The sequence below is a fragment of the Giraffa tippelskirchi genome, chromosome 5 (assembly GCF_054371585.1).
Source record: "Giraffa tippelskirchi isolate mGirTip1 chromosome 5, T2T-mGirTip1v1.2.pri, whole genome shotgun sequence".
Classification (NCBI taxonomy): Eukaryota; Metazoa; Chordata; class Mammalia; order Artiodactyla; family Giraffidae; genus Giraffa; species Giraffa tippelskirchi.
The window spans coordinates 10,926,217-10,998,305 of NC_137279.1; the positions used below are offsets into that span (position 1 = coordinate 10,926,217).

Below are 72,089 nucleotides of genomic sequence, written 5' to 3' on the forward strand. Positions count from 1 at the left end.
GACCTCACACTCAGGGCCAGATGGCTATGATTAAAACATAGTCAGTCCTGTGGGGGTCTCTTCGGTTCAGTTCAGTTCAGTTCAGTCGCTCAGTCGTGTCCGACTCTTTGCGACCCCATGAACTGCAGCACGCCAGGCCTCCCTGTCCATCACCAACTCCCGGAGCCTACCCAAAGGGGTCAATAGATAGCATCCTGCTTCACCTGAGACAAAGGACTGGCAGAAGGGAGCGGAAATAAAATCGTTATCACCAATAAAGGCCAACTGGCAGGACACTGCTAAGTGTGAGAGCCCCAGATTTAGGCAGAATTGCTCTCCCCAGTACAGGTATGCTGGAGCCGGGAAGATGGCCCATTCTGTGTAGAGGGGGAAGAGAAACTGCTTCTTGCAGGCAGGCAGATGGCTCTGCAGAAGAAAAAGGGGAGAGGTGGGTCACATACATTTCCAGTTTGTTTTTACTAAATATATCAATATGATAAATCACTCCCCTGTCGCAGAGCACCAGTTTGAGCTCCCTGAGTCATACAGCAAAATGATGCTTTTGAACTGTGGTGTTGGAGAAGACTCTTGAGAGTCCCTTGGACTGCAAGGAGAATCCAACCAGTCCATCCTAAAGGAAATCAGTCTTGAATATTTATTGGAAGGACTGATGCTGAAGCTGAAGCTCCAATACTTTGGCCACCTGATGAGAAGAGCCTTCTCATTGGAAAAGACTCTGATGCTGGGAAAAATTGAGGGCAGGAGGAGAAGGAGGAAACAGAGGATGAGATGGTTGGATGGAATCACTGACTCAGTGGACATGAGTTTGAGTAAACTCCGGGAGATAGTGAAGGACAGGGAATCCTGGCGTACTGCAGTTCATAGGGTCTCAAAGAGTCAGACATGACTTAGCAACTGAATACCAACAATATCTACTTTACGTATGATAGTGTGTATGTTGGGGTGATAGGTGGGAGAGAGGTTCAGGAGGGAGGGGACATATGTAAACTTATGGCTGATTCATGTTGATGTATGGCAGAAACCAACACAATATTGTAAAGCAATTATCCTCCAACTAAAAATAAATAAATTTTAAAAAAGAAGATAAACAAATAAATGTGCTAAGTTGTGTCTGACTCTTTGTGACCAAGGACTGTAGCCTGCCTGGCTCCTCTGTCCATGAGATTCTCCAGGCAAGAATACCGGAGTGGGTTGCCAATTCCTTCTCCAGGGGATCTTACCCACCCAGGGATTGAACTCAGGTCTTCTGCATCACATGTGAATTCTTTACTGTCTCAGCTACCAGGGAAGCCCCAATTAAATAAGTAAAAATATTTTTTTAAAAAATCACTCCCCTGGAGCAAGTGAGTAAAGAGATGGAGAGGGTCCTGAATGCCATACCTCCTACTTAGAAAAATATGCCAGGAGTGGGGAACAAGCTACCCCTCCCAGCACCATTGCAGGGTGAGGAAACAGACCCAGAGAGAACTTAGGAGATCTTGCTTATGACACACAGTTAAAAGATGCTGTCAAATCTTTGGACTGCCAAGTCCAAGGGTACCCTGTTATCCACGTCAGCTGACTCTTGACCACAGGAGCACATCATCCTCGTGCAGCCACTGGCCATTTCTGACCCTTCCCCATGTGCCACATCCTTGCCTGATTTGGCTTCTCAATTTTCATCCAAGTGCCAACACTCTCCTTCTACTTAGAGCTATGCAATCACCACTCAATACCCTCGCAGAAGACCTATGTCAGAGACAATAACCCCAAATTCCTTACAACTCGATATACATGAGAAGCATGCTCTGGAGGACTGGGCAGGTCATTTACAGCCCAACCCATCCTCATTTGTCTTGGCCTCTTCATAAACAGCATTGTCTCCTCCAGCTTGATGTTAAGAAGAAATTCCAGAACAAAATTCTCTGTTTTATTAACCAAAGGGAGTTGTTGAAAACATTGTCCATTTTGTTTCTCAGTCTTCTGAAATCCACACACACACACACACACACACACACAAACACCTCTTTTAGCTCTAAGAGATTTGTTTGTTCTTTTTTCCCCCCTGGTTAGGATACTCTTTTCTTAAGGTCACTATAGTTAATGTAAATTTTGTTTAAATCGTGTCAATAAATTGTTTTCTCTTTTTGATTTGGTCATCAGGTAGCTCAAAACCAAATCTGTGGTTCAGTGCCAGTTGAACAATGTAGGATGCAGAAGCCTGTGTATCTGCAACTTCTACCTCTCTGAAAATTCTCCCTCTTACCAGCTCCTTCCCCTATTTATAGTCTCAAGACAACATTGTTTGTTTTCTATTTTACAATGGAATAGGTATTCTTGGAGGAAATCATAAATTCCATGGAATGACAGAAACAAATTAAATGTATCCTTAATTTTCTTCATTAATTTGCAATAAAATAATATTAAATTTTTATTAAAATCGCCAATGGATATAAAGTACCTAGCCTTTTAAATTTTACAATCAGAACAAAAAATTTAATTTCATGTGAATTTCCAAGAATTTAATGAGTTTTTATATTGTTCATCAAATTTATACAATCAAAATAGGATTTCTTTTTATAATATTTGGTTGCTGACTCCTCAATTGTCAATTATATTCTATTTTTCAATGTAGTGACTTACTTAAATTTATTTTCTTTTATCACTTGCTTAATTCACAGTATTAAGAGAAGTATTCAAAGGATGACGTATTTGACCAAGGTTAGTTCTGTTTTATTTCTACTAGTATATCCTAGATTAAAATCATTAAATATTTTATGTTGCCACTATATGCCATAGAAAAACTATTGGCTGTTAGTAAATTTTGACAAAAGATTCTCACTAAACACATTTTCCAAAGACTCTCTCTGTTGGCATCTGCAGCTAACCTTAATCTCTTTTATATCCCATTGCCTCTTGAGACTGGAAGGGACTTTTTGGGCTCTTGTTTTGGTTTGTGTTTTCTCCCAGAAACATCAACTGTTGCTGTCATTCTCACTGAAGTCGGTTATCTCATTGTTGGTTCTATAAGCCAAGCTTATTTCTTGCAAAATATTTTTTAATATTCCAAAGTCCAACCACTAGACCAGTTGTCATCAGTTTGGCCTTTGATATCAGAAGTAAAAGGGACAGAAAATGAGACATTTTTTCCTATATCTTCTTCTCTTGTTCACTTCAATTTATAGAGAGTGAAGTTAGAATTTTTCTGGTTTTGTTTTTAAAGGTCGGGTATATGATCAAATTTATTTTTTAAACAGAAATGAGACAGTGAGTTCTTATATTCATTTAGATTTTCACACACCTGATATTCAACAACTCATTTCTTCATCCATTCATTCACCAAATATTTACTCAGAACCCACTCTGTACAGACATCATCATGTGAGCAATCAAGGGAAAAATAAGCCATATTGCAGAGGAAGGCAGAGGAAAGAGGAGCTAAAACACCTGTCCCTTGGGGAGCCAACAGGCCACTTTAGGAAACACGGCACGTCCAGGACCTAGTATATAGTAGGTGCTACATAAATGCAGGCCATAATGAACTGTAACCACAAAAACAATTTAAGGCCTCTAATTCAACCACATGTCCACACAAATATAGACCAACCTCAGGAGCTGTGCCTGCAGTAGGAAATGGCAACTCACTCCAGTATCCTTGACTGGAAAATCCTGTGGACAGAGGAGCCTGTTGGGCTATAGTCCATGAGGTCACAAAGAGTTGTAAATGACTGAGAGATTTAGCACACACGCATGCAGAAGCTGTGGGTTTCTCAGAAAGCAAAAGGGTTACACTGCTAATTTAAATTCATCCATTTTATTTTAATAAATTTCCCCAGGCAGTCACTTCCTGTTTTTCCCTCCCTAAAACTGGGAAGTATTTTAAGAACGTAGGCTTTAAAACTAGGCTATGCAAATTGTTTAAAAATTAATATTATATAAATTACATATAATAAAATGTAAGATCTTATGATATTGAGTATGAGTTTTACCAGTTGTATACACCTAGGTAACCGCCACTTAAATGACAGACCATTTCCATTATCCCAGAAAGTTTCCTTAAGCCCCTTACCAGGCAATCTCTTTCTGATTTCTACGACTATAGATTAATTTTATTCTATAATTTTAGGTACATGGAATCATGGAGCATGTATACTCTTATGTCTAGCTTCACTTAAATCATGTTTTTGAGATGTTGTTGCATTTATTAGTAGTTTATCCTTTTGTACTGCTGAATTGTACTCCACTATGCAGATAAACTACAGTTTGTTTATCCATTCTCTTGTCAGTGGAAATTTGAGTTGTTTCCAGTCTTTGGTGATTATGACTAAAATTGCTATCATTGTTTTTGTAAAAGCAGTTTTGTACACATATAGTTTCATTTCTTTTTTTTTTTTTTTTTAGTAAGAACCTAGAATTTAGTATTTCTGGGTTATAGAGTAGATATATGATCAACTTTCTAAGAAACTAGTAAGTAGTTCTCCAAAGTGGTAGGTCATTTTTACACTACTGCCAATAGACATATCAAAGTTCTGCTTGTGCCATATGCTCACACTTGGTATTGACCATCTTTTTGAGTTTTAGCCATTTTCATGTTGGTAAAATAGTAGCTCACTGTGGTTTATTTTGCACGTTCTTGATGACTACTGGCTTCCTTGGTGGCTCAGATGGTAAAGAAGCTGCCTGCAATGCAGAAGACCTGGGTTCAATCCCTGGGTCAGGAAGATTCCCTGAAGAAGGAAATTGCAACCCACTCCAGTACTCATGCCTAGAAAATTCCATAGACAGAGGAGCTGGCAGGCTACAGTCCATGGGGTCACACACACAAAAAAAATAGGACATGACTGAGCAACTTACACACATACAATGGTTTTTCATTTATTTCTTGCTATTTGTATGAGATCTTCTGTGAAATGTCTGTCCAAGATTTTTGCCCTTTTTTTGGTTTGACTTCTTATTGTTGATTTGTAGAAATTCTTTACATATTATGGATATGAGATTTTTATATATCTATATATTACATTTGTTCCTCAGTCTGTGCCTTGAACATTCATTTTCTTAATGATGGATCAGACCTCACCTGGTCCCTTTACTAGCTGGGTTCTCTGGGGAGAAATTAAGAAATACAATCTTTTTAATATCACTAGTCATCAACCTTTTCTTTCATCATACACAGAAAGACATTTCTCTAATTCTCTGCCTATCTACTCTTTGTTCCTTTGTTGATGGTCTTCGTTGAACTTAGCATGTCCCTGTGTAGTCATCTATGTATCCCTAGTCTGAATTAATTACTTTTTCTTTGAACACACATAGCACTTATTTCTTCATTTCTTTCTAAATTAATATTTTATATATCTTCAATCCAGACCACCATATTTAACCATACATAGGACTTCCCTAGAGCTCAGTTGGCAAAGAATCTGCTGGCAATGCAGGAGACTAGGGTTCGATCCTTGGGTCGGGAAGATCCCCTGGAGAAGGCAATGGCAGAGGAGCCTGGCGGCTCCAAGGGGTGGCAAGAATCAGACAGAACTTAGCAGCTAAACCACCACAAATGCCTACTTGGACATTCCCCTCAAACTCTGCAGCCTCCAAATGGAATCCTTTATTATACCCCTTACAATGATAGTCCTTCTTAGGCTTCCTGTTACGGTGAGTTCCAGCACCATATACCAAGTTCTTAATCCAGAAATCTAGCTGTGTTTTGACTCCCATATCCAATCCCTCAGCCAGGGTCATTGATCTTACCACCCTCACTCCCCCAAATCTTGAATTCATGCATTTGTTTCCACACTACTGCCCCGTTGTGTCATTTCTCATCTAGACTTTGTTTTGGCTTTATCATCTTCTTCTCACTATCCTCCAACTATGTGGGCTTTCAGGTAGTTTCTAGAATATACCAAGATTTTTCTTCTCAGACTTTTGCATTTGAAGTTCCCTTTGCCTATAGTGCTCTTCTCTAGGGCTCCCTTGATCTGAAATAGCACCAGTCCACCCACCCGGATACTCTCTATCACAATACGCTCTTTATCTCCTTTTTAGGATTTATCCCAAACTGTGGTCACATTTTCCTTGTTGCTTTCCCCCACAAGATGTAAGTTTCCAGAGGGTAGATTCCCTTTTGTTCAATAGTATATCTCCATGTCTGGCACATAATAGATGCTTACTGAGGATCGTTGAGTGGAAGACTGTTTTCCTCACCAATTCAAATGTAGGATCATGTCTTTTTCATTTTCTATCCACCCCAAAATATTTATTTGCAAATAATAGGTATTATAAATGCCCCCTTTAAGTGGGTTACATTGATTTCCTTCAATGTCTCTGGCTAATTGCATCACTTTTCCCAAATTAGCTTTTCTGATCTTTCTTCATATAGCCACCAATCTATCCCCTCCCTAGCTTATCTATACCAAATCCCAGATTTGTTGTTTCTCTAAAGATATATGCACTGCATATATACAGCTGTACCTACTAGATACCAAATAATTGCCAAAAGTAATTTCAGGTGGGTTCTATCAATCTGGTGAAGAAAAACCAGCAGCCTAACAGAGCTGACTATTCACCTCCATCAGACAGGTCAAGATTGCGTCCAGGCACAAACCCTTGCTGCTTCCTCTACCTTCCTCTGCTTGGTATCACGCTCCCCTCTCATGAGGGTGTTTGAGTTTGATTCTCTCAGCCAAGTGGCAGATGGAGAAATTGTTTGTGATTGAGAAGAGAATATTTTATCAGACTTCCTACAAATGGGGTCCACTGAATTTTAATCTGCCAGCAAAGCACTGACAGAAAAGGAGGAAAAGTCTCAACAGGACATCCTGTAAAGTTGCCTCAGGAATTAGTATGTTTTGGGTCAACACTCAGTCAATAGATGATAAACTTTCAAGGGCAACTGAGAGAGTCCTGAAACAGATACCTCCCTGGTCCCTCCAGCCTGCTAGTGAAGGCTGCAGGGCAGAAGGGAACCTGGGTCAGAAGCCAGGAAGCCTGTATTCCAGACCTGGTTCTGGCCCCGACTTCTGAGGTCACTGCCTGTTGGTGATGTCACCTTCAGTGTCTCAGTCACCCCACCTGTACCAAAAAAAAGGAAAGGCTATATCCTACTCCTCCCAATTGGGTTGCGAAGAAAATTAATTGGGAGATGAATATGCTATCCAGATAGATGAAGCAAAAGTTGTTTTTGAAATTGATAATATTTTATTCTTTTCTCTGTCATACAACGCCACAATAGGTTCTGTAGCATAATGATAGCCACTGATCTTCATTGCGCAGTTGCTGTGCACTGGATACATGCAAATATATACATGCAAACTGTACTTTGTATGAATTGTCTCCTATAACTCGTATTAAACCCTGGGGGAGGATGCTAAAGAGGGTACAAAAATATGAAAAATGGGGCATATCTTTTAAATGGACTTCAACATTACCTGAGTGTTGGTCGCTCAGTTGTGTCTGACTCTTTGTGACCCCCGTGGACTGTAGCCTGCCAGGCTCCTCTGTTCATGGAATTCTTCAGGCAAGAATACTGGAGTGGGATGCCATGTCCTCCTCCAAGGGATCTTTCTGACCCAGGGATTGAACCCAGGTCTCTTGTATTGCAGGCAGATTCTTTAACATCTGAGTACCAGGGAAGCCCAAATATTAACCTAGGGCCTGATCAATAAATGCTCCTGGAAACCAAGGGCTGAGGCAGTCTGCCATGCCTCAGAAAATATTTTCACAGGCAAATTGAAATGATGAACGAGATATCTACCCCCCAACACTGCATTGCCACCCCACCTGTGAATTACTCCTCCCCGCCTCCCTCATACACAGGTACAGTGTATATACACAAACACATACACAAATAATAATAGTCCAGATTATTGTGCACCGACTATGTGCCAAGTGTTTTACATATATGATCTCAATCACTCATTACGTCAGCCCTTGGAGTAGGTACTATTTTTAGCCCCAAGATAATGGAACAGAGAGTTGGGGAGCAACTTGCCCAAGATAGGGGAAAATGATAGACTAGAACTGGAGCCCAGGCTTTCTGCAATCAAGAGCTTGCTTTTCTGTCCACTACTCCATACTACCTCTCGATGCATTTTTTTTTCTCATTGTAATATTTCTAAATTAAGTTTTACAACTGATTTGAACATTTAATATAGTAGCAGTGCATGCTCCAGTCACTCAGTGGTGTCTGACTCTTTGCCACCCTATCCACTGTTGTCTGCCAGGCTCCTCTGTCCATGGACTTCTCCAGGCAAGAATTGTCATTTCCTCTTTCAGGGGATCTTCCCGACCCAGAGATCCAACCCATATCTCCTGCATCTCCTGCATTGGCGGGTGAATTCTTTACTAAAACTGAACCACTTGGGAAGCCCCTGTATGGTAGCAGAGGGCTTTTTAAATCCTCAAAACACAAACTGTTGTTATTCAAACAATGGTAGCTAAGAATAGAGGAAATGGGATGGGGATAGACACCCCGAAGGGACACATAACTGCAGGGCAGGAAACCTGGTTCTCATTTCAGCTCTGCCAGTACCAGCCCTATGACCCAGAACAAGCCACTCGGCCTCTCCGAGCCTCTGGTTAGAAAATGAGGGCATTTAACTAAAAGATCCTGAAATTTCACACATGCTCTAAACCCCTACATGGGATCTGGTGCAGGTAAGTGTGTATAGGATTGCCCTCCAACCACCAGGCTGGCCGGTGCCTCAGTAGCTCAGGGAGATAGAGGCCCAGGCAAGGCCTCAGCCCCAGTCTAAGTGCATTCCACTCCATCCCGGGCCCTTCCTGCAGCTCTGAAAACTCAGGCTGGGTCCAAGGCGCCTGTTCCAGCATCACTTGTGTTTACTCTACCATCAGGATGGTGTCATTTAGCCAGAGCCATCATTCACAGTCACACCAAATGGCCCATGGAAGAAAAGTTGGTTCCACTCAAAGAACAGATGACAAGTGACAGGCCCCGTTCCCGATTTTCCATAATAACAGAAGAGACCAGCAACTGCCGCGGCGGCCCACCGTGCGGACAAGCTACTCTCTCCCAAGTAGACTCTTCCTGCTGACGTCCGCCCCTCTCTGGGGGCTAAAGAGCATCCCTGGTCTCTCGCGAAGCTGAGCATCCCCATCCTTCCAGGGGTAATACTGGGAAAGCCACTCCCAGCAGCCCCGCTCACCTGAGTTCTGCTGCTGACTTTTATTTTGTGAATAAAAGTTAATCATGTAACTCCTTTGCATATCCAGTGCTGCCAAAGGAAGCAGAACTGGCATAGGGTGGTGGTGAGGGGAAGGAAAGAACATAGGAGTTCTCAGCCAAAAGCAGTAACTGGAGACAACTGAGCTGACGTTACCGGACAGGTCTATACCCCTCTGTTTTGGCTAATGGATTGCAAAATGAGACTGCCTCAGTAAATGACCAGACACCCGTCTGCTGCCTATGGGATCACCAGAAGTTTCGGTGATTGAGAGAAAGAATTACCAGAATTTTTCTGGCCTGCTCTGCAGAGGCAATTCAGTTCCAATGTTAAAGTTTTACTAAAAAGGCTAGGTCCAATAGTACCATTTTAAAAAATTTTATTGAAGAATAGTCAATTTACAATGTTGTGTTCATTTCTGCTGTACAGCAATGTGATTCAGTTATACATATATATATATGCATATTCTTTTTCTTGTTCTTTTCCATATGGTTTATCACACAATATTGAATATAGTTTCCTATGCTATACAGTAAGACCTTGTTGTTTATTAGTTTTAACATTTTTTTAAAACTTGAGCCATGTAAAATTGCTATTTGCCCATTTTTGACCTACAAGAGTAGAAATATTGTGAGGTTCAACCTAATATTTTTTGCAAGCCACTGTCCTAGGTGTTGAAAATATACAGAGAGGTAAGACACACTCTATCCTCAAGGGGCTGCCAAAAGACAACCTCACAGAGTGTTAGCTGCAGGTTGGGTGTGCTGGATGCTATGAGAAAGAGGTACAGAGGAAAGGGAGCGGGAAGTGGGGTAGAAATGCAGTGTCTTGAAGCAGGAGTTTGCTCCTTTCATTTAGCAGGAGTCCAGATCCATTGGAATAAACACTAATGCTCCCCCCCCAACCCCAACTTCTTGCCATCTAAGCATCTGAGGACCAGACAGCAAAGCTAGAGTCTCTAAGCAAGCGTAAGAGCAGACTGAGTTCTGAACCTGCCAACCTTGACTGAGTCTCTTTAGCATTTGTTATTTTTATGGGCCCCTGAATGCTTCCCTTGAATATTAATTTTCCTCAATTCTTTAAGTATATATTAGTTATTACATATTTTTGATTAATATTTGATGGCCGCTTAGGCTGCTGAGAGCTCTCATAAATTTCCCAAGTGGATATCTGGCACTCAGTAAGTGTGGGAGACCCTGCGTGTAGAGCAAAGACATCAATCATTTTAAGTCTCTGACTCCACACCTTAATACCCAAAGATATATTGCTAAGAAGCCCATAACAAGTCATTAAAAATGAATGTCTTGTGGCAGTTTTCATGCCTGCAGAATTCCGCAGCAGAGGGAGGGGAACTTGGGATATGGCAGAGCCGCAGAGTGTACTAACACCTCTCTGGGCATGTTTTAAAATGCTCTATTTCCCACTCCATGACCAGCTACATCATTTGCGAGGTCCAGTGCCAAATGAAAATTTAGGGCCCTTGTTCTACAGTTATTAAGCATTCTGACAAAGCAACAAGGATGCATTAAACAATCATGGGGCCTCTCTAAGTGTGGGGTCCAGTGTGACTATGGAGGTCACACACCCCGTAAAGCCAGCTGTCCCTCTCTCTGCCCGCCCCAGCACCCTCGTCTCCCTCTGTCTGGAACTTAGTCTCTGTCTATAGGTGTTTTCAATAAAAACAACAATGACAGCATTTTTTTTTGAGATACAAATGAGCGCACTCTATTTTCCTGAACTTTTCATCCACTCATAAGATCAGAGAGGGTTCTTCTCAGTTACCATAAAAGTACTATAAGTATCTTGGTTCTATAGATGGGTAGATTGAAACCTGTGACAGTTAATTTTATGTGTTAATCTCACTGGGCCACAAGACACCCAGGTATTTGGCCAAATGTTATTCTAGGTGCTTCTATGAGTATGTTTTTGATGAGATTAAGTAGGTAGGCTGACTAAAGCAGATTGCCCTTCCTAATGTGGGTGGGCCTCATCCAATCAGTTGAAGACCTGAAGAGAACAAAAAGCCTGGCCCTCCCTTGAGTAGTAACAGGGAACTGTTACTCCTTGAGGTTACTTGAAGTTACTCCTTGGGGAGTAACAGGGAACTCCTGCTCGACCAACTCTGAGCTGGGACATTAGATTTTCCCTGCTTTTGGACTTGAACTAAAAGATTAGTTCTTCCTGGGTCTCCAGCCCGCCAGCTGCAGATCTGGGGCCTTGTGAGCCAATTCCAGTGCATGTACATTGCACATATATGGATCAAGGTGCTCAGTCACTCAGTCATGTCCGCCTCTTTGCAACTCCATGGACTGTAGTCCACCAGGCTCCTTGGTCCGTGGAATTCTCCAGGCAAGAATACCAGAGTGGGTTGCTGTTCCCTTCTTCAGGGGATCTTCCTGACCCAGAGATGGAACTTGGGTCTCCTGCCCTGCAGGCAGATTCTTTACCGTCTGGGCCAGTGAGATGTAACACAAGGTAATGGCAGTGACTGGGGACTTCTCTGCCATCACACATCCTGCCACTTCTTGCACAGCCTTGCCTCCTCTCCAGAGCTCTGCATCCTTCCAGCCTCGTTCACGTTTTCATTTACTTCCCTGTGTTTAGTCTTGTGGCAATTATTTAGACAAGTAGTTTTAAAACAGGGGCAATTTTACCCCCCAGGGGACATTTGGCAATGACCAGAGACAGTTTAAGCTGTCACAACTGTGGGGGTGCTACTGGCATCTAGTGGGTAGAAGCCAGGGATGCTGCTAAACATCCTATAGCACACAGGAGAGCCCCCAAAACAAAGAATCATCCAGTCCAAATGTCAACAGTGCCGCAGCTGATAAATCCTGATTGAGACCCAGGATGGCAAGTTTCTGCCACGAGTGCTCCCCCTCCCCACTTCCCCTCTGTCCTTTGCTGTCACATCGAGTTGATCAGGGCATTCATTCCCTCTGAGCCCAGTTCTAAACTCAGAGTCCTCTCAACACAGGGCTCCAGGCAGTTGCTAATAAGTGATAGGTGCTGAAATGGAAAACCCTTACGTTAGACACTTTCGTGTTGGCCGTATTTACCTAACGATATTGTAACCCTTTGAAGCAAAGATCGTGTTTTCTATGCTATAGTCTTGGAGAGCTCCAAGAGGAAGACAGAAATTGATAGAGGGGGGGAAAGAAAGAGGGAGGGGGACATAAAGAAAATTAAAGAGGAAAGAAGAGAAGAAAAAGAAACAGAAGTGTAGATAAAAAAGGAGTGGAAAATAGAGGAAATAAAGTCCAAAATGAGGCACCACTGAGATCAATATCTCTGAAATAACTGAAGCAGCCCTTCTATTTGAGGAGTTTATTTCATATATTCTCTTTTTTTTTTTTTTTTGGCTTCACAGGGTCTCAGTTGCCACACGTGGGATCTTCAGTTGCAGCACATGAGATCAAGTTCCCTGACCAGGGATCGAACTCAAGCCCCCTGCATTGGGAGCACAGCATCATAGCCACTGGACCACCAGTGAAGTCTCTTTTGTATATTCTTAACATGGCTCCTCAAAGTCCCAGGAGCCGACACCATAATTTCCCTGTGGTCAACAGGTTTACTCCCTGTCACGAAGACCTAGTCACTATATTCTTTTAGTTCGCACAGGCTCCGTATAAGAATTCCCCAGTCCCTCCCAGACCCTCTGGTGCCCCCCATGCACAGAGCTTTCTTGCGAAGTGGTGAGGAAGAGCTGTCATTTTATTTTCATTTTCCCTAAAGGCCACAGAGAGTGCCCCTCAAAGAACTAGGTTCAAGGTTCTTCTCAAATGTCTGTGAGCCTTCACTGGATGTGGATTGCAGATTAAGACAAGGGCCCCCTTCCTCATGATAAACGGCCAGCAAGGGTAGCTTTGAGAGAAAACAAGACCCTACGCAGTGCTGACTGTGGACAGTCTTGATGGATACATTCTGAATGTTTTTATAGCTTAGATCCTCAGAAGAGGTTGGGCAGGCCCTTCGTGTTTAAGGGTTTATGCCATGAGAGTGGCACAACCACATGTCTGTTTTAAACTTTTCCCTAACAAATGAGGAAATGTAGGCAAAAGTGCTCATGTATGCAAAGGGCACTTCTGAGAAAATAACAAGCCTTGTGATTGAGTAATCAAAGTGATCAATTTGTTGGAAAAAAAATACTCTTTGAAGGCACGTATAATTTTTGGCACCACGAGTCTTGGGATTTTTTTTCCCCCCACAACATGGCCAACTAAAAACCTAAGCACAGTCTGTGTTCAGATGCTTCCATTCGTCTCCACCAGCTGAACTCACCCTGTCGAAGGTCCAAAGCATTTGCTCAGTGAGCTTCCTGCACTCAGCATCTACAGTGGCCAGACTCACAACCCCCTTCCACTGATTTTTTTAAATGACTTTTTTTTTTTTCTTGAACGTATTCCTATTCTCAGAGTCCATCTGTTAAGTCTTTTCATCAGTGGCGTATTTGAGACCCCATGCCATGCAAAATTCCACAAAGGAACCTTCTTTGTCCATTGTGAAATGAAGTGATTCCCTCCCTCCTCTCTGTGAAAGAGGGCTGCTTGGATGAGATCCCAATGCCTGGAGAAAGAAGATGGACGAGGCAGAAGAGACCGCCGTCCTCCTTGGAGTCTTATCTCATTCCTGCTACTGCCTTTCCACAGGGTGGACCAGAGTAACACAAGTGACTGAACCTCACAGAACAGCTGAGCATGCAGGTAATTCAGGGAAGTTTGAAAGGCTTTGGCCAAAGAGAGGACCACGTGTAAATTCAGCATCTGCACAGCCATGGCATTTTCTGAGAAAACTCCAAGAAAGAAAGGCACAGGACCACCGCACCCTTCACAGTGACTTCGGAGCTGCTTGCTTTGTGCCCCTTCAGTTCGGAGGCAGCCAGGCCTACGGGGGCCTGTGTGGGGAACCGCTCTGCCTCACTCCCACCGAGAAAGACAGGCATCTTTCGTCACCTTTGCCTCCTGTAGAGAAGGGGCTGGTTCTCATGTTTTCCCCCAGCTCCATAGCTCAGGGCTTTGCTAATCTTGCTGAACACTTCAGTTTTTAGATGGTATATCAATGAGGCATTCAAACAGAGCAGTTTATACACAAAAATTCTGTCTGCTTTGTAAAAGATTATCCTTTTATAAACACTCTGCAGAAAACATAAAAGCAAATAGGGGACAGCACATAGAACAGGAAAGATGTTAGCAGGGAGATTAATACTGAATGGGTCGAAATGAATGGCGCTTACTAAAACGAGGTCCAGATACTTTGGCTGCAGTGAAACATAAATAATGGGAATGACACATCGTTTATTCGGGATAATGAGTTGATCCAAAGTAGAGGCCTAGGACAAGAGATTAAAGATTAAATATCCATCTCCTGATGAATATCAGTAGCCAACTTTAACCTTTTCCTTCCAAAAGTACAATTTTCCTCTCACAAGTATACATGCTTCTGCTACAGTACAGAAATCGGATCTTTAAAAAACAACAAATACCACTTGAATCACTTTCTGATCATGGTGGAAAACATTCTCGTTTCAAGACAGGAAGTGCAATTTTTTTTTTTCCTAGTCTCTAGCCCCTGAAAACTGATTTCAAGAAAAGCTTTCCCTTCCATATTCTGCATTGGAGAAATCTAGTTTAGGGACTCTGCTCACATCTCCTCATTCATCCATTGAACAAGAAAGTTTTTCAAAACAAAAAGGAAAGGGAGACTGGCTCAACCAAGTATGGATTTCACGTGGCCGGTGAGCCCCATAGAGTGAGAGCGTGAGACAAGCCTTAGGAATCATCTTACCCTGACTCCCCATCCCGTTGGGGAAGGAAACTGAGGCCAGCAGCCAGGGCGTGTCCAGACAGGGTCCCACAGCCAGTGAGAGGCAGACCCGGGTCTAGGATGGGGCCTCTGGCTTCCAGCCCCCTTGCTCCCCCCTGCACCCCGCTGTCTCTTTATTCCCTCAAGTTGGAAATAATGACCAAAGCAGCTTGCTGGAAGTGCCAGCACCCCACATGCTAAATTAAAGCCCTGAATTCATGAAAAACTTAGAATATTGGAAGCTCTGAATAAATAAGGGTTGGAAACAAAAAAAAAAAAGAAAAGGAGGGAGGAGGGGAGGAGTTGGAGCAGTGGGAGAAAAATAGAGACGAGAAGGATGCAAAAGGAACAGATAGTGATCACAGATGCCCACAATGCCAGCCACAGGGCCTGCCACCCCGGGCACAATTTGGGAACTATTTCCTTAGTGGCCCTTCCCTCTCTAGGGGTAAGAAGAAATCGTGTGGTTTGTCTATTTCTTAGAGCCAAATAGCTGCCTACTGTTCACAAGGGAAGACCAGGAGATTGGTTCTGTGGCTGGTAGATACCAGTGGAGTGAGGAAAGCAACAAGATTCAAATGTGGAATTAAAAAAAAAAACCCAAAAACAAAAATCCAGACCACCAACCAAGCTGGAGCAGAAGACCATAGCAGGTTAATTCCACAGTCACTCACCTACAGAGAGCAAGGTCAGAATTTGGCTGGTGTCCCATGTGATATCAGTTTGGTGGTTTCAGTCTATGCTCCAGGGAACATTTGTCTCAGTGCCAAACCAACATGCATGCATGGTTGGCAGGCTGTCCTCCAGGCCAGGAATGAGGAGTGTGGAAGTGTATCCATTTTCACTTTGCAAGTATCTGCATGCCAACGCCTCGGCCACTGCTACTCTTTGGACAAAGAGTGGAATTTATGCTTGAGAGTGAGGCTGTTTTCAGGTATCTTACTCCACATGGGGGTGGTGAGGCTAGCAATTCCCCTCTTTGCATCCTCTATCCTTGGGCGAACACTCTGAAGTTCATCATTTTGTTAAAGGTGAAAATAATTGAACCACTTCCTAGATAAGAAAGGTATTACTGGGACCACCTGCCAGAGCTGCTTAGCAGGAAAGAATTTTTTGAGTGCTGAAGAATTGTGGTGCTGAAGAAGACTCTTGAGCGTCCCTTGGACCGCAAGGAGATCAAATCAGTCAATCCTAAAGGAAATCAACCTTGAATATTCATTGGAAGGACTGATGCTGAAGCTCCAATACTTTGGCCACCTGATGCAAAGAGCTGACTCACTGGAAAAGACCCTAATGCTGGAAAAGATTGAGGGCAAGAGGAGAAGGGGGCTCCAGAAGATCAGATGGTTAGATAACATCACTGACTCAATGGACTTGAGTTTGAGCAAACTCCGGGAGACAGTGAAGGACAGGGGAGTCAGACAAAACTTAGCAAATGAACAACAAAACGTGTTTCCACTTAAAAGGGGTAATCAAGAGAAAAGGCAAGATATTCATAGGATATGAAGCTGCCATTTTGGAAAACAAAGGATATGTTAAATAATGTTAAATAGAGAGCTTTAAAAGGGGGATTCAGAAAGGGAGGCCATCATAAATTCAAACCTCAAGCATTCAACATGCTCTGTACTAAAGACTCAGAAAAGAACCCCACCACACAGCTTTCCTAAATTGAAAGGGTACACAAAAGAAAGCCCACTAATAAGCAGGCACATTTACTATTTTTACCAAGTAATATGAGACAATAAGGTGCATGTAATAATGGAATCAAAATGAGGGTAGCTATAAGGAGAAAGGTGATAGAAGGACTTTCCAAATGAAGCATCATATTTTCACAGAATCTTTTCAATGATGTCGAGCCCCAGTTGAGGTGATTAGCAGCAAAAAAGAGGGTTAGGGGTGATATTACACAGTGTCAGAAGGACGATGCTATGTGGACAATGGGCCCATCCACAAAGGATTTCCAGTTAAATATTCCCAATACTTAAAGATGCAATCTACAATTTTCCAGGTATTACTAATATCCCCTTGTGGATGGAGCCTGTTAGTAGTTCCAACTGTGAAAAGGCTGCAGCCTCCAAAATGATATCATTGCATCTTTATCCTTCCAGAGACAACTTAGTGATTTGTAGAAGCAAAGATGGCTTCCCTCAAATTAATGGCCCAGCGGTGAGTGAGGGTTGGGAATGTCTCTCAAAGTGGCACTGAAAACACTGATCTACTAGCAAATAGCTACTGAGAAACTCCCTAAATTGTTTTTTTCTCAAATTATCAAATTCTTAGCACATGATAACACAAGGATCTTGATAGACCAAATTACCACTTTCTTCAAATATATTCACTGGAAAAAAAAAAATCAATATTTCCATAGATAAAAGGATACATTAAGAAGGAAAAAATATACTCCTTTTTTTATGGCCAAAACAAATGGTGAGTTCTGGAGGGCTCTGACATGCTTTCCAATTCTGGATCTGCCTTTAAGATTGGTTTGTAGTTCAGACCAAAGTTAATTTTTTTTTTTAATTTACAAAGGTACCTTAGGGCATGTTCTTCAGACTTGGACTTTCAACTCTGGAACACTCAACTCTATTTGTGTGAGGTCAGGTCAGGTAAGTTTGGTCCCTATTAACTTGTTAACTCTATGAATTCTTTACAGCTTGGATGGATTTGGGCATCACATAATCCAAGACTTCAGTATTGGCTTCACGGAGAAGCAGCAACAAGAATTGAAGGAGGCAGGGCCAAGACCCCAATGAAGGAAAATCAGAAAACCTTTCAAAGAGGTGTATTAAGTGAGGGCTTCATTCAGACAGTGTTGAGAGCCAACACGGTTATTAGCAGCACAAGTCTCCAGTGAGGACACCCTGCCTGTCACTACATCTGCTCGTCCATCATACTCTAGGGTTGTAGCTCTCAGCCTAGTAGTCCTGTAGTTGTTTCAGACTCATCTAAGAAGCTTTTAAAGAACACCCAAGCCCAAGCCTTAGACAGAGTTTCTGAATTAAGTGATCTAAGGCCGAGTGTGGGCGATGCATGTTTAGAAGTTCTTCCAGGGCTTCTAATGCAATCCAGAGTAAGCAGTAGGCTGAATAATGTCTCCCAAAGATATTAGGTTCTAATCCCTGAAACCTGTAGATATTATCTTATACAGCAAAAAGGGATGCTGCAGATGTAATTCAGGATTTTGAGATGGGGAGCTTATCCTGCTTTATTCAGGTAGGTTCTCTATATACTCACAATTGCCCTTACACAAGAGAGGCAGAGGGAGATTTGACACACACAGCAGAAAAGGTGACATGGAGGTGGGCAAGAGAGAGATCTGAAGATCTGGAGTGATAAGGAGCCATCTCCTGGATGAGAAAAGGGCAAGAACTAGGAAGGAGATCTGGGACCCAAATCAAAGGGCCATAGTCCTAACAGTGGGACACTCTCCCCAGTCCAGATTTCTGTGGGAGAAATGAATAATGAGGGAGGTTAGGTGCAAGGGGTATGAACATGTACATTTGGTTCTTGGTTTGAGCAGACAAGCACAATTCCAGACTGCATGGGCTACATGTCATGAGGATCTCGATACAGAACCAGGTTTGACTAGTATCAGTTCAAGCACTGAACAGGGAAAAGCAAGTGGGTACAACAACGAAAAGACCTGCCACAGGCCTACCCAGAAAATTGTAGACACTGATAAATATTCAGATTATACAAGATACATCTATCCTTTCATCTGCATTCAAGATAGGACACTGGTTGAAATACATTAATCTCTAGGGGTTTCAGTATGCTCCCACTGTCCCCACTTAGGTACGATCTATTTTGTTATATTTGTGCACCATCTATTTTTAAAAATCACTTGAGCAAATCAAGAAAAGCAAGTATAATCCATTACACTGTTCTTTTTTTTTTTTTTGGTTAAAATTTCTTTCTTTTTTTTTATAAATTTATTTATTTTAGTTGGGGGCTAATTACTTTACAATATTGTAACAGTTTTTGCCATACTTTGACATGAATCAGCCATGGGTTTACATGTGTTCCCCTTCCTGGACCCCCCACCCACCTCCCTCCCCATCCCATCCCTCTGGGTCATCCCATTGCCCCGGCCCTGAGCCCTTGTCTCATGCATCGAACATGGAATGGTGTTCTGTTTCACATATGATAATATACATGTTTCAATGCTATTCTCCCAGAACATCTCACCCTCACCTTCTCCCTCAGAGTCCATAAAATTGTTCTATGCATCTGTGTCTCTTATTCTGTCTCGCATATAGGGTTATCGTTACCATCTTTCAAATTCCATATATATGCATTAGTATACTGTATTGGTGTTTTTCTTTCTGGCTTACTTCACTCTGTATAATGGGCTCCAGTTTCATCCATCTCAGTAGAACCGATTCAAATGTATTTTTTTTAATGGCTGAGTAATATTCCATTGTGTATATGTACCACAGCTTCCTTATCCATTCGTCTGCTGATGGACATCTAGGTTGCTTCCATGTCCTGGCTATTGTAAACAGTGCTGCGATGAACATTGGGGTACACTGTTCTTTTTTGACTGCCTGTTCCAATGATAATACACAGACCCCAAAGGCAAAAATGATTGCCTGGACAATCAGGGTCAGTAACCAAGATGGTTCTCTCATCAGAACTCTCCAGGGACGCTCACTCACTTGGTAGCCAGAGAAATACAACTGTGAAAAACCTAGAAGTTCCAGGACTAAAGAGAGAGATTAAGCAGAACTAGAAGCCCTACCTCCAGCCAAAAATCTAGAATGATCAGGTAAAGGAAGAAGAGATTTAGTAAAGTAGAAATACTCCAAGGGAGATTTCTTTGGTTGCAAGTAACAAACTTACCCACTCCTGCCAGAAAAAAAGATGGTGTCTTTTGTTTTTGTATGGTTTTACTCCTACAATATGACCTCAAGAATAATCTCAATAAGACCCCAAAGAAAGGCAACACCAAAGAATGTTCAAACTACCCAAACTATCGCACAATTGCACTCATCTCACATGCTAACAAAGTAACACTCAAAATTCTCCAAGCTAGGCTTCAACAGTATGTGAACCGAGAATTTCCAGAAGCTCAAGTTGGATTTAGAAAAGGCAGAGGAAACAGAGATCATACTGCCAACATACGCTGGATCATCAAAAAAGCAAGAGAGTTCCAGAAAAACATCTATTTCTGCTTCATTGACTACGGTAAAGTCTTTGACTGTGTGGGTCACAACAAACTGAGGAAAATTCTTAGAGATGAGAATACTAGACCACCTTACCTGCCTCCTGAGAAATCTGTATGCAGGTTGAGAAGCAACAGTTAGAACCGGACATGGAACAACAGACTGGTTCCTAATAGGGAAAGGAGTCTGTCAAGGCTGTATATTGTCACCCTGTTTATGTAACTTATATGCAGAGTACATCATGCGAAATGCCCAGCTGGATGAAGCACAAGCTGAAAACAAGATTGCCGGGAGAAATATCAATAGCCTCAGATATGCAGATGACACCACCCTTATGGCAGAAAGCAAACAGGAACTAAAGAGCCTCTTGATGACAGTGAAAGAGGAGAGTGAAAAAGCTGGCTTAAAACTCAACATTCAGAAAACTAAGATCATGGCATCCAGTCCCATCACTTCATGGCAAATAGATGGGGAAACAGTGGAAACAGTGGCTGACTTTATTTTCTTGGGCTCCAAAATCACTGCAGATGGTGACTGCAGCCATGAAATTAATAGACACTTGCTCCTCGGAAGAAAAGTTATGACCAACCTAGACAGCATATTAAAAAGCACAGACATTACTTTGCCAACACAGTTCCATCTAGTCAGTTCAGTTCAGTTCAGTAGCTCAGTCGTGTCTGACTCTTTGCGACCCCATGAACTGCAGCACGCCAGTCCTCCCTGTCCATCACCAACTTCCGGAGTCTACCCAAACCCACGTCCATTGAGTCGGTGATGCCATCCAACCATCTCATCCTCTGTCATCCCTTCTCCTTCCCTCAATCTTTCCCAGCATCAGGGTCTTTTCAAATGAGTCAGCTCTTTGCATCAGGTGGCCAAAGTATTGGAGTTTCAGCTTCAACATCAGTCCTTCCAATGAACACCCAGGACTCATCTCCTTTAGGATGGACTGGTTGGATCTCCTTGCAGTCCAAGGGACTCTCAAGAGTCTTCTCCAACACCACGGTTCAAAAGCATCAATTCTTCTGCTCTCAGCTTTCTTCATAGTCCAACTTTCACATCGATACATGACTACTGGAAAAACCATAGCCTTGACTAGATGGACCTTTGTTGGCAAAGTAAAGTCTCTGCTCTTTAATATGCTGTCTAGGTTGGTCATAACTTTTCTTCCAAGGAGTAAGGGTCTTTTAATTTCATGGCTGCAGTCACCATCTGCAGTGATTTTGGAGCCCAAAAAAATAAAGTCAGCCACTGTTTCCCCATCTATTTGCCATGAAGTGATGGGACCAGATGCCATGATCTTAGTTTTCCTATGGTTTTCCCAGTAATCATGTATAGATATGAGAGTTGGACCATAAAGAAAGCTGAGGGCTGAAGAATTGATGCTTTTGGACTGTGGTGTTGGAGAAGACTCTTGAGAGTCCCTTGGACTGCAAGGAGATCCAACCAGTCCATCCTAAAGGAAATCACTCCTGAATATTCATTGGAAGGACTGAGGCTGAAGCTGTATCTTTGGCCACCTAATACAAAGGGCCGACTCATTAGAAAAGATCCTGATGCTGGGAAAGATTGAGGGAATGAGGAGAAGGGGATGACAGAGGAGGAGATGGTTGGATGGCATCACTGACTCGATGGACATGAGCTTGAGCAAGCTCTGGGAGTTGGCGATGGACAGGGAAGACTGGCGTGCTGCAGTCCATGGTGTCGCAAAGAGTCAGACACACCTGAGTGACTGAACAACAGCAACATTGCACAGTCCTAGGTCTTTCCCCTGAGTTTTGCTTTCCTCAACCATAAGGAAAACCAGGCAAGAGGCTGTCCAGTCTCCTTGCAGCCCTTCCCCAACCTGTATTCTACAAAAGCCTCCCGATGTAGCTGAAAAAGCTTCAGTCCAGGTTCAAACCCCAGTTCTTGTGCCTATGATCCTGGGTGAATTCCTAAATTCTGAGTCTTAATTTCCTTATCTAAAAAATGAGAGAATTATGTCTGTTTTACAGAAAGAAATGATATGATGTACATAAAAAAAAAAAAAAGAGCCTGCCACAGAAAAAGTACTCAACAAATACTAGTTCCTTTTCTTCTGAGGCAAAGTCTGCCGTGTCACCTTCATACACGGGGAGGATGGCATAGTAATAGTGTGTGGCTGCAACCAAGCAAAACACATGCGATGAACCAGGGAAATAAATGAATGGATTTGCCAGCAAGAGACATTGTTGTTTTATCTCCCTGCCAAGCCTGATTTTCCCAGAGATAATGCATTTCTTTGGATAACTCAGCAACCACTCAATCCAGATATAGTCTCTCCGGCAGGCAACATGTTTACAGTCAAAATGCTCACTTCCACTTCAAGTTTCCAATCCCCTGCTGCTACTTTCTACAAGCTTAATTAATTAGTTGCAGCTAACATTTGTTCAACCTCATGCAGCAATGGGAGACTGAAGGAAACAGGCTCTCATAACTTAAAAACATTTCAAAATATTGTCTTCTCCCAAGAAAACATTTCTTATTTTTTTAAAAAAAATTAACACTCCATTTGGATAACTTTAAGGTTTCAAAAGAAAACAAACAAGGGAGTTCCAATGAATATTGATTGTCTTTAACTATTGCATTGCTACTGATCTATGCTACCTAAGCACTGTCATCTCCTTAATAGATATGCAGCGGGCCCTATACCTATCTCCTTTGTGATGCTTAGGTAATTACATCACATATGGTCCTGGTGTGAAAATGCCTGCCACACACTTCATCAGCCAGCAGATTAAGAGATGCCTAAACCCTAAGTGATAATGTTGTCTTAGAAAATTAAAAGCTCAACTGTCATATTGAAGGCAATGGTGTGTAGCAAAAGGGTATGGTAATTTTTTATTTTTCTTATTGATTTGGTTGTTTCACTACCAAGACATAGTAACATTGGCTAAGATTAAATAATAGGAAGAGCAGCTAGGAAATGGCCCTCAAGCAGATGTCACCTCATCCCAACTGACTAGTCCAAAGGGTTCAGATGGGGACTTTCTAATCTGTTGGCTGGGTGAAGAGCTACCAGTTGAGTACGTGTATTCTCTTGGGGAAAGTTCCTCCAGTGATCAATGAGTATGAGATAGTGTTCCCAATTGCTGCTTTTCCACTACCTGCATGATTTTTAAATAGTGTTTTCTTATCTTAAAAGATAGTAGTATGCTCCCTGTCTATAGCACATGATTGCTGAGGTACTCTGGACAGTTCTACATAAATATATATTGCTGTTTTTGTTGTTGCTGTTGTTGTGAATAACAGTATGAAGAGCCCTGAACCTGAAGTTGTGACCTGAGTCCTAATGACAGCTCCGTTTATAAAAGAATGGAGTCAACACCTTGGGAGAACATAAGAAAGCACAGTCAGGGTGGTGAAGAGCGTCATGGTACAAACAGTGATGGGTAGACCACTCGATATTGGAGGATGCTCCTACAAACTCTTGAAGATTGTTAAAACAGCCACAATTTGTGTGTAATTATTAACCAATTTCTTTTTAGTTCACCTTGGTGTATTTTCATCTTTTCATTTGTGCTGATAATAATTCTAACATTCAAAAATATATCACACACACAGTTTTAAGATCACTAATTAAATCATGGAAGTGGAAGAGAACAAAGGAGACACTTAAGAATGCAGAAATTAAACCCCCGTATCACTAACTCAGTACCTTTAACTTAGAAATGTGATCGTATGACCATTTTTAGAGATTCTTGTTAACAGTGAGGTTTACTGGCCACTAGAAAACTAATCAGAGCCACTAGAGCAACTGAAAAGCCTTGGTTTAACTTTGTGCAAATAATACCATAAAAATAGCTCCACTTGTGCCTAATCACACTGTGTGTGAAAAACAGCATCATATTTATTATATCAGATTATTTTATTCTTATCTTTATTAAATTTTTCTGAGTTTTAACTAACTCATGTGTGTGTGTATGTCCAAATATATATAGCAGTAAATATAGCAAATCTCGATATACATATATTCATATATATTTTATGATTATTGAAATATAAAGAGGTAAGTATCTAGATATACAGAATCATCTCTCTGTCTCTCTCCACATATGTGTGTGTGGGTGTATGTATCTGAACAAGAACGCACACACACATACACACACAAACACGTACACAGTGAGAGAGAAAGAGCGAAATAGACATAAAGCACAAAAAACTGACTGCCTATGAGTTGTCAGCAGCCCTTCTCTTCACAAAAATAACCCAGATTTTGTTGGGGATGCTAATATGTCCAACTAAAAAAATAAAAAAACAATATTTGCAGCATTGCTTGCAAAGAGGAGTGGCTATATATCTAACTGCTGACCAACAAAGGTGGAGAACTTGTGGGCTTGGAGCTTCCAGGAGAGCAGGTTAAAAGTAGGGCTGATGAGGTGGGCAAACAACATGCCCCCTGCCTTCCCACTTCTCTCTGCTTGCAGCACTGACACTGCACTTGCTGAGGATCAGCAAGCTTGTGGTTCTGACGGGACCAATCCATGCTATGGATGGTGAAGTGGAAAGGTTGAGGGAGGCTAGGTCTTCGCTCTCATCAAGATTTGCCAAGCCAGCTTTGGATTACTTGCCTCCATACTTCTCATATATGAGAAAAATCGAACTCCTGCTCAGCTGCGGGAATCCACCTGCCATGCGGGAGACCTGGGTTCGATCCCTGGGTGGGAAAGATTCCCTGGAGAAGGGAAAGGTTACCCACTCCAGTATTCTGGCCTGGAGAATTCCATGGACTATATAGGCCATGGGGTCACAAAGAGTCCATCACGACTGAGTGACTTTCACTTTCAGTGTTTTACAGCCACTCTGGGAGTTTCTGTTTTCAGGAGTCAAATATAATGCTTAACTGATGCAAGAAGAACATTGATCCTTACCCTCAAGGCATGTATATTTTCACTGACAAAACCAGGTAGGTATTCATGTTTGACCTGATTAAACAAGAACATGGACATGTATATGACTGAGTGCTTTACAAATAACACAAGCTGTAAATGCTCCAGTACTTCAGAAGAGAGAGAAGAGAATGCACTGGAGTTTTTGAAAAACATCTTCAAATGGAAAGGACCTGCACTGGCCCTAACACACAAAGACATGCTAATAATTAGAGATTTAGGGAGTGCGTTCCAGGCATAGAGAATAGCAAGAACTGATACAAAGACCAAGAAAAAAAAAAAGCAGTTTGCTGCCTTACTGGGCCAGAGGAGGGGCCCAGACTGTAGGGTAGCCAAAGATGAATTTGAATAAGTAGGATGGGGCTGGGCGACAGCGACCTTGAACATCAGGCTGTGGAATCTGGATTTACAGGCAGTGTGTAGCCGTTAATCATCAATTTTTTCCTGGCCTTTTGGTTACTCATTTGTCCCATGTTTATAATTGCTTATAACATAGTCCCATGGGACATCCAATTGATCCCAAATATAACCTGTCTAAAAATAGAACACATCATTTTCCTTCATCAAGAGAACAATGGTGTTATCAATCACCCAGCCTTTTAGGATAGAAATTCTGGAGTCATTTTTGACTTATTTTTCTTCTCCCAACCCCTATAACCAATGCCTTCTAGACTCATCCCTCCTTCTTTACTTCAAAATGTCTCGAGTTCATATTTTTTCTATCCATTTCAACCATCACCATCTGGTCTTTTAACCCTTTCTCCCCAAAGAGCCCCCTAACAAATCTCTCCCTACTGACAGCCTCTCTCTGCTCTAGTCATTCTAAAATCACTGTCAAAAAAGTCTTCCTAAATTACTATTTAAATGACATTAGTCCTCCACCACCCCATACTTTGAAGTCTAAATTTCTCTGCGGAGCTCACAAGACCATTCATATTATTTTTTTTATTCATTTATTTATTTTAATTGGATGGGGGACCATTCATATTATTACCACTGAACCAATCTACCCTACTTCCCACCACACCAGAACCTGCCACCAGTGCTGCTGCCATCCGGACCTCCTCAAAGGACCTTCCCGCTCTGCCCTCATTCCTGGTTCCCACTCGCTTAAAACGCGCACGGTTTTCCTTTTGGATTGTCTAAATACTAGTTATTCTTAAGACTCAGAAAATTAACCTCTTCCTCAAAGGTTATTTCAATCAACATTGATCTTCCCTTTTCTAAACTCCCACCCTGCTTATAGTTTATATAACACATAATGTATTATTTCTAATTGTTCATGTGTTTGTTTCACATTTGCCAGACTAAATTGCAGAAGAGCATAAGATCTCTGGATAGCTGAAACATTTGCCATCCACTCACAGGGTTGAGGAACCCCTATGTAATGCATTTTTATGTAGCCCTATGGAAGTCATCAGTCTCTGCCAGAGCAATCCAACAATGTGTTTGTGTGTGCTCAGTAACTTCAGTCACATTCGACTCTTTATAACCATATGCACTGTAGCCCACCAGGCTCCTCTGTCCATGGGATTCTCCTGGCAAGAATACTGGAGTGGGTTGCCATGCCCTCCTCCAGGGATCTTCCCAACTCAGGGATGGAACCCACATCTCCTGCATCTCCTACACTGCGGGCAAATTCTTTACCACTGAGCCACCGGGGAAGCCCTAAATCCAACTATATACTCCTTAATTGAGTAAACATTCAAAGAGTATCTTATGATTAATAATTTATGTAACTAACATGTAAATTTCTAATACTGTATTAGACCATTGAAAACTCAATGAATATTTGTTGATCATTTGATGACAACTGATTGAGGTTTATTAATACAAGTAATGACACCATGAATATGTGCTTTGTTGTTGTTGTTGTTGTCCAGTCGCTCAGTCATATCCAATTCTTTGCCACCCCATGGACGGCAGCACGCCAGGCTTCCCTGTCCTTCACCATCTCCTGGAGCTTGCTCAAACTCATGTCCATTGAATTGGTGAATATATGCTTTAGAGAGATTATTCTTGTTTTCCATATTCATGAATACTGCCGTGAGAGTTTTTGATACAAAAGCCAATATAGTTTACATTAAATATAAAAACTAAAAGAAGTTCCATTGTTATACAGAATTTATTATGGTTTAATGACCACTGATTACAGTTTGGTTAATCACAATTTGTGGACAAATTCACCTTGACTTGCTGGACAATTAATGATACCATTGTTCAAAAGGCAGTAATTATTTCTAGCTAAAAATTGGGAGGTATGGAACTGAACCAGCTGTGCCTATCCAAGATTCCCAATGAATTCTGAAGACCCACCTTGTCCTTTTTCACTTATCAGATCCATTTGATATTATTGTAGTTTCCCCTTCTGATTCAAGGGAAATAATCCACTGGCAGGCACGAAGAGAGTGGATGATTAAAGAAACCCTTAAAGAAACAATTTATCATCTTCTTATAAGTCACTAATACCTTTGCTAATTTCTCAAAAACAGGAAAAGTAGACTTTCAGTCAATATATACATAGTCTTGAAAAATGTATTATTACTAAAGCAACTGCATTGCTTTGTTTTAGCAGGTCATATGATACATCAGGAAAAAAAAACCCACTAGATGATGTGTTTTTAAAATTTTCCTTTCATCTTGACATCACTAAATGATTGGGAGTATTCACCATTAAGTTCTTTAATGACAATATCCTTTCCCTTACAAATGGCTTTGAAGTCTTCGACCGCCTAGCGCAAGTATTTGGATACCTCCCCAGTGAGGGTGGGCAGGAAGCCAACACAAGCCACCAGGTGCCAATATTACACCTGACAAATTAGCCACACGACTGGAAAAGGGTGGGCCCATCCTCCTGTTAGAGGTTCATTTCCTCTCATTTTCCCATGAACAGGAAGTCATTGGAATGGGGAAAAAAAAAAAAGCTTTCCTTAAAGACCCATATGACCAAAAGTCTGAACTTGTTAACTCCTTGCTAACAAAACAGTTTGGAAGCAAGTTCAAACTAATCACAAGACTTTATTTACATTGACTTGTTTAACCTCACTGATGGCTTGTGTTCTGGGCTGTGGTGATTTATTCAATGCACAGAGTGTTCATGAAGCAGGTGAGAAGTGCCCTGTGGATGTCACATGGAATAATTACAACTGACAGAGGAGGCAGTTCTACCGCAGCCCTTGCACAAAGCTCAGGAACCTAAAGATAGAAGAGGTCTTGACAAGATTTGACCATGACCACAGGGAGCCAGAACCCTATTTAATTGACCCAATTCAACAAGACTGACTTGAAGAATTTAATCAGAGTTGACTGAGATTCCATAAAATACTGCACTATGTTCATATAATATTCAATTCAATTACACCCCATGAACTAATGACTTGTAACTGCCTCCTAAAGATCAGTTATTCAGCTTGATGAGTGTTAAATAAAGCATAATAAAAGGGATGTTTTCCAGCTGAAAAGTAATACAAAGAATAGAGATGTATACTTATACTCAGCTTAGTGCTATTCCAAGAGATAGCTACTATACAAGATAATGTCATACATTGGTGATGCATAAATACTTTTTTAATAATTATTAAAACACTTTTATATACATGTTTTTAAAAGCCTTACCAAAATGACATAATACAATGTATATTCTGCAACTTGCTTCTTTCACCTAACAGCATATTACTGACATCCACCCTTGACAGTCTAGATATTCATTCATTTTAACTGATACATCCAACCAACTCCCTTACTTTTTGCCAATCTGATACATAGAAAATGGCAACTCGTGTTCTCTTATTGTACATTATTTTTTTACCACTAATGAGGTTGAGCATATTTTTCAAATATTTCTTAGCCTTTTGCATTTTCTGCTGAGGATTGTTTAATTTATATCTTTAGCCCATTTTAAGTGAGTTATTTATATTTTTCTCATTTTTGATGGATAGTAACTCTTTCTTCGGCAATGTATAATTCAATTATTTTGTCCCATTCTGCCATTTCTCTTTTAACTTTATGATTCTTTTTTAAATAAAATCAACTCCTAATGGCCTCTGGATTTCCCGTCTTATTTACAGAGACCTTCTCACCTAAGAATATTTTTTTAAATAGATTCATTCATATTTCTTTTCAATACTTGTATAGATTTGATTTTTCTGTTTAGAGTTTCATTCCATCTGGAATTTACCTTTGTGTATGTTATGAGTCCAGATGGAGAGCCAGTTGTCTCAGTACCATTTCCTGAACAGTCTATTCTGTAGCTACTGATTGGCAATGCTTCCATAATATCTGTTAAGTTCCTATATTCTTAGGTCTGTTTCTGGAATCTAATCTTTTTGGTTATTTTCTCTATCACAAAAAAGTGTGCTAATTGTATCACTACCATTGTGTATTGCTTCAGATGAGTACATAGTTTGCTTTGATAACTACTAAGCTAAGATCATGGCATCTGGTCCCATCATTCCATGGGAAATAGATGGGAAACAGTGGAAACAGTGTCAGACTTTACTTTTTTGGGCTCCAGAATCACTGCTGATGGTGACTGCAGCCATGAAATTAAAAGACGCTTACTACTTGGAAGGAAGGTTATGGCCAACCTAGATGGCATGTTTAAAAGCAGAGACATTACTTTGCCAACAAAAGTCCGTCCAGTCAAGGCTATGGTTTTTCCAGTGGTCATGTATGGATGTGAGAGTTGGACGGTGAAGAAAGCTGAGCGCCGCAGAATTGATGCTTTTGAACTGTGGTGTTGGAGAAGACTCTTGAGAGTTTCTTGGACTGCAAGGAGATCCAATCAATCCATCCTAAAAGAGATCAATCCTGGGTGTTCATTGGAAGGTCTGATGTTGAAGCTGAAGCTCCAATACTTTGGCCATCTCATGCGAAGGGTTGACTCATTGGAAAAGACCCTAATGCTGGGTAGGATTGGGGGCGGGAGGAGAAGGGGACGACAGAGGATGAGATGGTTGGATGGCATCACCGACTCGATGAACATGGGTTTGGGTAGACTCCGGGAGTTGGTGATGGACAGAGAGGCCTGGCGTGCTGCAATTCATGGGGTCGCAGAGAGTCGGACGCGACTGAGCGACTGAACTGAACTGAAGTTAAGTCCTCATTCCTTTTTAATTCCTTGTTTGTTTTTCATGGCTATTGTCATGCAATGCTCTTTCAGATGATCTTTAGAATAGGCTGTTCAAGCTCCATTAACAATCCCATTGGAAATGGGACTGCATTTCAATGTATGAAAATAGGAGTGAAATTTTCCATCTTAAATGCATCTGATTTAAAACTCCAAGTTTCATAAAATAACATAGAGTACAATTTTTTAAAGGTAAATCGTTATAAATAAATGGGATGTTTTGTCATGATTCTCATTATAGCACATCATGGGAATAAATGTAAATACTTCCTTCAGGTTGACTGCTTAAACAGTAGCTCTTCTGTGCTAGGAAACTACAGTTATGTTATGAGGACACAATATATGGTATGGCTCCTCTCCTTGGAAACTTATAAGCAAGTTAACACAATAAGACATATATACATACACATATTAAGGCACATTGACATACACAATATGCATGTTGATATAAAGCCAGCTTATATTAAGAATCAAATGAGTTACTGTAGACAATAAGAATTTAAAGGTAGGAGATTCAGAGTAGGGAGAGTTCATAAGAGAATGGTAAGACCTAATCAGGTTAAGTCATAGACCTAAGGGCTAAGAGAAAGCATCAAGTCTGTTGATACCCTTTCCAATGACCAGTCTGCCACCTCAGGGTATCACCCTTTTATACACTTATTTGTAGACCATTTTAGCACAGTCTAGAAATCTGTATCTGTGAAGCAGAATCCCTGGGAAAACTCACATGTGTAACTGTGTCAATACCCATAAACTAGTTTCCCCAAATCAGTTAAAAATGAAAAGGTTGCATTCAAACAACTCTATTACAGGGATTTCATTTGATCTCTGTGACATCAAATAACAGATATTAATGATGCTTCACTTTTCAACCAGTGGTTTTGACATTAGAACACATAGCCCGTGTCTAGGTAATAAAATGTGAGAAATTTTTTGCCTCTTTAGGCATTTCATCCCCTTGCCACATTTTAAAGCCCTCAGGTAACAAACCCTAAGACCCACAGGAATCCTTACACCTGTGGAGAGAGATTTCTAAAACTCAACATCAAATTCACTTTTGATTTTCCCTTGAGTTTGTTTCTGTCAATGTTAGGCAGGTAACACATTTCAGCTTTTAAGCCATGAAGTGATCTTTTTATAGAAAAAAAATTGCATTCACAGCTTTAATCTTATATTTCCATGCGTATTGAGTTAAATGTTGTAAAACTATCAATTCTGTCAAAACCTAGCAAAGAGAAAACAGGACACCATGCAATCTTAATGTCCAAACTGACTAGTGATTATCAGAAATTAAATGTGCAGGAATTCCAAATCTTTTTTGATCTGAGATGTCTAGATAACTTTTGTTTTTCCATAATTGTATGAGGTTTCTACATAGTATTTAAGAATCAATTATATTGCAATTGATGTAATTAACTCTAATAATCCATTAAAAGTCAGTAGGAGGGCTATTCAAGTCAATAGAAAAGAAGGAGTATATTATGAAGGTGTTATTAACCTATACAGAATTTTACCAGACATTTTCTTTTCTTACATAATAAATACACAGTGGTTAGGAAGGCTGTCATTATAATTTAATGTGAACAATAGTCCATCACTTCTTTTCCTGTGCAACCCTTAACTAATTCCATGTACCATGCACAAGTAAAATGAAACCTTTTCTAATCAGGGTACAGTCATATCAATCATCTGTTACTCCATGATGAAAGAAGTGTGCCTTTCCCAGCTGGGTGGAAGAGAATCAGGACAAGCAGAAGTTTCAGGCCCACCTCTTCTTTCAGTTGACAGGTCTCCATTTCTGATGGCTGTCTGTATATTGCAACTAATCAAAGAGTAAACATCCATCTAGAAAGTTCTGTTTACAATAGTCTAGCAACCACTAAATTGCCTCTGCTAGTGGGGCTACATGTTCCCTTGGGTGTCAAGTGGACTTTGGAGCATTCTGGACCTTTTAAATTAAGTCAGAGGAAAACTGCCATCCAACACAGAATTCCCTATGTCCAGACTCCTTCCTCAGGTGTCTTGTTTGGACCTCCCTAGCTTCGAACCTCCCAGACATCTAACAAAACCAATCTCAACAGAGCTGACCCAGTTATCCCTGGGACTCTAGGTCACACAGCCAATTCTAGAGGTTCACGCTGCTTCCCATTCCTTCAGCATTTCCAGTAAAATGAAATCAGGAGAACAGAGTTCACCCATCAGGTGACTCACCCGTCACCAAACACACAGTCTGTCCTCTGAAAGGACTCTCTTTTCTCACCTGGTACCCAGCTCTGCTTTTCCAATTTAATAATGAACACAAAATACTGTACTCTGATATTTGCATGAAAAGACACGTCATTATTAGCCTTAGCCGCTTATTCTACTATAGACTTCTTTAGGAGAACAGACTGTTGCTTCTTCTGGCTTCCTGAATCATGGTAACTGCCCCCAGCTATGTGGACTGCAAGTCATATCAGGAATAACACCTTCCACACAAATAACAGCAATGCCTGCCAAGGGATAGAGCTGCAGGAGTTGTGTTGGGGAAGGGCAGAGCACCTGGAATTACAGGACTTGGGATGAATGCAGCTGCTGCTGCTGCTGCTAAGTCGCTTCAGTCGTGTCTGTCTCTGTGCGACCCCATAGACAGCAGCCCACCAGGCTCCGCCGTCCCTGGGATTCTCCAGGCAAGAACACTGGAGTGGGTTGCCATTTCCTTCTCCAGTGCATGAAAGTCAAAAGTGAAAGGGAAGCCGCTCAGTCGTGTCCGACTCTTTGCGACCCCATGGACTGCAGCCTACCAGGCTCCTCCGTCCATGGGACTTTCCAGGCAAGAGTACTGGAGTGGGGTGCCATTGCCTTCTCCGGGATGAATGCAGGCTCTGCCACAAATTGGCTATGTGAGCCCAAGACTATCACTCCCCTGTGTCCTTCTCTGTAAAGGGAGTGGAAAAAGAACCCATATCATAGGACTGCTATTAACATAGCCCCATTACATTAGGATTAAATGAGACGAACGTGAGAAATAAACTCTGCACATGAGAAAACATGACAAATCTGAGATTGTGTTTGCGTTTATAGCATTGTTCAAAGTCACCAAGAACTCTCAAAGCCAAGGAGAAAAAGGATAAAGCAGTAATTCTCCAACTTTGATTCACATGAGATTCATCTCAGGACTTATTTCAAAGTACATAGAACTGTGTCCCAGGTGATTCTGATTCAAACTATAGGCTGGGATAAGGGGTTGGCTGAAAATGGATTCCCATTCATCCATCAGATATTTTAAGCACCAGGAAGCCTTAGAGGATACAAATAATTACAAGATATGGCTCAATGTCGAGCAACTCCAGCTCTCCATGTAGAAAGAAGACAAACACCCAGAAATAGATAAAATACAAGCCTGTGTATATCAAAGCAGAAAAGGCAGCCTGTATATAAGACCCCTTCGAAAGGTTTCTCCCTGGAGCTCTGACAAACAAATCTGTATTCCCCAGAAGAAAATCCTGGTTCTCTCTTAATCCTCAAATATGCACTGCATGAACCTCACTCCTAGGCCCCGAGAGACTCCAAGAGTCACAGAGGCTCAGGTAGGAGTCAAGGAGAGTGTGTGGGTCCCATCCCCTCTCCTGGAGAGCCTGGCCTCACTGTGAAGTGGCATCTCTTACTGAAAGGGTTCATCTCAGAGATGGAACAAAGAACCCTTTTCATTCTGGAGAACTCCTGTTTTATGTGGTGCAGGTAAAGATTGAACAAACTCACCAGAGGCATGGGCAGCCTCAGTGACTAGAATATGAGACTTCCCCTCTGAAGGTTTCACTTTGAATCTCCTCCCTAAGGCCAGTCCCAGAGAGAGCGTTTGGACACAGCAAAGCGGTGGCTTCAAAGTCACAGTCACTTTTCTATGTGCCTGGGAGGAGATGGAGAATGTCACCTTCCTTTTTTCTGAAACTCCCATCATCACTTTGTACAGGTCCCAAGAACACAGAGGAAAAAGACCTGGTCCAGGAGTCAAAAGACCTGGGTTGTCGTTCTGCCCCTGCCAGTGATGAGCTGCAGAACCATCTCTCTTTGCCTCCATCCTTTTCCAAAGAGGAAAAGTGAGGAACTGGCCATCTACCCTGGTTACCTCACTGGATTAACATGAGGGCTAGATGAAAACCTTCTTTGAAAAGTTAAAAAAGGCCACTGAAATATAAGAAATTAATATGAAAAACTCCAAAGTTAACCGTGTCAACTTCTGAATGGTCCAATTTGATTATGAACCTTGTCCCGCAAGTCACTCGAGTTCCGTCTGCCACTCTGCTTTGAAGGCATAGGCTGGCGCTCTGATAAGTCACCACCATTGATTCCTTTGCAGATGAAGACTTGCAGGAGTGGAATGCGAGTCCTATTGAATTCTCTCTGCCTCTCACAGCTGTGCTTTCCTCACTCCAGGTCTACCTACAGAAGCTTGGCATGCCCCTCCTCTCCCACCCCCAGCCATCACCTGACCACACAGACCTGGAGGGCCCCCAAGAACCTCTGACCCCGTCGCATTCATGTGACGCCTTTGTTCAGCGCCTAATTCACTAGAGAGGGGAAAAAAATACCTCAACCAGGAAATACATCTTTTACTGCTATTTCATCCTCCCCTCACGTGGCGCTGGAATATCACTTTAAAGAACATTCTTGTGGCCTTTCCAGCGCTTTTCCTTTAGGTCTGCAAACAGGACTAGCCCGTCCAAGGGGAAACTACTCCCCAGAAGAGCAGTTCTTCAAAGGGGACTTCTTCGGGCAGGAAAAGGGAACGTCTGATACTGTAGCTGAATAAACAGACTCATCAAGCCCGCTGCCAGATTGGAAAACCAGGCCTCTGAGCTTGCCGCCCGCCAGCCATGCGCCTCCTGTGCACCCTCGCTCCGGCTCTCTCCTTCTGTCTCTCGTTTGTCTCTTCCATCCTGTCATCTTCTTCACCAAATGCCTTAATGTCCCCGGGTAGAGAACTATTGTTTTTATGATTATTCGTTGGCTGATCTAATAGGCGCTGCAAGTTTCCAAGGCTATTTTTGAATCACAAACTGTTCCATCATCTTTACCATGCGGTTCACTTTCTCTCGCAGCGTTCACATGTTCCCACAGTCGCCAACCTTCCTCAGACAGCAGCTCCTTCTAAAGGTGGGATGGACAATTCATACACTCGACGTGGTAAGCCCTGGACAGGCGGCTGACAGAATCCTGGAGCTTGGTGGACCCTCCAAAGGTCATTATTTTCAGGAAAAACTACAAGTTTATAGACTCAGAAATGTAACTGTCTACTATGGACTTTGAAAGAATCCAGAATCTACGCACCCATTTACAATTCAATTCAGTGTCTCTCGAGTCTTTGGTACTTCCAAATATCTAAATTTATACTGTATTTAGTTATTTTCCACTTGAATAGGTGGTCATAAGAGAAATTCCAAACCAAGGTCATAGAAAGGCTTAGGCCTTAGTAATGGGAATTTGTCTGTTCCATAATGGGAAATTGAAGGGTTTTTTAAAAAATTATACCAGCAAGTGTTATGGTTATTTGGATAATCTGAACAAGTAACTAGTTTTAGTTATCACTGTGTACATCCATACATACTCACACAGAAAGAGGCAATTCTTTGTGGATTTCTCACAACACATTACCAATCCTATTGGAAATTTTTTTCAACCATCCAAAAACTAGACAGAGTCTCACTCTGATCGTTCTATTCTTAATGTTTAAACCCTTTCTTAAATATTTATTTGAGATAAAAAGTCTTCGGATGATAAACATATTTGAAAAAAGTTCATAAAACTCTGCAATACCTACTCTAAAATGAAAGGTCAACTCTTTAATCTATAAAACCTCTATCCACAATTGGCTTCTGGCTCATTTATTATCACACTTCAGGACTGTACTATATAAAAAGCCTCCATAACTGGCTTTCTAAACATCAAGTTCCAATATAAACAACAACAAAGAGTCCAAAAAATGGGAATGATTAAGTAAATATTTGGTCAGTAAGAATATTTGAGACCTAAAGCATTTTTTTCCCCAATAATAAGTTCTTAAGCTCAACCATTCAATCACATTCTACTTCTTTCCCATTAACATTTATGCATAGGATGTTATCTTCTAAAAGATAGCTGAGCTTCACATCATATGTTTGACCATTCTCAATACTTGTCAGTAATTACTATGGACTAATCACAAGAACAATCTAGCTATCCTTGATGTCATTAATCAGCACCAACAATAAAAGTCCAGATGAACCTTGAATTAGTAAACTTATTAGTACTTACCTAGCACTATGTTCTGTCTACCTTTGGGGAAGAAGGAAACATTCTAATTCAGCCACTCAGATGCTATCTGACAAGAAACCCCACATAGTTAGAAATAGCTTATCCAAAAACAGATTTCTAAAATGATTTTTATATAGGCACCACCATCAACTGCCTCTCAAACCAAGAAAAATAAAAGTCAGTGACTTTTTTAACCAATAGGAGTCTAAAATGCACCTCCTCTCCATTTGACTTGCATAGATTAGGTTCTCAGTTATGCAATCTTTGGCGCAAACATCCCCTTAGACAGGCTCAAGGGACAAGGTGGGAGACATTCACTTCAGTTACCTTTGCCCAGGCTTTATTTGTTCTGCAGATAATAAACTTTGAACTTCTTTACCCAACCAGTCATCTTGCACAAACAGTAAACACCCTCAAAACTTTCTGTTCCCATGGGACCCTTGAGAAAACAAAATGAAAAAAAAAAAGCATGATTAAAATCTACTTTCTTCGGTCAACATCCTAAAATTGAGCAATTTCTCAACATCTTAAAAGGGACTGTCCTGCGTCAGGTTGAGAGTTAGTAAACTACCTATTGATCAATGAACTGAAATCAGTAACAACTGGAGTCAGAATTCTGAGGTTGTAAACACTTGTTCTGTAACTATTTCCTGTTACTTCACGTAGCATTGTCAAGACCTCATCCACATTCATTCTTTATAAGCAGTTTGGTTTCTAACCTTTTAGATCATGTGCCTCTATCAGTAAAAAAAATTTTGAGGCATATCCAATATGTGTATTTTTACTTACAAATTACTTATGTGTTTCTATATTGTGTGCCTCAAAAAATAAATACCAAAAAATAAACACCAAACTTTAAGATGAAATGTAAAAGGAATAACCCATTATATACAAATTGGAATTTGTTCATTCAACACCTTAAGTTTAGCAACATATTTTCATATTTTTTTGCAATGATAAAAAGTGCTGTAATAAACATTCTGAAAAAAAATTTTGGCTTATATCTTAGGAATATTGCTTCAGAAAAAAAAAGAAATGTAAAGTTAAAATAAATAGAAGATTTAATATCTTCTTTCTGCACTTCAATGGGTCATTTTGGATTCTCCGTAGGGTAAGGATATTCTACTTTTGAACCCACTGCTTTAAGAATGCGGTGGCCTACCATTGTCCTAAATTCAATCGATATCTTGCCCTAATCAAAAGTTGTTTTAGAAAAATATCTGCTAGTCATTATCATTTACGTGGAAAGGACCCAGTATTATATCAATGCTTCCAACAGGATTTATATTCTAAATACGCTCCTTGTTATCAAAAGAAAGCTTTACTCCATGCTAATATAACACCAGGAATGTAGAAACAGTTCATCATATTTGGAGAATAGGAAATGTTTTCTAGTGGCCCTGAAATCAGACAAGTTGAGATGCCCCTTGTCTAGCAAACAGGCAGCAGCAACACCAAACTTTGCATATAAAAGAGTTTAGGGACAGCAAATTAGTTAGAAGAGGGATGAGCAGAGGTGACATGATGGTCAGCAGATTTTTCCTGAGGCCAACCTCAAGTTTCTACTTAAACTGTTTGTTCATTTAGGAAGTCTGAGTGGGAGGAATATTTAGACATCATAAAGGAAGAGATCAAGTCCTCCAAGCCATGCTTGTAACTCCCTCACAACCAATAAAAACAAAACCTGATAAACGCCCACAAGGCCAACATGAAAATTCAAAGGCTTGGTAGCCTCAAGTTGAGAATTAAGACTTCTACATTTCCAGGGGAAAGAAAAAAAAACATGTTTGCCTTAAATAATCAGTCACAGGTACTTGTATAGTTCAAGTACTTATGTTTGTTATGAATCTATGGAAAGAACTTTCTCAGAGGAAAAGATGACCAATAATCTAGACGATTTTCATCTTTGTGAAGTTAAGGTGCTTTAAAAATCTGAGTAATCCATTATAGTATACATGATCCAATTCATTGTGTAATTATAAAATAATTTACTTGATTTTAACCTATAAAAACCAAATGAAAGTGGAACGTAGAGCATGTCAATCAGCTGGTGAAGGAAGTCTTCTATGTATGTGTGTATATATACACATACTACATGTATAATTATGTGTGTATATATACATACATGTATAGTTATGTATGTGTGAACATATATACATATGCAGTTGGGCTTCCCAGGTGGCACTGGTAAAGAACCCACCTGTCGATGCAGGAGATGTAAGAGACATGGGTTTGATCCCTGGGTCAGGAAGATCCTCTGGAGAAGGGAATGGCTCCCTACTCCAGTATTGTCTGGAGAATTCCATTCTTCTGGAGAGAAGAACCTGGTGGCTACAGTCCATGGAGTCACAAAGAGTTGGGCATGACTGAAGCAACTGAGCACACATATATATAGTTATGTATGGGCTTTCCAGCACTCAACTGAAGCAACTTCGTGCCCGTGCACATACACACACACAGGCACACAGCTGTGTATGCAGAGAATCTCCTGCCAGTTTACCAACTAATTGGACAAATTAGGTGCCCATGAAAAGTTATAAAGTGATGTATTTATCATCAGGTACAAAATAACAACCTAACACAAAACACATCAAGTAAGTATATGCTGGCCGTATGAAGAATAAGTGATTATTAACATCTATTATGAATTTCCAGGTAAAGTAGAAATGGGCATTTCAGACAGATAAGTAAATTGGCATGAGAAATGGAAAGAAGTTTTATTTAGTAAATCATACCTAGGGGACACAAGATTCACTAGTATGAGACAAGTCTGCATGTTGATGAAGGATGTGCTACAAAGTTAAAGTGAATGGATTGATATATGAGACTCACTGTATGACAATGAGGCCAAAATTTAGTTTTGCTTGAAACATTCTTGTAATTAAGGCCAAGTATATATTATGGTTGTTGTTTTACATAAAATATCCCCTTTAGGGTGTCTTTTCATGCTAAGATAACACAGTATATAGACATAACCTAAGAAGACCCAGTATGATACTGATTTCATGGCAGGGAACTTGACAAGTGTGTACAGGACTTCTTCATACTCTTGGACCTTTTCGGGCTTTGACCTTTGTCTCTGAAATGTCAAGGTATCTCTTGTGTCATCATGAGCCCCCTCCCCCAGCCCCTCATAGCTGTTACACTGAATGGACACAAACTGTGCCAAAAACAATAAGATCTGAGAATTGCTGAACAGCACTGATTCTTCTGCAAACATTCCTGTCCTGAAATCTCCTTTTACTTAACAAACCTCAATCACCTTCCTTTGATGATACAAGAGACGAGAAAATGCAGGCAAATAACCCATTACTTCTCCCCAAAAGATAATTCTCGGAAGGGAAACTGAAAGATCCTGCCTGTCTAGTTTAGCAAGTGTTGTCTGGGTTCCCCTCTTGCTTGTCGTCGTCACCAGTTAACCCACCTGCACTAGATCAGAACTACTCAAAAGAATAGAAGCTCATCAGGAGCAAAACCTGACTTCTCAGCTTCTCTCACATTTCCTATTAGGAGTTTTAAAAAGCTGGTTTCATCCTCCATGCCCAGCAGGAACTCAAATGTGAAGACACAGATGAATATCCCAGTTTTGTTCAGATTATGTTTTTAAAAATACAGAGATGAATCAGCTCATCAAGTTTGTTATCAAGTTATAGATTAGATAACCATGAATTTCATTCAGTTGGGTTCTTGAGAAAGCCAAAATGACCAGACCACAAATGATCAGAATAGCTGTTTTGTCAGTTTCATAACCAAATATACTTGACTTTTGAGATCCACTGTTGGGCAGTTGCTTGTAAACACCACCACATCAGACTAAAGTTAATTAAGCTAGATTTTAATCTCCACAAGTGCCTGGTTTATTCAACACTTTCCCCCAGCACCTACCATAAGGCTTGTCACATAGCAGGTGCCAGAGGTAACTTGGTTACTGAGGTGACCACCGTCATCTTAGGTGGTCATCTTTGAAGGTACAAGTCATTCCACCATTGTGAGCTGGAATCTACATCTCCACCTCTTGGAGTCCGAGAAGTAGATTGTCAGGTCTGGTGACTGCTTGACAAACAGAAGAGAGAAGATGACTTCTAGGGCTAGATCAGAAGAGATTTCGCAACTTCCACGTGAAGTTTTTTAGAATACACATGTTGGACAAAGTTGGTCACAAGGTAAGCAGGTTGATTACCAAAAGATCAACAAGCTCTGACAATGCCCAAACTGATCGTGTAGGGGGAGAGAGAGAGATGCCCAATGACAGGCAGAGTGAAGGTGGCTCTGGTCTCTGCTAACATCTGATCACAACTGTATGAGGGACTCAAGAAAGAACTGCCCAGCTGAGCCCATCAACATTAAGAACTACATGTGGTAATAAAAAATTATTGCACTAAGTCACTAGGTTTTAGGGTAGCTTATTACACAGCAATAGATAACTGGAACAGTGTTCAGTGTTTATTGAATAAATAAATTATTTGATAAAAGAAGCCACTAAGAATAAAGGGCTCTCAAATGAACCCAGTGAAATCCATTAAATAAATTATTAAGGTGATGTCAACAACAGTAAAGACTATCAGAAAATTGGACAACTCTGTGGATAATTAAGGCCAAGAGGAAATCTGCTATGGAGTAGAGAAAGTAATTTTTTTGAGAGTGGAATTTTCCAGATTCACTAACCATCTTGACTGTATTCATTAGATGATTGCTCAATGCCCTACTTCCCTTTACACAAAGTAAACTCATGATTGTATTTCAGTCATGATTCTAGGTGCAATGTAGGAGAAAATACATTAACCAAGAAGGAACATGGGTAATCAAGAGAAATAAACACTGTGAAGCCTGATTTTTCTATGAAGACTCTGACTCTTCTCTCTACTCTTTTAATTTTGTAAAACAGACTTTGGTCCAGGTACACTGAGTAAAACAACTAAATATAGCCAGAGATCAGGGTGGGTGGGAATGGAAAAGAGAGGCTAAATGCTGGGCACTAGCAGCTATTACATCATCACATCCCCCATAATTGTGCTATTATGCACACAGCACTCTTTAGCTGGATACAGTCACCACTTGATAATGATAAAAAGATTAATTAGTGAGATGATCCATATCCTTCATTTCTTTGATGGTTGTAAATAAGTCTGAGTCACCCTGCCATTATTTTTACCAAGGCACAATAGTCTTACCCATTTTTTACTGAGAAAAATAAATTTCAAGAGGATGTCTTTAATCTTTCATAGAGTTTTAACTCTGTGCCTTTTCAGATGAAATCACACCAGGTCCCCCCTTTCCTGAATATCCTTTTCAAACAGCTGAACAGGCCTTCCTAACACCCAAACTCACCCCATCCCCTTTTCATTTCAAATACTCCAAACTCTGCCCCAAGGTGAATCATAAACTCCACATTTCAAAGAGATCCCAACTCTGGTAGGACATGAAGATTCTGTTTAGAACCATATGAATAAAATATAGAAATACCTTGACTAACTTTACACAACCAACTTGATAATGCAGTTTAAAGCAAAAAAAATATGTAATTGACAATCTCCATGGATCCAATAAACCAGACTATTTTCAATCCTTCTCCTCGCTATGCAGACAGGACATAGAACTCAAGCTTTAAGTCACTTGAGCAAACATCTCTCTTGATCACTCTGAGCAGGTTAGGAAGGAAAATGACTTAAGCTGGGGCAGAATCTAGGGCAGTCATTAGGGAGAATCATCAGATTCTAGGAACAGGAGACCTTGAAATCCAACTTAAAAAGGGGGGACAACTTTCTATTTTGCTATTGATCCTGTTGTCATTCCATTCAGATAAACACAGAACAATTTATTGTCTGGTTCAGTCTAGCACTGGGGATAGAGAATTGATTAAGATCTACCCTTAAGGAGCTTTCAAGACAGAAGAATGACCACCTGAATTTCCTATGGGAAAACAAGGAGCGCTTATATTAGGAATTTCTTGTCGAGACTCTGTAAGTACCATCTTTGTCCTTCTAAGTGTCCCTCTGTACCACAAGGGCTGACAGCTTGGAAACTACATTTCCAAGCCTCCCTTGCCAGTAGGGTTCTTGGTCAAACCTGCCACTGAGAGATGCAATTGCCTGAAGGGAGAAGTAAAGACCATTTTTCTCTATCAGTAGCTACAAGCAGGTGTGTGGGCGAAGGACATGGAGCTAGCTATGGGCTCCTGAGCATCCTCCCAAGAACCACCCCTTTCAGTACTGCAGTCAGCTGAGGTCAGCCGCAGCCTGGCTTCCTGGTGATTCCTCAACTTCACCTGAGGTTTTTTTGAAAGTTAGTAACAACCCCCTTGACCTTTATTCCCCAGCTCTCCCAAAGATCCTGTAAACCTCTAATTGCTTACATTGAATTCCTTCCTGATGGGAATATTTCAAGTACATTAGCAGAATGGGATAGGTGTATTTCAGTAACAACCTCCAAACTCTGAATAGTATAACAAAATACTCCTGGGTATATATCTGAAGGAAAAAACAAAAACAATAATTTGAAAAAATGTATGCACCCCATTGTTCATAGTGGCATTATTTACAATTTCCAAGATATGGAAGCAAATGTGTCCATCACCAGATTAATGGATAAGGAATATGTAGTGTATGTGTGTATATATATACATACATATATGTATATATATGATGGAATACTGTGCATGTGAGCTGTGTTGCTTCTGTCTCTTTGAGATGCTATGGACTGTAGCCCACCAGGCTCCTCAGTTCATGGGATTCTCCAGGTAAGAATACCAGAATGGCTGGCCATGCTCTCCTCCAGAGGATCTTACCAACCCAGGGACTGAGCCTGTGTCTCTTATGTCTCCTGCATTGGCAGGGAGATTCTTTACCACTACAGCCTCCTTAGAAACCCAAAATGGAATACTACTCAGCCATAAAAAAGAATGGGATTTTGCTATTTGCAGCAACATGGATGGAGTTGGAGAGCATTATACTAAATGAAATGTCAGAGAAAGACAAATACACATTTTTTTTTTAGATTCCACATACATTATCACTCGTATGTGGAATCTAAAAGGGTACAACAAGCTAGTGAATATAACAAACAAAGAAGCACTCACAGATATAGAAAACAAACTAGTGATTATCAGTGGCAGGGGCCGTACAGGGGTAGGGGATTGAAAGTAACAAACTATTGGGTGTAGGGTAGGCTACAAGGATGTATTGTACAACACAGGGAATACAGCCAATATTTTGTAATAACTCTTAATGGAGTATAACCTTCAAAAATTCTATAAAAAATTTTTTAAAATCTTTGCTAACCCCCCAAATAAAGAATAATAACTAACATTGAATTATTTCTAAAAAATAAGGTTATTTCTTGTTCAGGATTTACGCTGAGTGGCTTCTACCTTGTAGCTACAGTATCTGAACACATGCTCTCTAAGTCCCTGAGGAAGAGGTGAGAACACAGAGAAAGCACACTTGTGTTCTTAACTTCCTGGACCAAAGATGGCCCAGTACTCCTGCTGACATGCATTACAAAGAACTGGTCCTGAAGCCCCAGTTAAAATTCCAAGGCAAATGTGGTCTCCCCCTGGGTCCAGGGAGAATAAATGTTCTGGTGAACACATTGCCTTATCTCTGCCATGAGAAGTTCTCTATTTTTCTGACTAAACTTGACCATTGTATTTGGTGCCAGATGTGGTGTCCTGTAACAAAACCTTAACATGTGTGCCATTGACTTTGTGGCCAGGTTGTAAGAAGCAGATATATTAGCCTGGAGGGCTGGAGATCCATAGCAGGAAGCAGAAAAACACTCAGCAAAGCTGTTGCCTTTAGTAACTTGAAAGTTCTACCACGTGACTCTTGTGCTCACAGGTAAAAAATAGCACATGCTGGCTGTTACTGGCTGCTCTTGATAACATCATAGAAGAAAAAGAGGATATCAGGAAACGATTAACTGGTTTTTCAGCAAAGAGAAAAAGAAAAAGCAACGATTTCTGGAGCTTCCTTCTGGTATCAATCTCTGTATTAGTCAAGCTAAGTCATGTTTGCAGGTATAACAAATAAACCCCAGAGCTCAGTGGCTTAACACATGAAAGTGTATGTCTCACTCACCAAAAGTCTAACGTGGACATTTCTGGTTGGGCGGCTGTCCTGAGCTGCTCTTCTTCAAATAGTGAGTCAGGAATCCAGATTCTTCTCATGTAATGGCTCTGCATCTCCTGTATATGGATGCCATCAAGACTGTCCTGGTATTATCCAGCCAGAGGATGGAGAGAGACAGAGAGAGGGAGACAGACAGACAAAGAATAGAGAATCTACACACAGTCTTAACCGAAGACAAAAGTGACAACTATCTCTTCAATTCAGCTCATATTCCAGGGATAAGAGCTCGTCACATAGTCCCACATCCGTGCAAGAGAGTCTGGGAAATATAGTCGCTGGCTGAGCAATTGATTCCCAGAAACAGTTCTGCACTGTGAAAGGGGAGGGTAAATCTTGGTGGGTCAGCTAGCCATCTCTGTTACAATAATATGAAGTTTTTTTTTCTTTTTTGTTATATAATTTCTTTCCCCATTTTAATAATACAGATTCTTCCTATTCTTTCCCACTTTTCTTCCCTTTTCCCTTTAATGTGTACTTTCTTTGCCTCCTGCTCAATCTTACTTTCCTCTCTTATTTTACTGTTAGTGATCACTGTAGAATTCTACACTCGGAGTAATTTCTAAGTATGAGGTCAAGAACAAAGACAGAGTTGTTATCAGAACTGAAGAAAGAACTTATGTCAGTGCCTTTTCCTTCCAACTCAAATCCATTTTATTCTTAATGTTAGAAGTCACAGGCAGGAAGAGGTCGAAACAAATCTAAGAAGGCACCCTAAATATTTGCAAGATTGTTGCTGTCTTTCACACTTCCTTGTTTCATGTTCCTCAGTTTTTTCAGGTTCCGTTCTAGCTTTGGGGCAAAAGTTTCAAGAGTTCTTTGGTTTTCTCTTTGTTCAGTTATGGAGATCCATAGAGACCAAGGGCAAAAGTGAGTTAGACAGTTTTCAACTGTCCAATAACACAAGTATAGTGTTTAGAGGGCTTTCTTTCACTCACAGATGCAATTTCTATCCACTTTTAGTTTGAGGGAAGAAATACATTTTGGAAAATGGGAAATTTGAATGTTCCATAATGTGCAAATGCCATATTCTTCCTTGAGTTACCAGCACGAGTAACTTTTTCTTCCTTACAGTCTACCTCACCCTATGCTTTATTGGGGGAGTTTAGAATAGAAGAATACGGCTTTCATGCCTATCCCAATAGTTCCTATCCTTTGGAATCTCCAGTGCAACGAGCTGGGAGGGCCCACTCAGGAATGTGAGTTTCCTAACTGGAACTGAAATTCATGTGGACTGATACTCAACTCTGCCAAATCAGTGTCATGATTTGGCAAAGAGTCTCTGTTAAGTCATGGCCTGGTAGCGTCTTTCTATTTCTGTGCTTGCCCTCTTTTCTGGTAGGGTAGCTGACATAAAACTAGAGCCCTGGAGCTTTGACAAGCTTCTAGGTGCTTTTAGAAGACTTCTACCCTGATAAAATTTGGAGCAACAAAAATAATAACAATACATAACATGCTGTACATTCTTGCCAGACACTGCAAACATTGTCTCATTGAAGCCTCTCAAGATGTTATGAGGTAGGTACTGTTATTATCATCCTTATTTTATAGATGAAGACATTGAGGCTTAAAGAAATGAAGTCACTTGAGGAGAAGATATAGCTATTAAATGTTACTTCAAGAATTTCAACTTGGTTCTGTTTAACTGCAAAACCAATATGTAACCACTCTATTACCAGCCTATTTCCATACAGAATGACCTAAAGAGTCAGCATAATGGTGACAGGAGTAGGGCAGGGTCAATCAGCAGAAAATGAGAAAAAAGTGAAAATTCCCATGGATGGTAATCTTAACAACAATAATGACTGACATTTCTTGAGCATTTACCATATATCAGACACTTTCTAAATCCTTTATCTGGATTAACTCACAGAATCTTTATGACAAATTCTGAGAAATGTGTTATTTTTATTAGCATCATATATATATATATATATATATATATATATGCATTTTGCAAAACTTGAAGTACAAAGGAATTACATTAAGGGGTCATACAACTAGTAGTTAGGCTAGAGAGGATTTGAAATAAGAACATAATGAACCTATTTGTCCTCCAAGGAAGTAACAATGGGAAAACCGGAAAAAAATAGCTTTCAGAAGTTCTCCAGCACAATTTACTTTCTGTGACTTGCTTACAGAGTCAGAAATACCGGTAGGGAGCAAGGATTCAATGCCCTGGTGCACCCTCCTTCCTTAGAGTGAACGTAGGAAGTTTGGGATGACGCCTGCATATCCTCATAACAGTCCCTTAACCATCCCTCCCTCCCCAGGCCAGGAGGATTCCAGTGCCAAGGAGCTCTTCTGTCCTATTGAAAGCAAAGAATGGTTGCCTCTGAAATAAGTACAAAGAGCAAGCAAATTTAGTCAGTTTATGCAAAACACAAAATGGCATCTGCCATCTGGAAAAATACACCAAAGCCGTGAGCCGTCAAGGCCCTTTCAAGACTTTGGCATGTAAAATCAACAATTTTTTTAAGTCTGAAAGGTCTACATGAAAGGTCCCAGCTTCATTAAATGTAATTCCCTCTTCTCCTATTCCTGTAGCTGGCCATCCACAGTCCTATCACACACACTTCCAAGTTAAAAAATACATATATATGTAATACATAAAATACACGTATTTAGATGTGCTATCTAAAAATAAAATTTTTATTTATATTTTTCCTTCTTCAGTGATGCAAAAATCTCTGAGAAGATGGATTTGACAAAGACAGTTTTTAAAAAGAATATGATTTTTTTTAAAAAATCCTTCTTACATCTAAAATTGTTTTAAGCAGATAAACTTGCCCTGTGTTGCCTATCTATATTTGGCACCTAGTTTCTCATTGACCTTCCTGAGGCTCCCAAACCGTGGGTGGATGCTGGAGCTGTCTTTGTGATCACGAGCTCCTGGTATCGCCTCCAGTTGCACTTAGTTCAAGGAGTTCAAGATGGAAAAGAGCAAAGAAGCCTGCTCAGGCTTTGCCGTGGTGCCAGGCTGGGTAAGCAAGGGAGCCAAGCAGAAATATGTCCATCAGACTGGAGTGGAAATAAGATGCTGGCCATGCTTATTTAAGAGTTATGGGTAAATGAACAGGGATTGAGACCTGGAAAAAATCACTGATGTGGTGTGAGGGGGAAGCCAGTCAAACCAAATGGACTGAAAAGAGACGGAAACTCAGTTGAGGATGAAGTTACCTACGGGCTTGATATCGAGGAGGCTGGAGCATGGTCAGAAAAAGCAAGTAAGACAAGAACACGGAAACAACATATATACAACCATAGCTGAAAAGCAGTAAGTGCTGCCCCTGGGCCAGCTGCTTTACATGCAATAGCTCTTGTCACAACTCTCTGGCGGGGGACTTTACATGTGAGAAAACAGGGGGCCAGAGAGGTTGGGTGACGCTGCTGATGGCAGTGTCTAGATTTAAAGATGGTGGTATGGTTTTAGAGTCTATCCCTGTAACTACTTGTTTTACCACCTAGAATATACGTGGATAGCCTAGACTAGAAAGATCTATGCTGTGCTGCTGTTTAGTCGCTCAGTCGTGTCTGACTGTGATCCCGCGGACTGTATAGCATGCCAGGCTTCTCTCTCCAAGGGATTTCCCAGGCAAAAACACTGGAGCTGCCATTTCCTTCTCCTAGGCATCTTCCCGATCCACGAATCAAACCCTATCTCCTGCTTGGTAGGCAGATTCTTTACCACTGAGCCACCTGAGAAACCCCAGAAAGATCTACACTGTGAGAATATCTGACTGGGCTTCCCTTGTGGCTCAGCTGGTAAAGAATCCACCTGCAATGTGGGAGACCTGGGTTCGATCCCTGGGTTGGGAAGACCGCCTGGAGAAGGGAAAGGCTACCCATTCCAGTATTCTGGCCTGGAGAATTCCATGGACTGTATAGTCCATGGGGTCATAAAGAGTCAGACACAACTGAGTGACTTTCACGTCAATGGAAGAAGAATAGGGGACTTTTATATAATGTTTCTTTGTATTTCCAAACTCTCTATTTTATAATCAAAATGTTTGAAGGGTTACTGGAAAAAGAAGCTAAAACTTGTTTAAGGAAGGGAAGAAGCTGAAACTTGATGAATGGACTGAACTTGGTTTTCTTGGGAGCAGAAGACCACGGGCATTAAGAAGCTGGAGTGAGGGTCCGCGTGGTGGCCAGCTTCAGTCCTGGCACTGTTCAGGCCAGAGCTCATGACTGTCTGTGACTGACTGAGACATACCGTCAATCTGCAACCATTCCGTTATCCCCAGGTCCACCCCATTCCAAGGCAGATTCCCAAGGTGGGACCTTTGGGAGTATGGGAGGGAGGCTAGGGGGCAGGGATGCTGCGCTGGGGAATAGTTCACATGCTCAGGGCTTTCTGATCAGAGCATCAGATTCTCCACTTGTTTTCATCACACAATCTATCCATGTTTGTTTAATCCCTGATTCGTTCAGTCACCCCCTGCCCCTATTAGAAGTACCTGGTGACAGGGTATTTTTCAGTTGCATTAAAATGAATATGCTTTTGGTCATTTCTTTATCCTTTAGATTTACAGAGACATGCTGGAGTTTCCTAGCCATGGATGTGCTGTGTGTAGCCTGTTCTAATGGTAAGAGACACAGCCAGACCTCAATTAAAAGTCCTAGATCTGCCACTCATCGGCTACAGAAAATTTATTTCATCTCTTTGGTCCTCGGTTGCCTCATCTGTAAAATGCAGGATGCTATGCTAGATAGAAGGTTTGCATTGGCACAGTAATAATTATTATTATATGATAATAATTAGCAACTATAAAAACATTAGATGGTATCTACACACAAATTCCAGCAGAAGACCCATTCCTGCCACTTCTGGGAAGTTGCCAAGTTGCTTCAGAAATGATGTGACAGTGAACTCCCATATATTATTGAAATGACATTCTCCAACTCCAGGGGCTGAGGAGCTTGTTGCTATCACAGAACCCCCTTTAGGCCAGTCTTTTGAGTGTCACTTACACCAGTTTGGAAGTAATCTGCTTGCTCGCCCTTCCAGCAAAGGATGTCATGATCAGCTAATGGAAAGTGACAAGAAGGGATATAATGAATGAGAGGGAGTTAAAGTTTGGGATAAAAAAAAAAAGAGCCTTGTTCTTTTGGGGAATGCACAATGCTAAGCATACCATGTTAAATCGTGCGTGTCAAATAATGGACTAATTAAGAATCTTCATCCATTTTTTTTCACATCTCATTTTTGTTGCCCTTTCAAACATGTATTTTCAAATTAGCTCTTAGCTCTTTAAATAAGCACTGAGGGGAAAGAAAAAGGAAACCTTGACTATCGGAGAAGCAGAAGATAAACGTAAAAGAAAATACACAGAGAATGGAGATGGGGGCTTTGTGTGAGATGTTGGGAAGTTTTAGAATCGTAGCAGCAACTTCTCGAATAACGGAATTTAATAACATATAATAAGCCATGATCCAGGAGAACTCTGATTCAATCCCACTAATTGTTTGAGCCAGGGAAATGAAGGCAAAATTTATCGTGCCAACATGCTGCTACTGCCACAGAACTCCGCAGGGGATAGACCATTGTTCCCAGATGCCCACCTCCTCATACCCAGAGGGCACATGGTCCCTGCCCTCCAAACACCAGGCTGAATCTCCAACTTTCCATGACAGTCCTCGTTCTAGGACTTTAAAGTCACAGAAATGTAATTTTTTGCAATCAACAAACTATTGTATCAAGGAAAGAACAGAGGGGTAACTAGATACAAAGCCTTCAATTAAGTTAGAAAGAATAATAACCAATATGCTTTCATTCTAATGCCAAAAAGTACAAAAACCTATAATAAATCTAATTGAGCACATGATCATAAGCACTGTTTTTCTACCTACATAGTTCTGCTATATTAAGGTAGACTCCAAATAGAGAAACACATTTTTTTTTCATTGTTATTGAAAAGGGTGGATTTTTCTTCTTTTTAATTTGGATCATTTTACCAATGTCAAAAAATGGGAAGGTATAATTAAGAAAAAAATGATTGTCTCTATCCTTACTCATTGATTATATCTAAGCATTAAAAAAGGAAGGAATGGAAGCAATTATCTCGATAACTCAGGTCTCCCCCAAAGATTAGAGGTTTCTAATAAAAACATACTGTTTTTGCCTGAATTATTAAGATAATAGCCTTAGTTTCCACGTTATGAGTGTGGACCTGTCTATGGATGAAAAATCTTTTGTAACTATTTAAAAGGTTTTTTACGTTTTTCTGACACTTAAGTATCAAATTTTTTTGTACCTAAACTTTAATGTACCTCAAAAAATACCCAGTCTAAAATTCTATAGAGCGTTTTTCAAAGCAGCTATTTAAATTACTAAACCTAAAAAAAAAGGTTAAGTATTACCTTCCTTTTCCCAAAAAGGTCCATGAAATCTTGGATACATTTGGGGACAGACAGGGGAGTGAACTACCTCTGTAAACTGATAGTCTAAAAACAGGAAAATTAGTATTGTGCCACGGCTATGAGCAGCTAATAAAGAGAACATGGTTAAAAGAGATTAAGGTTCAAATTAAGGTCAGAAAAGAGACTGATTGAGGAAAACTGCCATGTTCCGTTGCATGGCAGTTTAAGTGAGACGGTTTCCCCCTGAATCAGTCTTAGGTTGAAAAATTACACTGTTGGGGTTAATAAAGAGACCAGGCATTTGTTTGGACTGAGACTTCAATTAAAATGTTATTTGGGGCAGCCAGAGCTAATGTCTTGCTTAGAGGTAAACTGAACTGCCTTTTAAGAGGATGGAAAAAAAAAAAAAAAAGAAGAGGAATAAAAAAGACCACCTAATCTGTCAAAGACCCTGAATAACTGGCAGAAAGAATTGTGTTTGCTGGACCTGTGCCCAACTCAGCAGTGAGCATTCTTAAGGGTTTTGTGACATCATCTGAGGCAGCTGAGGTTTTCTGAGTTTTTGATTGTTGCACTGGGTGAGGAATCTAGCGTTCAGCTGAGCCTTTTGAGACAAAGAAAAAAAATCTGGTTGGTGTAATTGGCCAAGTTTTTTTTTTTTAATGCCACAAAAGGGGTGGGACCAAGAATTCTGGGTCTGTCTCACGACTCTACCCCAGAGACAAAAATTGATGAATACAGTTAATTGAATTTCTCAGTCCATACGAATTTGCCCACAGTAAAACAAAACCACCAAAGTTTGCTTTCATTTCCCTTCTTTAGGGTGAGTGGAAATCCACCCTGAATAAGCTTCTTCCCCTCCACAGAGATTCACTAAACATGTTTACTCTGGCCAGCATGGGGCATACCTTGGCCAGCAAGGCAGACACGTTTCCCAACTTTTATGGGAAGGGGGACAGTCAATAAGTGAAAAGATAAATAAATATACCATTACAAATTGATAAGATTGAAGGAAACAGGGTGAAAATGGAGAAACATTCTATTGCTCTTCAGTCTTTTTCTTAACCAATTCCATGAGCAGCGACTATTTGAAGGCCTCATTATTAATGCCTGGGGTGGCTGGGGAAGCTGGTTAATGCTAGATAGAAAATGTGGGATTTTTCTGTTGGGGAGTTGGGAATTTGTCACAGAGAACAGTGATGCACAGAGAGAAGGCGGTGGGACAGTCAAAATAGCATGGATTAAAGCCAAAATGAACTTGGAGTATGAGCATGGGGTTTTTAATATTTTATGTATCTATTTACTAATTTTTGCTGTGCAGCATGTGGGATCTTAGTTCCCTGACCAGGGATTGAACCCATGGCCCCTTCGGTGGAAGTGCAGAGTGCTAACCACTGGACCGCCAGGAAATTCCCCTAAAGTATGGATTTTGATTGGCATTTCTTGTCCAAAAAGTGGTACAAACAAAGCAATGGACTCCTATAAAAGTGCAGCACCAGAAAAGGCCTCTGGGGCAGAGAGGAGTAAAGCCAGGTGAAGCACAAAAGAAAAGGTGGACCGGGGCCCAGAGACAAGGAGCGGAGCCATTCCTGGGGCTCATTTCCTCTCTGCTGTTCAATTTTTTAAACCAAGTCCAGGGAATGGACCCAATTTGTCTGGATCTCAATCCACACTGACCTGCAAAAGTACTTTCATTCAAACTGAAGAAAATTATGAGGGCATGAATTTCCCTCTCTCCCCATCTGACCAAAATGAAAACAAAACAAAGCTAATTGAAGATGTTTACTCTTTGGCCTCTTCCTTAAGAAGTCCATCTTGGTTGACAAAAAAGTGACAGACAGTGCCCCAAGTCTGAGACACACAGAGGCATAACGCAAAGCAGGGATGGTCTGACACTATGGAAATGAAACGCCAATGATGAGATCATTGCAGCGGGAACCAGGAAACCAGGGAGCTGAGAAGTCACACAGCACCATGAGCGCGATGTCTGTCCAAGTCGTGGCGAGAATCTGCCAGGCCCAGATTGACTTCATTAGTCATTTAGAAGTGCATAGATCACAGAAAAAATTCTCCTCCTCCTCACTGAGAAAGAGTTGATCATCAGTATAAGTAGAAACTGATTAGAACACCAGTTCTTCAAAGCATAAATATTTCATTCACCAACCAGTTACAATTTTGCCCAGGGCAATTAAGAAGAATGTATGCACAGCGACCTCACAAAAGGTGTGACTATAGTCAACTTGAATAGGGAATTAGGTCTGACGTGGATTCACACTGGATATGGGGTGAACACATAGACAGAATCGTCCCAGTCCTTAGTCAGGGCCCTTGGGGAGAAACAAGCATAACAATACAACCCAGTTAGCCCTCTTCTGTATCTTTCACCCCTTGGGTCCATCTGGGCCAGTGTGATCCTCATTCAGCAAACATTTATCAGGTACTGTCTAGATGCCAGGCACTGTGTTGGGTATTGGGAATTCTAGCCTAGGACATTCATAAGCCCTTCCTGCTTTACAAAAATAAAAATTATTTGAGTATAGTTGATTTACAAAGTTGTGTTAGTTTCAGGTGTATAGCAAAGTGAATCTGGTACATGTAAACACATATGTCCACTTATTTAGACTCTTTCCCCATACAGGCCATACAGAGTATTGAATAGATTTCCCTGTGCTAAATAATAATGGGCTTCCCTGGTGGCTCATATGGCTCATATGGCTCATATGAATTCACCTGCAGTGCAGGAGACCAGGATTTGATCCATGAGTTGGAAAGATCCCCTGGAGAAGGGAATGGCACCCCACTGCAATATTCTTGGCTGGAGAATTCCTTGAACAGAAAAGCCTGGTGGACTACAGTCCAGGGGGTCGCAAAGAGTTGGGCACAACACTTTTTTTTAGATTTTTTTTCTCATATAGGCCATTACAGAGTATTGAATAGATTTCCCTGTGCTATATAACAAGTCCTTATTGGTTGTCTATTTTATACATAGTAGTGTATAAATGTCAATCCCAATCTCTCAATTTATCCCTCCCACTCCTTTCCTCCTGGTAACCATAAGTTTGTTTTCTACATCTGTAGCTCTATTTCTGTTTTGTATATAAACTCATTTGTACCTTTTTTTAAGATTTCACATATAAGTAATATCAAATGATATTTGTCTTTTCCTGTCTGACACTTTACTCAGTATGACAATGTCTAGGTCCTTCCATGTTGCTGCAAGTGGCGTTAGTTTGTCCCTTTTTCGTGGCTGAGTAATGTTCCACTGTGTATATCTACCACATCTTCTTTATGCATTCCTTTCAAAAAGGCACATGGACAGCAGTGTTCATTGCAGCACTGTTTATAATAGCCAAGACATGGAAGCAACCTAAAAGCCCTTCCTTCTTAATCATCCCCAGTTTATCATCATTCTCTCTGTCTCACTACCCATCTTCACTTTTTGCCAGAGTACTTGTCACTACCTGACATTATATCATATCTACATTGGTTTCTTATGCGTTGCCTCACTTATTAAAATACAAACACCATGGGAAGGCCCTTTGACTGCCTTATTGCATGTTGTTGTCAACACCTACATTACAGGTTCCAAGAATATATGTCGGATAAATAAGGCTTGTGTTCGAATAAAGTCTTCATTTCAATTATGACAAGCAAGATAAAGGAAAACTTTAGGCATTGTGAGTATATATCATTAGGAAGTGAGGGAGACCTTTCATGAGCAAAGGACTTCTAATAAATTAAATAAATAAAATAAAGAGAGGAGTTTGTCTGGAGAAAGGGTTGGCGAGAGCCTTTCAAACAGAGGCAGCAACATGTATAAAAGTGCTCACGGTGTTGAAACAATGGGAAAAAAAAGCCAGTGACATGGAGCTGCAGGGAGAGTTTCAAGAGATGAGGCAGGAGCCTGGGGGACAGGAATGAGATGATGCCAAGTTTTATAGGACATATTCAGGCTTTCGGACTCTACTGAGCAATACGGAAAGGTTCAGGTAGTGACAGGATAACAATTCCCAACTCACGAATCTCTTGAATAAGCACCGGTGTGAACATTTCAGCCTGAGCCTTCTGCAGTCACCTGGGCATAAGAAACAGCGGGACCGTTTCAGCAGGCGGAGAAGAGGGCCGTGTGAGGACTTGGCCATATTTACTGAGGACGTGGCAGAGGCTCCAGCTTACAACAGGCAGCGCGGGGAGGGTGGGAACCGCACAGAGATGGGCGCCTTGGTCCGTGAAGAGACTATAACCAAGTTACAGAAAGGCAAGTGCATTCATTGAAAATGCCGAGGGAACTGAGGAACCCCAAAGGAACGTGTGTGTCCGTGTCCTTCCGGCTTTGAGGCCACTGCTGCCCCATGAGGCCCCTCCTGGTCTTCCAGGCCTCCCCGGGCGCTCTGCTCTGTCCTCCAGCCGGGAGAGGCCACCTCAGGCTCCCCTGGCACTGAGGCGACGTGTCTCCCCCATGCTTTGCCCAAGTCACCGGTCACTGGACCGCTCACTCCACCCTCGTGGGGCCTCCTGACAAACAACTCGGTTCCTGCCCAGGTCCCAGCACTAAGAGGCAACACGTGGCATAGGTACCCAGCAAATATCTGTCAAGTCAGTGTTAGAGAGAGTGCTAAAGTCTGTCCCGTTTGCATACCTGTCAAGCACACACTTACGGCAGGTATGCTCTGTGTCAGCCACGGGGTTGAGGCCCTTCCATGCATTCTCATTTAGTTTTCACAATCATCTCAAAAGGCAGGCTTTGTTATGATTCCCAATTTTCTGACAAGGAAACTAAGGCAGTAACTTGCTTAAGATTTCTCTCACCAGGTACCAGGGACACAGACCCACTTCCCTTCCTCTCCTAAGGCCCTGGTCTGATTCATTGCTTGCTTATGTTCACCTCCTCCCAGAAGGCTTCCCTGATACTCCAAATTGCCATGAAGAAAAGCCTCTGAGCTCTATAAGTATTTTCATAACTAGCTTACCTAATATCTTCCCAACCACTATGAATGACTCTGATGGGTCTTCTTTATCTTGTGCTCAACCAGTGTTGAGCAACATGTCTGACACATGAGTGTAAATGAATATTTGTTGAAGAATAAATGGATGGATAAATAAGCCCTTGCAAGAAACTCATTAAGGGAATTCCCTGGTGCTCTAGCAGCTAAAACTTCTTGTTCCCAGGGCAAAAAGCTCAGGTTTCTTTCTTGGTCTAGATCCCACATGCTACAACTAAGACTGGCACAGCCAAATAAATAAATATTTTTTAAAATATAAATCTTTAAAAAAAAAAAAAGCCTTGTTAAGAAAATGTACACAAATGCTAACAGATAAATAGAAGAATGACTATCACGTTAACAAGAATTCTACAGTTCCTATTCTTTTCCCCCTCCCCATCTACCATTATGCTCCTTTACATATTGGTTTCTTGAAAATCTGGTTCATTTTCAAATTAGAGACATTTTTCTGTTACAGAAAAGGAGAAAAGGGAATCATGAAGACATGTGCATGACTGCGTATGAGTCCTGGGTCCACACACAAGCTGAGAGGAGGTCCAGCTGAGGATTCTCTGTCACTTGACTCTCCCTTTCAAGCATCGATAAAGCTATACCTCATTTAAAAGGGCAGAAAGACGAGAGAGCACGCCTTTTAAACTTGGAATATAGCCCATGGAAATATTTAACCCAGACCTAAAAAAGCTGAAATATTCCAAACCAACCACAGTTCAGAGCTGGGATCTCCCTGATGAGATTACTGTACCCAGAAACAACATGTTTCTTGTCTCCTAAGAGACAAGACACCTAACAATTCATAACAGGGGGTCTGAGGGAAATAACTTACCCATTGTGAAGTCAATGTTCAAACCAATATCCCTTGGGGAGAAAAATATTGCTCATTGATGGAGATGGATTTTTTTCTTCTTAAGAAATTCTCGAGGGGTAAACAACATTTCTTTTTTCATAGCGAATGTAACTAAACATACCACTGTCAAGATCTACAGTTTCCTGTCATCATTAACATGATGCTCAAAAATGATTAGTGTAATTATGAATGCCTTTTGACTTCTTGAAAAATAGATGCTGGCTCTGTTTTTTTAAAATCTCATTTTAATATCCAAGCAACGGGACCACCATGCAGATAACTTGATGTACGTCTTCTGCTTTACTTAACAGTACTCTTACTGGTGAGATGATTTTGATCTTTTAAAACCATAAAAAATTAGCACAAAAACTAAAGATATAGGATCCTAGATTTGTTTACTACAAATTGAATAGTGGCTACTTTAGAAAAAACTTCTCATTGTCCCTCTTTTATGTTTTCCACTAGCAATCCCCCAAATGATTATAGCAACATTGGATCTAGCCATTTATCGACCACCTTCATGAAAGAGAAGAAGTTTTAATGGGCAAAGGGTAAAAAGGGCTGGATATAATTAGTTTTATATTTAACATGTTGCTTCAGGCTGGTGAATCTTTGAGATTTCTTTAGATGGCTACAGTAGGTTCTATTGTCTAATTCATAGATTGTCTTCTGAGGCTAAATATATGATGGAAAGAAAGCTTGCCTTCTACCCTTTTGAAACTCAAAAGTTGCACAAGAAAGGACAGATGGATGCTCTGGGGAAAAAAGAAATGCCACTCAATTAATACTTGTGGAAAAGGGTGTCACAGATCATTGGCGGAATTTCCACCCATTGGCAACTCCCCCAAGCAGCCGAAGATTAATTGAGGGCCCAGACTACTGAGTTCTATGAGAAGAGGAGAATAATTGTGTTGACGATTACAGTGGCTGAGCTGTGGAACCAACAGAAGCGTAGCTAAATGAACTATATCCAGGAATAACCACTGACACCCTAGTAGACAAGCATGCCATTTTTGTTGTTTTTCTCCTGTGATGGAGTTGGATTCACACTAAGCCATACTCTCATACCTTATTCCTCTCATGCTAAAAGAACACATTTTACAGGTGGCTTGAGCAGATTAAATTAGGAGTCAAGTTCATTGATTGACACACAATCATGACTTACAACTTGACTTTAGGAAAAACTCAGACTACACTTACCACACTGATTTTTCTCATCTAATAGCTTAACTACAAGCATATGGTGACACACTAAATACTGTACAGAAGAACAACAAAGTAAAGCAAAACAAAACGAAATTTGGTTAAAATGAAATGTGAGACTTAAACCCATCTTTTCTAAAAATGTGCTTCTGTAGAAAGAAAAAAGACCTTGATCCACCAGAAGTACCAAGATCAAATCTTTATTAGTCCTTTAAAGTCCTACTTCTTTAAAATGCGAGAATTATCTTCAAGCTTTGGTAGAGCTGTGTTGTTGCTTACTACTTACAATACAATTACGCTTCGATCACAAATTGAGGAGGAGCTAGCTAACACTGAGAAACAAGGAACAGAAATATCTATAGATACTGAGAATTAACTACAGGCTAAGATGAGCAAGACTGGGGAGACACATTATGGTCCTCTAGGAAGAATAATGTAGTAACAGTCAGAACACATTTGGGATTTGCTTCAAACTGACCTGGGACTGAGTGGATTCCCCAAGCTCTTCAGTACACAACACACACATAAACACACATACTGAGATATCAAAAAATGAAATTTTGAAGTTACCCAAAGCCATTAACCTAAGAAAAGATGTCACTGGCAGATACAGGAATAGGAACTTTACCCCATTCTATGGTGACCCATGAGTGGAGTGGACAGTGAGCTAAATAGACCTTCCTATCAAAAGGTCCCACCTAACCCTTCCACTCCAGCAGGGTTCTGAAGGTGTCAGCGGCATTTGGTTGACTGGACCATTAACGGAGCTTCAGTTAATTATTGACTGATGAGGGGTTTACCTTATCTTTCCATCAGAAGCTGGCTCAAGATACTCTAGATAGAGCCCGGTGAACCTACACATGTGCCTTTTTCTTCTTCTTTGGGTCATTTCGTTGTTCTTTCCCTTAATTTACATTTGGGTCAGAATGGCCAGTCCTTCCTGGGTTTGGGAGTCCTCAAAAGGATTGCAGGGGAGAGGGGCCAGGTTCCTGGTGAGGTGTGTCCAGAGACAGAGGCCTAGAGTTGATGCTGCCTTTTGCAAAGCTTCGCTTATTGGCCCGGGTTCTCCCATTAAGTCCCCGGGAGAAAAAAAAATCAATGACTTTGTGTCTCTAAAAAATGCTGGTGATGCCTGTGGGTAATAATCCCACCCCCCTCCCCACACCCTGAAAGGCAAGCGGCCTCTCTGCTGAAGGCCTCTTGGCAAAGCCGGGAATCAGCACAGGCAACGCAGGCCCAGCTGCCCCAGATAAGAGGTGGCCCGTGTTAATGTACAGGCTTCCTCTGCACCTCACCAGGGCCTTCCTTTTCTAAACAGTCTCCCTTTAATGTTGGCGAATGTTGTTTTTCCATTGACTCAACATCTCGCCACTGGTGGTAAGCCAGCAGTTGGGGGGAGTTGGAGCGGGGGAGGGAGCAGGGGAACGGGAGAGAGTGAGGCCAAAGGCAGAGGAGAGCAGGACGGCGAGCCACGCTTCCAAACAATCTGGACACCTGTTTTGGAGACAGTGACCAAGCCTAAACTTCTTGCTTCCTCTTGATTTGAATCAGCTTTTGTTCCCTGCACATATGTGATTGGCCCTGATGCCCTCTGCCCACAATGTTGCCACCTTTGATTCAACATGGAAACCACCAGGAGGAATTCCTAGCTTCCTTCTACCAATTTAACTGTCTTATCTGAAGGAGAGAAGGAATATGAGAGCTACTGGTGTGTATTAAAGGGGTAAAAGAAATTCCAGGAACAAGATGGGAGGAAAGCAAGAGAAGAAGGAAATGAAACAGGAAAACAGAGAAGAAGGGGTAAGTGGGGGGGGGGTGTGGATATGAAAGGCAAAAAGGAGAGCGGAAAAGCACAAAAAAAAGAAGAAAGACGAGAAAAGAAGAAAGACTGCAGACAAACGAAATTTGAAATGAGATGCTTTCCCCAGGAGCTCCATTTCTCAAGAACCAGTACAGACAGCGGGTTGAGGATGGAGGGCCGCGAGTTCCCTTTGGGGGCTTCTCTGGGCAAGACAAGGTCAAGGGGCATCCTCAGAACCAAACGTTGATTAGAGCCAGCTAAATGTTTTGACTTGAAGGAGACAAGAAGGATTAAAAAGCAAAATAGAGCAGCATGAGTAAGAAAGAAACAGGAAAAGAAAGAAAATTGAAAAAAGAAACAAAACTCATGGGAGACACAAAGGGAATGATAGAAAACACTTCTGAATCAGCTAGTCATCTACTAACAAGCTGCAAAGATTTCCAATGACAAGTTGTCACATTAGTTTAGTGAAACTGAAGCAGTACTTATCCCCTTTCCTGTGCTTAATCTCTCCCTGCGTGCCACAAAAACATGCTACCACGTTTAATAGGATTAGTTTCGTTCACTTTCTCCCCCCACCCCTTTTATTTTTTACAATTCTATTTTCAGCAATACAGGGATCCTTGAATTCGATTTCCTGCGGTGCACAGCAAAACTCGGCATGCAAGGTTTTTACCCTTTAAAGACTTTATATGAATTTGAAAAATGTAATTTGACTATTTTGGACTCCCTCCCCCTACCCCAATGAATTATTTTCCCCTCCTAGAAATCTCCATAGCTTGGAGGGTGAGGGAGGGAGTGTTGATGATAAAAGGGTGAAGACAGACCTGGGCTATGAAAAACAGCTGCCCAAGCCCCACCCTTGCAGAGGTTGTGTGCCCTGAAGGCAGGCAAACATGGGTTCTGATTCAGATGGCTATTTGTTGGCTTTGTGGCCTTGAACAGGTGGTAAAACCTTCCCTACCTCTGTGTCTCGCTTTACTCATCCATACCATACAGTGGGGATAATTCTTATCAGGGCTGTGGGGAGTACTACACCTAATGTATTTATTTCTTCACTACTATGATTCACTTTTTCTCATATTTTATTATGTTCCTGCAATCAATATGTCTTACAATCGATTGTGCATTTAAGGTCATTATGTTTTCCTTTTCTCCCAAAGGGCATCTTTAAATGGATGGTGTGTCTTATAGTCTATGGCATTTGAGAAAGAAGAAAATGGAAGTGCTGGGCATAAAGCATCTGGCACAGTTCTGATGCCGGAAGTGCTCAGTAGATGCTAGAATTTTCTATCACTGCTCATCATTATGCTTACGCCCCTCCCTCTCATATTCTCACAGAAAGACTTCTCACAGAAAGAATATGGAGAGAGAGAGGTGTTGACACTTTTGCCCTTCACACAGCTTCCTTTAGACTCCTGCTCTTAATTGAGGTTTCAGAAACCTGACTAGATCCAACACATCATCACTGTCCATCCGTGTTGGATAAGAACCAAAAATCCTCCGGTCCACTCGCTCTCTCAACAGGGTCACCAACTGCCACTCTCAGCCGTGTCTTGCAAACAGTAATTATCTGTCGAATGATTCCATCTTCTTTGAGCCTACTTTGGGTTCTGCAGCCCCTCCTGCCTGGTTCTCCCCAGGCACCACCCCAGAAGATTGGCATTACGACAAAGGGGTGACCTCACCAACTCTAAGAGGGAAAAGGATGTGGCCTCCTCATCAGGGACCTGGGGGTGTGAGGGAGCCACCTTGGGCCTAGGATGGGGATGGAGGGAAATGAAGCTGGGAGGAAGGAGGAAACTGCTGCCCCGGGCAGGGTGCTATAGGGACCCTGTAATCTGAGCAGGGCTAAGGGAGCCCTGGGTTGGGGGGGGGAGCATGGCGAGACCCCTCCCAATCAGGCACGTCCCACCACTGGGGAGCTGGGCTGCCTGCCTCTGTCAAGCGGTAGCCATCAGAGGGGCTCTGAGGTTTTCCTGCCAACAGGGATCAGAGGGTATCCCAGAGCCTCCCAGAGCCTAGCCAGACTGGCAAAGAGGTGCAGGTCCCTCCACCCCTATTACCCGCCCCCCTCAGCCTGGAGCAGGGTCGAATTTAAACTCCAGCCTCACCTTCTCTCCCATCTCCCCCTCCCATCCCTCAAACCACACTTCATATCCCTTATGCCCCACGGGAGCCTCCTTGCCCACCCCCCCAACCTCCTGCACCCCGTGCTCCCCAGTTACCTGCTTTGGTCCACACCCATCTCCTCCTCCCCCCTCCCCTGAACTCCACTCCCTAGCCGCTACCCCCACAAGCTAATCCTCCCCCACCCAGGTACCTTCTGCAGGACACCTACTTCCCCCCACTCACCCACCTCACCCATGATCTCCCCTCACCCCTACCCAGCACCTTCCCAACCTCATTCTCCCATGCCCCCACCCAGCCCTCCACCTCCAAATCTTCCTGCCACTGCCCCTGCCCCCCCACCCCAACAAGTATGGGCAAAAGTACTCCTCCCACCAGGACTACCACCAGGAGGGCACTTGGGAGTAAGAAACCTGAAGATACCTGTCTCCCTACAGCCTGGCTCCCGGTGTGTGTTTCTCTGTACTTGTTGAGGCCCTTTGTTTTGTCCCCTAAAGTCACAGACATATCCTTGTCACCCCCAGGAGCCAGGCAGCAGGAATCTTCCACACTGGCCCAAAGATCCACGGACCCTGGGAAGACAGGCATCTAGGGGTCATGCTTTTGCTTTCCCTCATTCAGAGAGCAAAGGGTGCCCACTCTCAGCCCCTGGGCTCATTCACTAAGGGCTGGGCCCATGCGTGCCCTAAACTGGAAAAATCTCTTTGGTAACCCCTCCCCAGGAATACACAGGGATTACTAATCTCAAGCCTTCTGAGGATACCAGCAAAGCATCCTCCTTGGGACGTTAAGTAGCCACTCACGGCCATGTTCACTTCTAAAATCATCAGGCTTCTTGATCCATTCTCTGCTGGTTGCATTCCTCTGACTTTCTTCTGCTCACAACAGTGTAGACCCCCAGCCAGCCATGGCCCCTTCCCACCTACCTTACTTTCCCTTCTCATAGCTGCCTCAGGCTGGGCTCTCCCTTAATTACCGTGGAGTGTGCTCCTATTCATTGGGTCAAACCTAATTTTATGAAGGGTTGTATCGTACATGATGTAGATTTGGGGGAGCTGTTCATTCACACATGTAAATAGATGATGTCCATTTGATTCACACATATGATAGATGAAGTCCATTTGTTTCAGTTTTACCTAAAACTTTTTTTTTGCCTTCTTGCTTTTCCCTCCTCGAATAGAACTATTTGTCCTGTGGTTTTGTGGGAGTAGGCGGCCTCTGTAGGAAAGGTTTGTCATTTATAACAGAGGGAACAAAGGATGGAAGGGAGAAAGCAAGCAAGGATTTCAGATTGGTACATGGGTGCCCGAGGGCCTGAGGGACAATTCTAAGTTCAAGAACACAGGGCCTAGCTTCTGCTCTCAAACGTGCACCAATTCTAGTTTTCATGGCCTAAGAAATGAAAGGTGAGCATATGAAGCATCCAAAGTAGCAACTATGCATGAGCTAAAATATGCATACGTTGAATGAGAGTCCTGTTAGCTTCACCAAAATATTGGAGGGGAGCAGAGGTGTCTATGACAGGAGGAGTACAGGCCAGTGCAAGTGTGACGAACACACATCTGTAGGCCCAACAGTTTCTATTTTTATTGAGCACCAGTCATGTGCTGAACAACATTACTCCTGTAAAGCTCACTACAGTTAGGAGCTGGATAATATCCCCACTTCACAGATAAAAAGAACTGAGGCTCAGATAGAGTGACATACCCAGGGTCACAGAGTCAGCAACTCCATAAGCAGTTACTGGAAACACAGTATGACCCCTGGATTCCCACATCCTCCTGCTGACTGCCTAGTTGGGGTGGCCCCAGAAATCTTTATTTTTGAAAACCTCCCTTGGTGATTCTTGATGACTAGCCCTGTCTTGGGAACCGCTGCTCCACATCAAACCAGCCCACTCTCCCTGTCACCAGCCTTGCCTCTGAGCAGCCTTCTCCACGTCGGATAAAACATTTAAAACATATTTAAATAGCAATTTTGAAAAACTATGCAGCATATGGATTTTCCTTTTGATCTCAAAATGATGACAAACAGACACTTAGATACTTCATAAAAGAAATATTACCAGAAAAATTATAGAAATCTGGCTTTCAACTTTGTCTTGCTCTAATTTAAACAAAATGCAACTTTTCAGAGTCACTCACTCTTCCCCTCCCGGCCCCCATCCCCAAATAAATCCAAACTGGGAGCTTCCTTCTCTTGTTCCCTCTGTGGGCCTGGCCTGTACCTATTTATTTCAAACTCGCTGGCGTCCAGATTAAAAGCCTCCTAAAATGGGCAGTAGGGATGACCTAAGTCCTACCATCAAAGCCCCTTGGAAAAGAGCAACTTGTCCGAAATTCACACCCTTGACTGAAAACGGTCCTAAGAAAGGCCAAATGAGAAAATAAAGGGGGTGGGCAGAAGGGGAGGTCTTCAGCCCTCCAAGCGTCCCCGCCCCTATCTGGGTCCCCAGCGGTGGCCCCCCACCTCCCAGGCTGAGCTATCCCACCGGCGGCGGGAACGCCGCAGCCTAGACCCCGCAGCAACAGGCGGGCGGCGGGGGCGATCGCCGGGCAGCGCGGGCCGAGCGGCGTCGGACGTTCCCGGCTCCGAGCCGCGCGCGGGGAGCAGGTGGCTGCCCTCCGCGCCCGCCGGGCGCCCAGCTCTGACCCGTGGAGCCGGGCGGCGGCCCCCAGAGATGGGCAGGGCCGCGGGGTCCGGGCGGGGCGACTCGCACGCCCACGGGGCAAGCGGGCGGGAGGGGGCGCGCCCTCCGCCCGCTGCGCGGCGCCACGGCCGCCGCTACTCGCGCGCGTCGTCTCCCGGCCGGAGAGGCCGCGACACCTAGCGCGGGGCCGGGGCGAGGAAGGAAGGGCCGGGAGGGAGGAGGAGACCCGGAGGAAGACAGGGACTCGGAGGCCCCGCTCCCGCCTCGGGGCCGCAGAGGAGACTCCCAGCCTTCCCACCCGACCCGAAACTTTTCCAACACATGCAGGCGTGTTCCTCGCGGGTTTGGGCGACCCCGAGTCGCCATCGGGAAGGAGGCTCGTCAAACAAATCTGTCCCCGGGCACGCACGCCGAGGTACTCAGACACACGGGGCGTGGGGGGGACGACCGGGCCTCCGGGGAGGTGCTGTGGGCGTGCAGGCAGCGGGCGCTACCGCCCGAAAGGGGTTCCCCACGTGCGAGACCCAGTGCTTAAAATCCTGCCAAAGCTCGGAAGTGCGGCGGTGCCCAGAGGCTCTGCGTAACTTCGCCCACTGCGCCCCCGCGTGCAGAGGCGTACACACACACACACACGCACACACACACACACACACACACACACACACACACCCTCACCCCCTCCCCCTCCCCCTGGCTGCGGCCTGAGCCTGCTCTAGTATTTCAGGGACACGGGAAGAGATGCTAATCCGTGCCAAAGAGGGAGGGGTGTAAATGGCGTGAATCCCACTCCCCAGCACTCCCAGATTCGGAGGGCGAGCGCCCAGTTCTCTCCCCGAAAGCGTTCCCTTCACTTCCCTCTGCCCTTGGCTTCTTCTCTACCGCGGACTGAAGAAGATAAAGCCCAAGAGGATCGATGTGTGGGTTTTTTCTTTTCCCCCTAAAATCACAATGTCTCCAAATCCTAACCCTCAAAGAGCCCGGTGGGGTTGAAAAAAAGGCAAGTTACTCCGGAGGGAGGTCGGGGGTGGGGCAACAGCACCCCTCGGAAGACACACGCGCGCGCGGCCTGGCGGGCGCCTCTTCGGGCTCAGCGCGCCGGGGCGGAGTGGCTGGATTATGTAAGTAACAGCCCTCCATGTGCTCACCACCATCTGTTAATATCTTGATATTGGAAAGTTCGGTGCCTGAGGCAAAGCCAGGGTTGGCGACGCAGAGCTCCCAGCCTACTCCTTTCTACTCTGGGGCAGGGATCGTACCGCCCTTTGATTGTTTTCGCCCACTTTCATAAAATCAAGTCGTTGTGTGCCCCTTCCATCACTGACAACCAAGTCCCTCTCCCCAGCACGAGTGTGTGTTTGTGGGGGAAGAGTGATTTTCTTCGAGGTCACTATTGTAAGGAATCCTTTCAATGGATTTGTTTATGGCAATTCTAGGCTCCTTGAAGCTTTGTGCTGGACACTGAGTTGGGGGTGGGGGCTTTATTTTTTTTTTAAATTACTTTTTCTGCCAGCACCCCTGACCCCAAATTCTTGTAAGAGTTATATTTCAACTTCTTTGGAGTGAATCGTTTCTGTTTACTTTGAAAGCTGTTGGTTAAACAAACATCGCTCTGGAGGCTTCTAAGCAGTGGGGTTCCCAGGAGAGAAACCTTGCAGCTGCTACTTGCTACTGATCTCCTGGCATTTCACTTTCCCCCACATTCAGAACAAATCCACGTTGGTCTTGGCCTCACACTGGGCATAGGGATTGAGAGAAAGAACAGGAATATGGCAGGCAGGCAGTCCGCCTCTAGACAGCCTGGAGCAGGCCGGCCTGCACCCTAGAGTTGGTTTTTATTTCTTTTTCTTACTCTCTTCAGGATGGTGGCGGTAGTGGGTGGTGGGTGGTGGTAGGTATATATCCAGGCTGGATCTTCAGCATCCTTCTCCTGAAATAAACATCCATGTTTGTCTCTCAGCTGGATCTGGTTGAAATTCCCAGAATTGGTTTGTTTAGGATCTGCTAACGATTGTTTGTAAGGTTTTTAAATTACTGATACGCTCTCTTCTCTCCTACCCCCACCTACTGGCTTTAAGAAAGAACGGGAGGGGTAAAATACACCGAAGAAATATCAAGCAGAAGTGTGTTTATCCCAGAGCCAGATGCATAAGTGATAAGTGAAAGAGTTTGACTAGAACGCACACAGATCACCCTTCTGATAAATAAGTAAATGTAGACTGCATGGATGAGGTTTGCTGGAAGACCGGTCAGAACTTGTGTTAACTTTAAAGTTACTGGGTTTGTGTTGGCAGTAGGGCAGAGAAAGGGACTGACCCTAAACTTGCCCGATGGTTTCAGAGATGGAGCCTGTATCCAGGCGACTTCTCGTCTCCGGGCTGACTGATCGCTTCTCGCCTATCAGAAAACAAACTGAGAGTAGTCGGAGATAGGGGGCTTGGGCCTCACGCCTTGATCCAGGGCGGCCTGAGACCCGGGAGAGCGCCGAAGTTCTGGCTAGAGAGGTTGCCAGGAGCCTGGCCTATATGTCGCCCAGACTTCAGGAGACAGTTCTGGCCTCAGCATACGCAGCTCGCCTAGCTGGGCTGCGAACCGAGCTCGCTCGTCCAGCGTCGCGCGCGCTCCTATTTCACTCCACAAGCCGCTCTGGTGCCCCCCGTGCGGGCTGCGAACCGCCGCGGCAGAGCTGGCGAGCCGCGAGCCTCCGCCGCCGAGGCTGGGGGGTGAGGGAGCTTTCTTGTTTGCCAAGCGGGGTACCCCGACCTCGACTCGGGCCTGCCTTCCCCCGGGAAAGATAAAGGACTTACTAGGGCTCGCAGGGAACTTTTCCCGCCGCCAGTTCCCGGGCGTAGTGTGTGCAAAACGTGCACCGGAGCGCTAGGTGCAATTGACATAAACTTGTGGGCTAAAGTTCAAGCCGTTTCCTTCCAGAGTCTGAACCTTTTCTCCCGCTCAGCTTCCTTTCTTCCCCCCTCCCTCCCTCTCCTCCTTCCCTGCCCTCCTCCCTTTTAAATGTCAAACTGAGCAGATGCTTTTAAGGTGTGGAGGGCATGTATCCTTTACTTCTGCCAGTTTATTTGTGGGCTGGCGCTATCAGGTACACAATGGGATACTTAAGGAAGATACTAGGACGAAAAAGAAGAAAGGAAGTAGCGCTGATCCATTCACAGAACCCACATTTCTCTGCTCAGTACACCCGCTTACCTCGAAAGGACCCAACCAATAGAAACACTATTCCATCCTGTATCTAATGGGCATGTGGATAGATTATTTCTGTGCCCAGTCTGAATTGTCACATCTCGATTAGAACACTTGATACAGTGGCCGATCATTAGAAGTGTGAGTCGTGTGTTTGCGAGCCTCTATGTTGTTTCCATAATGAGTGGGGGGAGTGTCTGGAGGCAGCGAAAAGGGAGAAATGAAGGCGGGGGATGCTCAAGCAAGTCTTTTTTTTTTTTTCTGATCCCCAACACCTAACCCGGCCGGGTTAATTTTTTCCCCCTTCTTCTTCTTTTCAATGTTTGAATCCCGTGCCAAAAGTTTCCTATAGGGTATGGACTGGAACATACTATTGTCACTATTCTTATTCAAAGATTAGACTTCTTCACAGTTTGATGAATTTGAGGCTGAAATTGCCCCAGGAAAAGTGTGCGTGTGTGTGTGTGTTGCGGAAGGTGGTGGTGGTGGTTGGCCAGTGTACTTGTAACACACTTCACAAACACTCTGTTGTCACGACGCAACACGATTCAACCTTTGATCTAGTTAAATTCGAGGGACACACGAAAAATACTTGTCCCCATCCTATCAAAAAAAAAAAAAAACACGAGCGTCTTATCGATTGGGTGTGAATGTTTCTGCTTCACAGCCCTTGCAAGTCCCAGCTTTTATAGGACCTTGAAGTCATAAACGCGGTTGTCTTATTAAAAGCCTGTTTACTGTGCCCGGTGAAAGAGACATCCTCGCTGCGGCTGGAAGCTTGCGCTTTAGCATTAGCAACTTTCAAATCCCAAGCAGCTTTTCAAGAGCCACATAATCTAAAGAAATCTCGCTGGTTATTCTTCGTCCAAGAAATGTCAAAACAAAGTGAATTTTCTGTGGCTTGACGCAGAAGCCCGAAATTTAAGCGCTTGAAATTTCTTACCTAGGAAACTTTAAAGTTTGTTATCCAGGCGTCAAAACGGTGTAAATCCTACATGAAACCTTTCTCTAATCATTCTGGGGTGAGTGAGTTACTGAGTGGTAATCGGTTGGTAGTAATGTCTGTAACATTTTCCCCCCCATAAAGGTTGCTGTACCTACAATCCAGATAACGTTGTTAGAGGTAACCAAGGACAAATATTCCTCTTCCTAACAATTTTGACAGGAGATTAACTGGGATTCAGCCAATACTGGTCTTCTCATATCTCATGCGCCGGGGCCGACGCCAAACCTCTGGCACCTATTATTTTAATCCCAAACCTACCTGTATTGCCCACCTCTCCTTTCAAAGAAAGCCCGGGTGACATGTATTCCTGATACTAGCTACGATCATTTAAAAAGTGAAATGATTTGAGGGTACCCACTCTCTCCTCGTAGACCACCCCAGCACCCCTAAAACCCCCACTTTTTCTCCAGAACACTTTTTCTATGCCTTCCTTCACCCCCTGTCCGAGGAGCGCTCACTCGCTTGGCCGCTCGGCGAACTCGATCAGCGGTATCTGAGAAATGAAGGGGAGGAAAAAAAAAAAAAAAAAAAGGACCTGCGTCCTGGAAGAGCGAGTGTGAGCCGAGCGGCGCTCAGCACAGCGCCCGCAGACCGCTCGCTCCGGCCGCGGGCGCTGCGAGCCGGTCGCCCCGAAGCAGCGGCTGTTGGGCGCGGGTGAGGTGGGGAGAGGGGGGGCGGGGATGGAGGCAGGGGAGGGGAGCGCGGGGCCCCTCTCCCCTCCTCTCCTCCCAGCCCCTCACCCCCACCCCTTTTATATATTTTTTTTTTCTCCTCCCAAGTTCTCTTGCCTCGCTATCCCCCCTTGAATCCGAAGGCGCCTCGCGATTGGGTGCTGGGGCCGGGTACGTCAGTCAGACTGTGACGTGCAGTCTTCCTGTTTCCTTCAGCTGTGTCTTAAAGTAAATCTTGTTGTGGAGCGGAGCCCTCAGCCGAGGGAGCGCTCGGAAATAATACACCATTGCAGCCGGGGGAAGCAGAGCGGCGCAAAAGAGCTCTCGCCGGGTCCGCCCGCTCCCTCTCCGCTTCGCTCCTCTCCTCTCCTCTCTCCCCTCTTCTCCTCCCTTCTCACCTCTCGCCTCTTCTGCTCTCTCTCCGCTCCTCTTCCCACCCTCTCCCTGCCCACCCTCTCCTCTCTCCCGTCTCCTTCTCCCCGCCGGCCCGCTCGCGCGTGCCCGCACGGACTCACCGTCCCTTGTCCAATTATCATATTCATCACCCGCAAGATATCTCCCCGTGCGTGTGCGCGCGCGTGTCCTCCTCTCTCCGCCTGCCCAAAAAAAAAAAAAAAAAAAAAGGCTCGGTGGGTCCCACTGCTCTCTGCACCGCGTAAGTATCTTCTTCCCCCCCTTCGCGAGTCCCCTCCCCTTTTCCAGAATCACTTGTACCGGCTTGTTCTTGAATGAGAAGACCAGAAAAAGAGACTCCCATTACTCAGACCCGTGTACACATCTATCCCCCCCAACCCCCATCCCCGGGAGAAAAGGGTGTTCTTTAGATGAATCATAATTTAAGGAAAAAAAAATATTAGCGTCTAAACAGTTTCTAAGCAGGAGCCTCAGTGGAACTCAGCGCTCCGCTCCTCCCAGTTCCTAAGAGTAAGTGATCCGCTTGGCTTTTTATTTCTTTCTCTTTCCTGCTGGTGGCTTGGGGGGGGGGGGGTGTTGGCGATGTGTGTGTGTGTGTGTGTGTGTGTGTGTGTGTGGAGGGGGGAGAAGGCTGGTAGTGCTGGACTTGTCGCTGATCTTGTCACCTTTTGTGTACTGTTTCGGGGGCGGTGGGGGGGTGGGACGCGGCGAGGAGGCGTTCGCTTCCTTTCCTTCTTTCTCTGACCCTCTCTTCTCCGGAGAGAGGACCGCGAGGGGGACCGGGTCGCTTTTTGTTCGTCTGGATCCCCCGGGTCTCCTTCCCAGCCTCATCCTTCCCATCTCGCCCGGAGGAAAACTCCTGGGCTAGTCCCCACGTCCTCTCTCTTTGTCTTGTTTATTATAGCTGCCTTTCTTCCAGGCTCTTCCAATTTGCTTGTCATTTGCATACCTTTCACTTCTCCTTTTTAACCCCAGCAGAGGGCCAGGGAGTAGGGAGGAAGGGAGAGGCAGGAGGAGGAGGGGGTGGGGTGGTGGAGGGGCGCTCGGCTACTTGCCTCTCAAAACGCTGTCGAAGCCGAAATGTTGAGATCGGTGTTGGAACAGTGGAGAGATGGTCCCGGGTAACGAGCGCGGCGCCCCTCTCCTGAGCTCCCAGGACCCAGGGCTAAGTCAAGTTCAGTAGGGTAAGGTGGCACTGGAAGCCTCGGGTTGCGGGGGGCGGGGGGGGTCGCGTGGTCGGAGGGGGAGCTGGGGCGCGAGCGCCGCGGGAGGATGGAAAGATCGCGGTCCGGGTGGGGGTAGGGGATGTTCTTGTCCAGCGGATCTGCTCGCAGTCAACGCCGGCGGTCGGCTCGGTTGGGCTGCTTCCATCTGATCTTGGTCTGGGTGGTACCTACAATTCTGCTCCACTTCGGAGGACTGGAGAGGGAGGAATGGAGAGGTGAGCGTGATTGCTACTGGGAAGAAAAGTCCGGGGGTGGGGTGGGGGGACGCAGGAAGAGTGGCTATCTTGCCTGAACAGACAAGGAGAGGGGGCGACGAGGGCAAGCTGGGGGGGAGACATTCCCCAAAGCCCCCAGTTTAGCAAGTTGTTGATTCTTCGGGTGTGCCCGCCACTTACTCCTCAGGCTAAAACTCAACATAGGTGCAGAGTGTGGATTGGAGGGGCCGGAGGGTGGGGGGTGCGGGAGGGAAGTTAAAGGGGGACTAGTTTTGGAGGGAGACTCACAGGTCTCCCGCCACTTTTTCAGCTTTTTTTTTTTTTTTTTTTTTCCGCTTCGGAAGTTGAGAGTCCTCCTGGCAGGCTGAGAAGAAGAACTGGGAGGAGGGGTTGATCGACAGTCTTAAATAGCCCTAGGAGGCAGGTTGGAGTGTGAAACTGCTGTTCTTGGCAATCCAGAACCCACTCCGCCTGGGGGAAGGCTGAGAACTCACCTGCTTGTTTTTATTTTTCCAAGAAGGTCTGGTTGTCTCCTTGAGCTTATGAAAACAGTGCAAGCACAGGGTGGCCTTCTCTCAAAGTCAAGGCTAGAAGTCTCTTCTCTTCCTCTCTCCCCACCCCACCCTCTCTCCCATCTATAACCTCCCTTACCAAAAGAAAAAAAAAGTGCTTTCCTAGACTACGTAGGCAGAGGTCTATTAGCCAGAGGGCTGTGCATGGGCAGGGCCTGACAGGTGTGTTGTGTCAAGAAAGACAGGTGCAAATTTCCTCTGTGTCTGTGTGTGTCTGTACCGTTCCAGACCACTGTGCGT

The 72,089-nt window shown here is 43.0% G+C and overlaps 1 protein-coding gene and 3 long non-coding RNA genes across 17 annotated transcripts in view; 3 read left to right on the forward strand and 1 right to left on the reverse strand.

Moving 5' to 3' along the window:
- Window positions 1-22,867: 22,867 nt before the first annotated feature.
- LOC145504641 (uncharacterized) lies at window positions 22,868-23,635 on the forward strand. The gene is made up of 2 exons (XR_014052346.1): window positions 22,868-22,971; window positions 23,396-23,635. It is a non-coding gene; the product is annotated as an uncharacterized LOC145504641 (long non-coding RNA).
- Window positions 23,636-36,751: 13,116 nt separating this feature from the next.
- On the reverse strand, window positions 36,752-55,632 carry LOC145507783 (uncharacterized). The gene is made up of 4 exons (XR_014055120.1): window positions 55,578-55,632; window positions 49,531-49,586; window positions 44,509-44,642; window positions 36,752-36,872 (listed from the first exon to the last, which is right to left on the reverse strand). It is a non-coding gene; the product is annotated as an uncharacterized LOC145507783 (long non-coding RNA).
- Window positions 54,674-56,898, forward strand: LOC145507785 (uncharacterized). The gene is made up of 2 exons (XR_014055122.1): window positions 54,674-55,177; window positions 56,380-56,898. It is a non-coding gene; the product is annotated as an uncharacterized LOC145507785 (long non-coding RNA).
- A 7,683-nt stretch (window positions 56,899-64,581) lies between these two features.
- Window positions 64,582-72,089, forward strand: part of PROX1 (prospero homeobox 1) — a 55,344-nt gene continuing 47,836 nt past the window's right edge. For 2 of the 14 annotated variants that reach the window (XM_081495190.1, XM_081495198.1), the window contains exon 1: window positions 65,373-65,668. The gene's annotated coding sequence lies outside the window, so the exon portion shown is untranslated. Of the gene's footprint in view, window positions 64,966-65,372; window positions 65,669-68,493; window positions 68,768-69,324; window positions 69,406-69,659; window positions 70,347-71,063; window positions 71,278-72,089 lie in introns of those variants that run through there. The other 12 variants (XM_081495188.1, XM_081495195.1, XM_081495189.1 and 9 more) reach the window with 8 other exon arrangements.